Source organism: Carassius gibelio, chromosome B9 (genome assembly GCF_023724105.1).
Source record: "Carassius gibelio isolate Cgi1373 ecotype wild population from Czech Republic chromosome B9, carGib1.2-hapl.c, whole genome shotgun sequence".
NCBI classification, from domain to species: Eukaryota; Metazoa; Chordata; class Actinopteri; order Cypriniformes; family Cyprinidae; genus Carassius; species Carassius gibelio.
In genome coordinates this window covers 8,276,882-8,348,970 of record NC_068404.1, presented here as the reverse complement: position 1 = coordinate 8,348,970, position 72,089 = coordinate 8,276,882, and the positions used below count along the sequence as shown (strand labels likewise).

The window sequence follows — 72,089 nt, the reverse complement described above, 5'->3', positions numbered from 1 at the left end:
TTGGTGAACTGGTTCAAGAAGATTCGGTTACATCAAATGATTCATTCGCGAACCGGATATCACTAAACTGCAGTGCTGTGAACGCATTCACAATAGACTCGGAAGAGAAGACAATGCTAAATAAAGTCATAGTTTTTGCTATTTTTGGACCAAAATCTATTTTCGATGCTTCAAAAAATTCTAACTGACCCTCTGATGTCACATGGACTACTTTGATGATGTTTTAATTACCTTTCTTGACATGGACAGTATACAGTATACATTTTCAATGGAGGGACAGAAAGCTCTTGGACTAAATCTAAAATATCTTAAACTGTGTTCCGAATTTAAACGGAGGTCTCACTGGTTTAGAACGACATGAGGGTGAGTTATTAATGACATAATTTTCATTTTTGGGTTAACTATGCCTTTAAGCTCCATCTTTATGTCCAAAAGATTGTTTGTAAGGATTCGGTAAGCTTCACTTATTAACTTCAACAGTAATAACAAATGTCAGTATCTTGGTGCCATCAGACTCAGTTGGGCGTAGTATTAGATAGAGTGAACAAATGGACAGGGGATTTCTCTTTGACCAAACTAAAGCCATGTGACTTTCCTTCAACCCTGCATCCGTCATGAATGGATCAGATGCACAGCAGGAGGTCCTGTTCCATTTGTGGCATTTACCAGCTGCAGATGATTGGGTTGGATTGATTTATCTGTTTATTGATTACGCTTGTATGATGGATGAGAGACGCCCATGGGTTGGTTTTGTGTATGTGTGTATAGCAGTTATGCTGGTTGCATCCAGCAGCAGCTGTTAGGAGAGGGTTTTAGACATCAATAGGCCCTTTGGTAACACTTTAGTTCTGGGAACACATTCACTATTAACCAAGAGTTTTCCCTCAGTAAAATCCCAATTTACGACTTATTAATGGAGTAAGCAATGTAGTTGTTAGTATTAGCGACGTTTAGGTAAAGGGTAGGTTTAAGGAATTGCAGAATAAGACATTAATATGTGCTTTAGAAGTACTAATAAACAGCCAATATGCTAGTAATATGCGTGCTAATAAGCAACTAGTTAAGAATGAATAAAGTTCCCTAATCTAAAGTGTTACTGGTTCTGCTTATCCAAGTATTTGCACCAAGTATTAGCCTTTCTCTTTCACCCAGTAAGTGTACAAAAAAGGTCACTATTAATTTAATTAAATAAAACTCAATTTGTATATAATGACTTATACCTCAATATGCGTCTGTTTGGTTTTACTGTTAATTGTTTTACTGTATAGAATTGTATGATCATTGCAAATAATTATGGATTCATCGTAACAAAGTTAGTTCAGGTTCAGAACTCCTCAAAATCCTAATGATATTTATGGATTAATAATTTGTGATATTTGTAAAGAATACTTTATACCTTGAAAAAAGCATTTTATAACAGTTGTGTGCATTCACATGTATCAAGGTACAGTATACAGAAAATATTTTAAAACCATTGATTGTATTTACCTTTACAATTAAACCAACATAAATACAAGGATTACATTTTTAAGAACATGGCACATGTGTTTTAACTTTCTTTTTAATAGAATGTTCATTCTTTTTATTTATGACCCAATACCTTTACTGGTCACATTTAATTTCCTGATGCTTTGTGCATTACCTATATATTATTTTGAAATCTAAATTAAATTGGAAGTCAATGGTATTATGTTAATTGGTGGTAAGTAGTGTAGATCGGGGGTAACAAACCCTGCTCCTGGAGGACTACCATTCTGCAGAGTCCAACCCTAATCAAACACACCTGAACCAGCCAGGTTTGGACCTGAAGTGTGGAGAAAGGAAGCCTTCCAGAAGCAGGGTTGGGGATGCATCCATTACGCACCATACTAAAAATTGACTTTCTGTCATTTTCTCAGGTGCTTCAGAGGTCACGTGCATGTGGGGATCAGCGGGCCACTCTGCAGGAATTGTTGCGCTGGCGGAGGAGTGTTTGGGATGGTCGACCGGACTGGCAGAATGCTTGGCTCCACACAAACACCTCACCCACTCTAACAGTGAAGACCAAAAGTCCCAGAAAGAAATCATCGCCCTAGAGATTGTGGTCTTCCTGAGTTATACCTCAGTTAAACCCCACTCCTTAGGCCCGATGGCCCTTTCTTATGATTTGCCCTTCACATAGGGGTGGAGTCCTCTAAACAGAGACAGACTCTGAACTCAGGAGAGTAGGGCATCTACATTTCTCTTGAAAGAATAAAAGGTTCCTTGGAAAATTGTTCCACACTGTCTCTCCAACTAATGGCCACCTGAGTCCAAATAACATACCAAGTCCAACTTTCAAAATATAAAGTCATTGTCAGACTTTTATGAATCCCATTCGCAGTGTCCTAAACATCACTCTGTTTTGGAAGATAACATTGCCTTGATTGCAACTCATTGACGCTATCTTAGGGCTGTGCAAATGCATCTGAACTGTGTGCTATAGTCTACATTGTGGGCCATATTTTAGTTTTAAACCCTGGTGCTGGTCGCTCCACATGTGCTTATCATTGACTTGGTTGGGTAAAAAGTGCCAGTTCTGTCCCAACTCGAGACACGTGGATGCGACAGACCTTAACGTTTACAAGACTTGTGTTGACCTCCTAGGACTAGCTTTGCGAACAAAGTCCTCCTTCAGGTTCAGAGAAGCAGCTACACCTCACGCTTTTTCAGGTGCTTTGGTTACCCTCCATCAGAGGTGGCAACCATCACACACAGGTTGTGACCTTACGAAGAGGTCAGGGTTCAGGGAAATCACCAGTAACATCACAGGTCCACAGCATTTCCACCAGCTTCTGGACTACATTCATCGTTCATTCTAGGCTAATGTGCGCACACTTCCGCAACACAAAACTGAAACGTTTCACAAGATGTCGACAAACTTGAAGACTCCTGATTTATATTGAATGGTTAAAGAGCACAATTTTCCAAATACACCTTAAGATGGAACAGTCATCAATAGTGATAGATATTACTGCCGATGTGACTCTAAAAAGCTCCTATAACCGTTTTTGGACTTTTTCTCAAAGGTGCATCTGTACGAAAGCTGGGTTGTATGGTGGCATGTCCATACCTTAGTAGACAACCTGTACAAACAGCACATGACCTTTAGTCTAACTGAAGTTTCAACTATTTATCTTTCTAAGTGTTCCTAATTTGTGAAGGGACGCAGATGCCTCCAAACAGAGGCCTTGAGGCATTTGGTTTATCCAGACAGTGTGCACATACAGATTTATTACCTGAAAGACCTTGGGTAAATATTTTTGGACCTTGAACAATGGGTTTGCAACAGGAGACCCACCATAAGCACAGCCATGTACGTGAAGTGCAGGCGCTTTTCTGAGAATAAACAGAACTTGACCTTCTGGTTGACTTTGGTATGACTGACTAGATAGATTATGTACAGATTGCGAGTGTTTATTGGCAAATTATTGTCTTTATAATGGAAACATATTTCTGAATGTTCAAGGATGCAATGACAGAAGGACTAAGGTGGTGGGTTTTATAGTGTGAATATCATTTTAGTACATAATGATTGTTTATTCATGGTGAACTCTTTAGTCGCTGTCCATCTCCAACAGGACTTCGGCCAATCCTCGAAATGTAAAAAGATATTTAATGTATTGTACAGAACATTTGTGTTTGTGCAAGTATGTTTAAGTTGCACTTTGCTGCTGTGTTTCGTTTAGGCTTCATTACTTCATGCCTGTGTCCTTATCCTGAAGGTGGCGTCCTGAAAAACAAGTTCCCCAAAAGTAACACTTTAACACAAAAAAAAAAAAGCCAATTCCGCCCCTTTTGACACAATGATCCATGTCAAGGTCTTCGGTCTCAATATTTGAATGTATATACATCTAAGAAAACAGTGACTTCTTATGTATGGGTTATACAACCAGTTGTTTTTAATGATGTATTGAAACACTAATTTATTTTTTGGTGTGAAACATGATCTACAATTCATTCAAATCAACAATTGCAGAGACATTTAAGTCCTAGTTTTGTGAGTCATTCTTTCTGGTTCTATAAATCATTACGGACAACTCTAAAATGGGCTGCTAAGGCTTGTGAATCTCAAATCTTCTTCTGTCTCTTCTCTTCCCAACTAATGTGAATATTCCCTTTCCCCATTCCATTGGACGGTGGGTGGTTTAAAAGCATCTTTCGCTGCTGTGCAGTACTGCAGATCAGAGACGCATATTAAAATCACTGTGCAGGCCAGTGCAGACGGAGACCGGAACTCACTTCATGGGTTTGATCCACAGCTGCTTTGCATCGCTACTGCTTAACAGGGTTATGATACTATTATTTGAAACATTTATTTATTGAAACTAAAAAAAAAAAAAAAGAATATGCTATTTTATAATGTCTAGTATTGACTTGCTATCAATACTATAAAGCAAAAAGAAAAAAGAAAAGAACTGTAAAGTATGAGCCCATTTTTCTACTATGTTGTTGAAAAGGGGACATATGTTAACGCATGAGATCTCTTATGTACACGCCCCGTCTGTCTGTTTTTTCTGTGCTAAGTATGATACGTTGTGGAGATATAAACATCATTGGATCATGCCCTTTGTCTTAACTGGTGCTGTGGAACCATTCGAACATGATGTTATGAACTTCTTTTCACCCCAATATGGCCTGGATTTAATGGACCTCTTGTTTTGATGGCAGACTAATGGCCATAGATGGTTTGGCCATGATCAGTATGTAGAGAACATCTTCCAGTGTTGTAGTCCAGACCAGTTTATTTGATCCTGAGTCAAAAACGTGTCCAGAATGGGGTTGAGCTCGAGTCAAGAAAACCAAATCCAAAACCATATTTCCTGTCTTGATCTTTACTGAAACTCGACTGTCTGCTGGTCTCGGTCTTCACTCAGTCGACTGATCAGTTTTCTACTCTACTACAACACTGACATATTCATCCCAAGATGGTGAAATCAAACTCATTCAGATTCATGTGCTTGCTCAGATGAACAAAATATTAATCATGTCTGTTGCAGCCTTTTTTAGTCAATGTGTTTTCTTTTTTTCTTTTCCTTCTGTACATTTTATATAAATAGGCGTATTACTTCAATACATGTTTGTGGGAAAAGGGGAAAAAAAATTATGTCTTGGTACATATTTTGTTTCAAAATGTTTCATAAAATTCCTGTACAGCAATAAAGCACAGTTTCAAGTCAACTGGCAAAAAAAAAAAAAAAAAAAAAAAAATGTTTTTGACTTTTCTTTAAGAGAAAATATATTTGTTATATTTATTTGGGGATGGGAGGTTGATTATATGGAGGCACTTTATAAAATGATGAATATGCATGTAAAAAAAAAACATGGACGTCTCTCTATGTGTGTGTGTGTGTTTGTTACAAAAGTTTTACTGTCACCTTTGATCAATTCAATAGATCATTACTTAATAAAAGTATGACTGTTTCCACATTAAAAAAAAAAAAAAATCAGAAACACTTACAATAAACACGCAAATGGTATTATGTCAAACTCACATATTATTTTTTTTATTATTATATTTCCCTACATGTCCCAGCCCTTCAGAAGGTTTGCATGGACTGTTACCTTGTTATTGTTCATTTCAACATCATGATGTTCTGCAAACTGAACAGTAAATGTAGATTACAATCTCACAAACAGACAGATATAGAGGCCTTCCTCCCGCCTGACCAAAACAGCAAACATCCGGAGCGGTTGCCCAGCACACAGAGTATGTAACCGGTGCTTATGTGAGCGTGTAATATTGCATAATGTGGAGATTTGAATGAGGTGTGTGTGTGTGTGTGTGTGTGTTTACTGTTGGACAGTGCAGGGCTGGGAGCAGTGCTTGTGTAAGCTGATTACACTCTTATAACTCACTGGGTTATAAAGACAAGCAAAGACTCGTAAATCAGACCACACAGAACAACACACACACACACAACCTGAGTCACATGTTCAAAACAACACTACATGCTAAATGACAGTAAGATGGATCTGAACACATTAGCAGATCTATTCAATATAACATTGACAAAGCTAACACCTAAACACTAACTAACGCCCTCATCCTTTGATTAGCAGTTTCAGATAAATCGTTAATATCAGCAAGTTTATGTGTTCCATAGAAAGAGCAAATAATGGAGGAAGGGTTTTGTAGATCTCACAGTCCTTTCATTTATATGGAAATTTACCGACTGTATTGATTATAGATTCAGACATAGCATGCTTCCCATAAAAAGAGACTTTGAAATGATATTGTTGAAATTATAATGAATATTATTAGCCGCAGCTGATTTAATGTGATCCGGGCCTGACAGGTTCATCATACACACTTGTACGCTCTTTTAAAGCACACAGGATAGTCCAGAAAACGGGATGTCTATTACAAGGGTAAGAGGAAGACTTCACACGCCATCTGCTTGTGTTGACACATTTCATATGGTGAGGAGGAAAAGCATTTCTCTTCCATTCCGGTTAGGAGCAGGATTTCCAGGGATTTTCTTCCAATCAATTGGAGCTCATGACTAAAGGAAGGAGTAAAGATTGTGACACCAATCACAGCCACAGATGACACTCGCTACAAGTGGCAATTTAATTTAGACTTCATGGAAATCCTCGTATGTTCAAGAAGGAAAAATTAGCCAAACCAAAGGATAGAGTTTACAATTTTTTGAACAAAATTGTGCAAATTTTCTGTTTGTGGCATAAAATCTGTTGAAAAATATTGGTGGTTTAGGTGATTTTAACTGTTTTGCTTTGTTCTGCCATTTTGCCACCATTAACCATATACTCTCTTTCCAAAGCCTGTCCTCTACAGACAAGTATGCTAGTCTAAAGGTGCAAAAGATTCACAGACATACTGTAGAGGCTGCATCCGAATTAGCCTATTTTCCAACATAGTAAGTGAAAGAAACAGTATGCGAAAAGAGTAGTATGTCCAAGTTCACGGTATTCATAAAACAGTAGACAGAAAGTCCCCATAAGACCTACTATTTCTGGTGAAATTTTGAAGTGCACATATGATGGACACTTCACTATCCTATTAGGTCTCAGAGAGGAGTTGTGATTGACAGTGAAGTGACACAACTGATGCTGGTAGGTCACATGACATTGACAAGATGATGAATGCAGTATTTTTCACTTGCATTGATATTGCATATGGTTGTGCAGTAAGTACTTACTTATTCAAAAGAAGCAACTTTGGACGTAGCCAGAGTGTTTTTGACAATTGACTGATTTTTATTTTTGGTTGGCTAAAAACATGGGCCACTCCCATTACTTTTTTTTTAAGACTATGGGGTCATTTACGCGACACACTTAAAATCTATGGGGGAAATTTATGCTATTTGGCCATTCATTTATATGACAACAGCATTTTTGTGGGCTGAAAACATAAACATTTTAAAATATGGTTAAAAGTGCATTTTTTTCACAGATACGGTTATCACTATGCTAATATGCTAATTTGTGAAAATGATGATGTCATGCACATGCATATTACATGTTTTGGAGTGCAATGTCTCTTTTAAGGATGTCAATATTTAGATCAATCAATCAATTAATCATTTACCGTAATAGTGCAAAATATGTATATTGCTGTGACATATATTGTGGCTGGCATGAGGATGTGCAAATGTTTTTAGAACATCGTAGTGTAAAAGTACCCTATAACACTTTTTTTTGTTTGTTTGTTTTTTAAAAAATATATTCCTACCAAATAAAAGATACATTTTTGTCAATACATTAGAGTATTAGAATTGTACAGTTTCATGTTTCATGTACAGTTTATATTTATAACTATGCATGATTATAAAGTTAGTATGATTTTATTATGCATATTTTGCTGTTTGTTGTGTTTTATTATTTGCACTGTGACCATTTTTGGAATCGAATGCAACCTCTGCTTTTTTTTTTTTTCAGATCAAGATAACTGCAGCAGTAAATTGAGCATTGACTATTTGCAGAAAAGGACACTGAACGAAAGCACTTAAGTCAGTCAGAAGCATTTTTTTGTCAGCAGTAGTGAGGGGAATTTGCTCTTCCACAGCAGGATAACCCTTGCATTTCTCATGTGGTGGCAAACACTAGAACTGAGCCTGAAGCAACCCTTTAGCTCACAAGTCGGCTAGTTCCCATGAGAAAGTGGTTTAGTTAAATCAGATAGGATACTGTGAGCTAGTGAGTGTAGTTTACATCTGAGAATACCCCGGTGCTATATGCATGCTTATGGCAACACAGCAATGCAAACACATTCACACGTTAATATTGCAAAACATCACTGAAGTGAATTAATGCATACACATATTGGATGTATGACCACAGATCAGATTATATTTAAATTGATAACTTTCCCACAATCCACCCATTCCAGTAGACAGAATGCATTGGCCAAATAAACGCTCCCACTGATCGCAGACATAAATAACATGCACAGACACGGCAGGAAGCTTCCACTGATGTGCTTCCCCTGAGACTTAAGGATTGTGGGCGGCTTTAGACGTGCGGTTAGCTGCCCTTGATGTCTTTTGGTCCTGACTTAGGTAACAGCTGGATAAAGACAGTTAACCCATCACCCATTCTTACAGCCAGTCATTATCCATATGCCAGTGAGCTTCTCTGAGGGGGCATCCTGCCTACAGGTCAAAGGTCATTAGAAATAGAGTCATAAATGAAGCATGCAGGTGTTATGGATGAAAATGATATGGCCCTGTGTCATTTGACAGTCTGCTCCTCTGCTGTTAATGAGCAGTTAGTCTGTATGGCTTAATGACTCACACTGTTACACACCATGGGACAATAAAAAAGATATAGGACACAGGGAGTAGAGAAACATCATTAGAAAGACCGCATGCATGAGAGGAGTTGAGGGGTCAAGGGTTGGTCATGCTTCGGTCAGAAAGGGGGTCGGAGGCTGGGGTTCAATGTTGAATGCAAAAAGCAACCATTTAATAATCTATATGTTTTTAATTATTATGTAAATAGGCCTATAAAGATAAAGAGGAGGAGAAAATACTACCTACACTGTTTTTTTCCTATTAAATCTTTTTCAGTGTAAAATTAAGTTCTTAAATATATAAATTTTCAAGTTTTTGTACAAAACATTTTGGCGCTGTATTGGGCCACACTCATGTAAAATGTAAAATTCAGGTCCTGAAACAATGAATGAAACATTGATGGAGAAATAAAAATAATAATTATTAAAGAGTTTTACTTGAATGATGTAGGTAGATAAAAAGATTCTCAGGTCTCCTTAAATGACGAAACCTACTATGATGAAACATCATGTCGTGTTCACACAACTGCATTGCAGGGAATGTAAGCAAACTGAAAAATTAATAAGCAATGGGATTTATTCATACATTGTTTTCTTAAGGCATAGCTCTGTATGTGCTTGTAGGTTTGTATGTTTTTTTTTGTTTTTTGTTTTTTTTTTAAATCCTTTTAAACGACCCAGGACTGAGCTCCCTCATGTCTGGGGTTGAATACTTCTCGGAATGTCACGGGTTTACTTTAGAATGCGATTAGAAATACTGGTGTCTCCAGAATGCTGTGGGTTTGGTTATTGTGGTATTTCCTGAATGCAGCTGCTAATGTGTTAAGCTGAAAGTTGTAAGCTAACACCCATGACATTTCCTCTACTGTTTTGTTAATTGTGTCAAGAGGTATCAGCTTTTCCTTGATCTTTGAATTATTCATTCTACTATGAAAATACTGTCTTTTAGAACTCAACCACACATTTATATACAAGTCAATGATGTCTATCTATTGCTCAGAAAAACTCAATAAGGTAATATGGAGATATACAATTTTGATCCCAACATGGAATAAGTGGCTGAAATTATCTTTACCAAGATTTCAGTTTGATCTTAACATATTGCGTGGCACATTTCTGCATTGCTTGTTTTATGATCCTGTCACATGGAGGCTTCACAGAGATATTGTTTTTAAAGGTTGCAGTGCAGAGGCTATTGCACCTGAAAACCAGGGCTGGACTGGGACACAATTTCAGGCCGGGAAATCTTACACAGATCCAGCAAATTCTGAACCCACAGACAACCCTATTATTTGTACAGCCATCACATACAAAGGTCTGAATCCTTAGTCTGGGGGCGTGCAAAATAATTGAAGGTTCTCTCCTGAACTGCACCTTCACTTCCCTTTTCATTTTCTTCATTTTCTCTCCCTTGTATCTCTCACCGACAGGTCTACTGTTATGAACAGGACTGTGTCTACCTTGTTGCAAAACAACCACCATCTCATTGTAATTTGTTTATACAGAACATAGTTATTTATCTTAAAATGACTTATCAAACCTATATTTCATACAAATATATTTAAAAAAAATTAAAAATGTCCAAATGTCAAAATTAGTACAATATCTTTACTGAAAATTTTCTGATTCTATTACCTATGATAATATGGTGCTACTGAAAGCCTACACAGCAAAATCCCCAGTGTTAATTTAACACTCTGAGTGTGGACTCATATAAACACTGAAGCAGTGTTAAAAGTAACACTGAAGCAGAGTTAAAGTTAATGAGATAATTAAGAAGTTAATTGAGTTATGATTAAGCATTATTGAAGACACCTGATGTTAACAAGCAAAATCACAAACGAGAAAAATCACAATTTGTGTATCACCATTATAGTGTTCAGTGTTTGCTTTAGCTGGGATCTTGGCTTGTAACTTTTTACTTTTAAAGTTTGTTTGTCAAACCAAGAGCAAAAATCATCGCGTGTTGATGATTATGTTTTAATGTAATCGTTGTTTGACATGAATCACTGAACTCATTTACATTCTTTTCTCAAAGTAAAACTTCCATTATTGATTGTCACAGCTTTGATTCCACAATGAAAAAATCTGTATTTTCTATACATTTTGTAGATATCTCTTGCAAGTGATTCTGATTTTTTTTTTTATATTAAAGAATTCAAATTTTAGGCACACACAGATAACAATAATCAACGTATGAATCTCAACAATGGTGACAAACAACATATTCAGATAAACAGACCAACTCTAAACATAACAAAACTAGATACAAAATGAACATAAAAACAGCAAAAATAAAATATAGTTAGAATAAAAAGTTAAAAAGACAGTTCAGCTCATAATTTATTCATGCCGCAATGCATGATGGGAGCCATGGATGAGTTTTTATTGGCTACAACATGCTTTTTTGATGGTCACCGTTGTTGTGATGCTCACGCTGATTCCTGATGTCTGTGTGTCCAAACAAAAGATTACTTTTTTACGTAGAACTAACTATTAAAAACATGTCATACTATGTCAGAAATTCTGGGTTGCTTACTTTTCTTTTTCACTTAATTTATGTATGCAGTAAAGAAACTTAAACTCAGGCATTCAGGTCACTCTATAACAAATAGCTCAAATCACAATCAATGGCACACATGATTGCCTTTGCTGTGGTCCGTCTGTATGATATAATTCAGTCACCACAGCCACATAAAATCTAAAGATAATAACTGAAGGGTCAAGATCCCAACTAAAGCAAACATTGACCACTATAATGGTGATACACAAATTGTGATTTTCTCGTTTGGTGATTCTGCTTGTTAACATCAGGTGTCTTCAATAATGGTCAATCATAACTCAATTAACTTCTTAATTATCTCATTAACTTCAACTCTGCTTCAGTGTTACTTTTAACACTGATTTAGTGTTTATATGAGTCCACACTCAAGAGTGTTAAATTAACACTGGGGATTTTGCTGTGTAGCAGTTTAATACACAACCAAGTTAACAAAGACAAAACTACAGTCAGCTAGATGAAACTGACCTGCACTTGAAGCCCTGAACAGGTCAGAAACTTGGCCAAATTTAACTCCTCCTTGTACTTTCTTGATTACTCTGTTCGAATACTATAGAATAAGTTCTGTGGATAAAAGCTGCCTCACATAGGTTAAACAGGTAGTCAGTAGTCCATTGAAATGAAAACATATGGAGCTCACGTTATCGGCCACAGGTTAGCGGTGTAGAGCCGCAGACTGGACGATGTTACAAATAAGTGAAGTGAAGTGACATTCAGCCAAGTATGGTGACACATACTCAAAATTCGTGCTCTGCATTTAACCCATCCAAAGTGCACACACACAGGGCAGTGAACACACGAAATGTTTTGTGCACTAATATAACACATCACCAGATGATAAGTTTGAATCTGCACAAATCAAGGAAGTGGCTGATTTTGCTTTCAAAATGGGTGAGTAGGTAGCCCTTCAAGTCACAGAAACTCAAACAGCGTCTTCGTATCATCAGTCCAAGCCTAAATGCTGAATGCCTCACATAAAAGGAACTATTTTTAGCGAATGTGAAGACGCGTGGATAGCATTTCGTTGCTCACGTAAGCAACGTTTTAAACATGTCCTGTGAGCCTGAGCCTTAAGTACTTATTTTAGTATTAGATTAGGTGTATCTAAAATGGCATCTAAATGCCTTTATGACGCTTGACCTCTTAATGTGGAAAAGGATGGACTACTGATGCAAAGCATCTTCACCCACCAGCTATAAAATCAGATTTATTACGATGCGTTCATCAGACGATTGAGTTACAGGAAGTGTTGTCCTCAGTGTTCAAAGTTTCAAATGAAATCAGTGTTCTGTAAAAGGCACAGTGGATTCATTTACTCCTAATTTAATCACAGGCATTTCTTCAGTAGACTCTTGTTTTGGGACGCACTAGCCTTCTTCTTCCATGCCTGTTGAGCCTTAATATTTGAATGCACTTTCAAGTGCGGAGCTTTGGTTCTGAATAAAATCTTAAGAATGGAATAGACTACATGATTTTTGCCCCGATTTTCCACCAATATGCAACTTGGAGAAGTTAACACTAGTTGCTTAAAATCAAAGCCAGTCTGCAGATTTGAGTTAACAGATTCCATAGAAAATCACATAGTGTATGATGGTCACAGCCTCAGATTTTATAGCTTCAGACTCTAAATCCACACAGTCGGAAGACATCAAACATGTTTGATATTTTCAGCCGATTTTAGAACACTTGTTGTTTTGTTTGTTAATCATCTCCTGGCAACAAGACGTACGTTTCTGCGTAAGTTTGTTGTGATCGGAACGACTTCAGAGTCAAAGTCTGCATATCACCCTCTGTCATATAGTGTTTGATGACCAGTTTTCCTCCGTCACTGTTTGAAAATCGGTAAGTACATGATGCGTAGGGTTTAAAAATCTGTTTCCGATTTTAAAAGGTGTTCCAGCCTGGTTGCTATGGTCAAGGTTTTCAGTGGAGACTTTGAAGATTCTTCATGCTGCTGTTTTGCACACATTTTTTGTTGAATGCTTAATTCTGATTGGTTAATGAGCCTTCTTAGGTGAGTAATTTGTTTTCCAGTAAACTATGAAGAAGTTTAGCTCTGTCAACTATATACAAATCACTTTTCCAATTTATTTCAATTATTTCAAAGGTCTTTACAGCCTACAACACCATCTGAACTCAAACCAACAAAAATACTGACCAAGCAAACAAATATTACCAACAATATGATTTAAATAACAAGTAATTTTTATGTTTTCCTCACTAAATTGCCTTTAATTTTCCATGGAAAGCACACTTTCTTACATTAGTAGCTCTAAAAGGACATTTTGGAATTAGCAACACCTGGTATGAAACGTATGAAATTAGTTCTACATACAGTAGAACAGTACAGTAGAGCGTTTTACAAACAAAACCTGACAAGCTTCTTGAATTCAAACATCTAAACAACATCTTTAGGTGTAATAAATAGAATAATTTGCTCCAGTTAGTTGAATTATTGAAAATTCAGTGCATCACACCACCGGTGAGAAACTATAATATAAGATCATTTTTATGAGTTTTTATGAGTTTAACTTTTTAACTTTTTAATTTATTTATTTTGTGGATAATACTGTAATTGAATACATATAATTTTTCTATTTAATTTCCTAGGCTTCTAGGGGAGCTTTATAGAGCAATATACAGCATAATGCAGAGTAACATAAGGAACACATTTATGCAAAATTACATCAGATATGAAAACACATTGTTTCCCTTAACAGCAACAATATCAGACTTGCAGAAATAAACTCTGCAGCTCATGCCCTGAGGATCACGGGTACAGCTGTCCTCTTATATATGCATTAGGGTTTAAAAAATATAGGAGAAGCTATCAAAGCACACTTGTTCAAAATTATGGAGGGGGAAAAAAACAAGCTCAAATGAGGGAATGTTTTTCTTCCATGTTACAATTCTTTGTTGTTTTCCATTTTACTTGTGGTGTGTATGTGTGTGTCTGATTGTGTGGTAAGAGGACACATGCAGGACATGTAAAAATTCTGCAGATCAAAAGAGAATTTCTTGATGTTTGTTTCATGATTTTTTGTTTATTTCAAGCAGAACCACAATGACACTGAATCTTTGGCCTGGCATTTTACCCGGGACAGCGGTCAGATCACACGCACAAATGATGATTGCTTGGATCAGTCATGGTCTTTTGCAATTGACTGTGACGTCAGTATAATGTTTTTAAGATTGTGTAATGCAAGTATGAATGTCTGTGTTTCTGTTTGTCTGTATATTTGAGTATGCAAATATATACCTAGGTTGTGTATAAACTATATTTATGAACGTATTGCTTTGCTTTAAAGACTGTATTCTTTTGACCTGTCTGCTTTAAATTGTTCTCCTACAGACTGAGTTCACCTAGAATGCTAGAATGTTTATCTTTTTTTCAGCTTGAATATTTAAAATAAAATAAACTTGCTTGTGTCTGCACTCTAAACTCTGCCATCTGAACCTTAGTGTGCACCAAACCAGTGCTTCCAAATGAAGTATGGTGTGGTTCGACTGATATGTGACTCTGGACCACAAGACCAGTCTTAAGTGTCAACTTTTTGAAATTGACACTTAATAAATAAGCTTTCAATTGATGTATGGTTTGTTAGGAACGGGCAATATTTGGACGAGATACAATTATTTGAAAATCTGAAATCTGAGGGTAAAAAAAATAAAAAAATAAATATTGAGAAAATCACCTTTAAAGTTATCCAAATGAAGTTCTTACCCAAGTATATTTATAATCTAAAATTCAGAGGAAAATCAATAATTTTGTCCCATTTAATGTATTTTTGGCTATTGCTACAAATATACCCCAGCGACTTAGGACTGGGTTTGTGGTCAAGGGTCACAAATATGAATAAAGCTTGACCAAACACATCTGAACAAACCAAAAACAGGATGTGATGATGTCACAAGATGCAACAAAAAAAAAAAAAAAAAGACAAAATGCTCAATCATACCTGGTTCTTCTCTTCATAGGAGCTACTGTAAGATCTTTTTGTAACAGAGGAATACCTGCAGTGTTCTGACTCCAAGAATTCTATAAGCTCTTTTTGATTTATACACTTGTAAAAAAACCACCATATGTTCACATACAACAAGTGCATTTAGCCCTGAATGCTAAGTTAAAAACTACTAAATGTATTATTTCCTATAAAAATAAATAATAATAATAAATAGAAAAAATTCTGAGGCTTTGGGATAGGCTCTCCAGCATCCTATTGACCCTAAAGGAAGTGATTTGCAGAATGGATGGATGAATTAATGTTATTTTATCAAGAGTTCCTGTACTGGCTCTGTTTATTTCCGACCTGCATGGCTATTGGTGTACAGGGTAAACTCGCATCACAAGCTGTGTGTGTACATATACACCTGTCATGCTGACAGTGTTTTACTTTGTTTTGAAGCTTTCGTAAAGAAATATGTTTTCTGACTCTCTGCTGTCATAAGGGCAAGCACAGTTTCCTGTGGAACATACACAATGCTATGGGTGAATAATCATGCTTTGTGTGTGTTTGCTATGGATGAAAAAGCATGCATTGTGTGTGTTTCTGTTCTCTCTTGCTCTCTTTATATATATTTAACACTTTATTATTTCAATTTAGCATTTTATGTGGTGGTACTTGCATGTGAAAAAGATTAGGAATAGTTTACCCAAAATGAAAACTTTCAGAAATTGTTTTCAGACTTTCTCACCCTCAGACCATCCAAGACTAGGATGAGTTTGTTTCTTCATATGGACAGATTTGAAAAAACATCTGGATCCTCTGTAGTGTATGGGTACCATCAGAATTAGAGTTCAAACAGCTGATAAAAAGATCATAATACTTCACATGACTCTACTAGTCCAGGATGTGAAAAGCTGAATGTTTGTAAAAAAAAACATCTATAATCCTCTATCTATAATATTGCTTTCAAGATTGAAAAAGTCATTTGATCTGTATCAGGAGAGAAATATGTGTAAATCAAGTGAAAACAGTCCAGAATAGTTCTTAACAAAGATGTCAGTGGATTTTGAAGTGAGGACAACAGAGTTGTGTGTGTGTGTGTGTGTTTGTTTGTGTGTGTGTTTGTTTGTGTGTGTGTTTTTCACTGGGGGAACAGTTATTATTGATCATGGATGGGTTGATGGGCTTGTTTATAACAAAGACACAGCTTTTAATTTCACAAGACATTAACTGATGGACTGGAGTCATGCGGATTTGTTATGGATTATTGTGATGTTTTTATCAGCTGTTTCAACTCTCATTCTGACGGCACACGTTCACTTTTTTAGATAATATAGAAAAGTTAAAATATGACAATTACAACCGAGCATTTATGTGAACACACACAGCGTTGTAACACGGCTGTTCTTATGTACCTCCCTTACTGCTGTTAGGAGGCCTGTAAACACCACTGACCCTCATCCACCACTCACTCTCAAGCACACGGCTGCACACACTTCAGCTTACTCATATACGGCCTGTTAAATTCATTTATACTGCTGTTGGAGTTCAGTTTATGTCCTTACGCATGAAAACACAGCAACACCAGTTTCAATAAATATCCAGCCTTAGAATTTTAATAAACCTCCTTGTATTTGCTGACAGAAACGTATTGCTTTTCCAGCATCGCCAACACTCTCTGCTAGTGTGATAACTTTAAGTGCAGCTCTTTTGATTTTCTTTCTTCATTTTGTTCCTATCAGTCTATGAGTAATTTTTCCATCCTACTTTCTTTGCAGTTGAATTGCTCGTACATTGTGATGGCACATAAGCTTTTAATTGGATTAGCACTTAAAACACGTCGAAGAACAAGGAGACTGCTGGTCATGATAAGATGTTGGAAAATTTGTGAAAGCAGCTATGTCAGAGTTGAGGAACAAAGAAAAGATGAATCTTAAATCCTTTGGGTGAAAAGGGATTCTGATGGCATGTTTCTTTGATTAAAGTTGTTTGCTGACTTGAAAGCTGCCTGCGTGATAACTGCATGTTTGTGTGTGATGAGCCAGGCTGAGATGAATGCCAAATACAGAGTAGCAGGCAACCTCATTGAGGTTTATCCTTAGATAGCAAGATGTTGATTGGTTTAGTCTGGAAACAAACATCATGACTTTTGCACAGATTTTTGTTCCAATTTGTTGTCAAGTCAACAAACTTTTAAGTTGTTAGTCAGAAAGATTAAATGTCTGGTAGTGTATGATCCTAGTTGTTCAGTGTATGATTCCCAGTTTTACTCTGTAACCACTTACAAATCCATCAATGGTGTGTTGCCTATAGTGTTTTAAAATCTGTCCAGACTTTATTCCATCAAGGTAAAAGTAAACTAATAAAATTATTTCCAAAGCCACTCAAATTTGCTTGCATTTTGCTCTTGGTGAGTTAATTTGGACCCTCATTGTACTATTCCCAGTGTAATGCAATGCGCTTGTGTACAGTACATCTCTCAGGATGGTGCTTTGACCTTTGAATGCAGCTAAAGGGCATCCGGTGTGTGACTAGCTGTGAGACCCCAGCAGTGGCCCAAGTGACATTTCAGGACTGACAGTGAAGTGGATGCAAAGCACATGACGGACAATGACTGGAAGACCAGTCGTCATTTTCCACTTGAGGGAAGTGTTGGAGATGTATATGCATATGGGTACTCAAGAGTGAAATATGTCTGAGCGCTTTGTTTACGTCCTTCGATCTTGCGAATGACAGTTATGCTTAGAGGAATGAAAATGAAAGAGTTTGTATCTGTTTACGCCACATGAAGACAGCAGCAAAACAACTCCACCCCCATCCAGTTCATTTGAGTTCAGTTCAGTGAGCACAGCTAGTACAGCTAATAGTGCAGACGAACACCTGAATATAAAAAGGTGACTAAAAACTAATCTTATAAAAGAGCAATACATAATTGGATTTGACAAGTTAATGAAGTATAGTTACTTGCCAATGGACCTGTGAATCTATTAGGAACTGGGACATTATGCTGTTAAAGTGGAAATGCACAAGCAATAGTCTGACCCTCACTGATGCAAGCTTTTTAAACCAAACACCCAAACATTTTTACTAAAGAAAACATTTGTTTTGCTAAAACTGATGTAATCCTTTTCCAGTTTGATGCCTCCTCCATTCAGAAAGCTGTGCTGCAGATGCCATCTGACACGTTCACATCTTTGATCTGCTCTCACAAGTATTTCCTTGTTTTCTGCGGTTCTTTCTCAAGTTTCCATTCGATTCACGTGAACAAAGTGGGATGATTTGCATTTAAGTGGCTAAATGTAAACCTCATGAACAATGTTTACAACAGGGTTTCTACGATGAGAAGATTAGGTTTTTCATGGGAAAATCAAAACAAGCAACCACACCTGCAGACATTAATGGAATGCTACAACCGTAAAAAGGAGCTTGTACTTTGGGCAGAAATCTTTAAAAAGGTGTCAGTTAAAGAAAATGGGAAACATACAAGGTAATGTAAATGATAATGCAGTTATTTCCATGTTGATGAAGAGGGTTGGTCTTTTTTTTATTATGATAATTAGTCTTGCTTTTATTGTTCATACTTAACAATAAGCCACATTCATGAAAGTTCTGCTAGGAAAAGAGATCTGTTGCCCAGTACTGTACTTCAGTACTGCAGTGATGCATGAAGCACTATTCACTTTCAAACCAAGCAGCTTTCTGTGTTCAACAAGGCAAATTTGGGTGAAAATCTTGAACCTGATGCAAAATGTTGATGGGGAATTTTCCCTGCCCTTATACAAAATTGCATTATTCTGATTGAAATTGACAATAGATTTTACCTGTGAAATTTCATCAAGCAACAGAAACAATGAACATACAATGGACCATTAGTGTCAAGGAAGTGAACAAACACCTAACTCTTTAACTTTAGAAGATATAGGATTGTTTACACTGAGAAAAATGTTCAGTTTGAAAATTTGTTGAATTTTTTTTATTTATTTTTTTTTTTTTTATACAAATTCAATTTGATTGAACAGCTGTTAGTGCATAGTGTCAGTGTTAGACAGAAATTAACATTCACATGCCATTTTTTCACATTGATCTTAGGCCCAAGCATGTGCTTTACTCACCTGCTCTGATCATTTTCATTTCTTATCTAAACACCATCATGCTGGGAGGAAGTCTCCTGAGTGTCACCAGCAATTAAGGTTCCCAGCTGCTTGCGGCCTCATCTATTTACAAGTACTTTTGCATGTCCTCTGGGAATTGATAGACTGTCCATACAGCCTATACTTAAATGGCATAGACATTATAGCAAATACACCCTCACTCATGCAAACTTAATGTACAGTTTGAAGCAGTTTATGTCTCCACTGAGGTGTGTTGTGGATGTGTAAACATGACTGCATTATTCTGAGATTATTCCAGTAGGCTAAGGATTTTGTGCTTTGGAAATGTATGTAATGTCTGGCATGTTATTAGTAGTGCATTGTTAATCTTGCAAGCCCTGCATGATGAAATCGTTTTGCTTGGATTATTAACATATTCTGTACCTGTATAATATATGAACTCGTTCTGTTCGAGCTGATCTCAGTGGGAGGTTTTTCATCTTGCAGCATTCTGCATGAGAGATCAGCTGTATCAAAGTAGAAACTTAATTTACTGCAGTGTTAAGCTATTGGAAACTGACATTAATATTAGAAAGGGCATGGAATTTAAATGTGTTCATTTAGCAGACACTTTTGTCCAATGCATCATAGAAGAAAGGTATATTTCTGAATTGATTTATGATAATGAAGCATTTATATAAGTTATTACACTGTTCTACTATGATTGGTCACATTGTTCTTTCTTTGAACGTTTCATGCCCATCCATGTATTTATTTGGTAAGTACTTTAGTTGTGCCACAAAAAATAAAGATGTTGATTTTTCTTTTTTTTTTCTTCTTTTTTTTTTTATGCACCATATTTCATGTTCATATTTTCACATTTTAACTTGATCATTGATACTGGGGAAAAATTGCACTGTATCACTTTTTGGGTAATAATCATTGTATTTTATACATTTTATTTACCTTGGCTTCCATACAAAAAATAAATAAAAATGTAACCAGCCGCAATGATTTTAAGTCTGAACATAAGCCTCTTTAACCTTTGCAGTAAGCTGAATGAATACACAGTTGCTACCTCCTCTCCTTTAAATCAGTTAGCACTGGACAAACGTTACATAGACTAAATTAATATTCAAGCTAATAAGGTTTATAAAATCTCCCTCACACACCCAATTTAAGATAGCTGGGTCTGTGTCCCTGGTAAAGTGCGATACGCAGGGAATGCTGCATTTGATGGATGGCACATAACGACGATTGGGAAAAGTGGAAAAGGGGGGACTTTACAAACAGGAAATCCTGAGGAAAAAATCAATACAATCGCTCAAGGCCACCATTAGATACCCAGGCGAAGAGCAGGCTGGGTGGAGCCTTTGAGGTAGACACAGAGAGAAAAAGCATGTTAAACCCACCGCTAATACCACACTGACCTGTGGTTAGCCTTTCCCCTACACCTGACCGCTATATCGTTCTATATCACAAACACTATGCTAAAACCCTCACCCTTCACACTTACAGCTTTGTGGGATAATACGTTTAGAACATAAGCAACAAAACAGACAAAGGGTTAAAGCGGTGGCCAAAGTGGCAGTGCTGACACATAGACCCCGTGGCTTAAAGCTCATTTACACCAGGACGGAAAATCCATCCCGCTAGCCATTCATTGTGCAAACAGCTTGTCCGATTTCCAGTTTTCACCTAAAGCTAATTTATTCTCATATAGTAAAAAGTATGTTACAGCCAAGTATGTTGACCCAGAATCCATGCTCTTGATTTAACCCATCCAAAGTGCACACACACACACACACACACACACACAGTGAACACACACCCAAAGCAGTGGGCAGCCATTTTTGCTGTGGCATCAAGGGAGCAGTTGGGGATTCGGTGCCTTGTTTCAAGGGCACTTCAGTCGTGGTATTGCCGCCCCCTTGACTCGAACCCACAACCTTAGGGTTAGGAGTCAAACTCTCTAAACTATTAGGCAATGACTTCCCCACTAAAATTGAGTCTAAATTACTAAATTGAGTTGCCGTGAGGAATTTCAAGCTGGCTTCAAGTGCATGTGGGAAGCTCAAATTTAAAAGGGTGTGTTTCCCAAAAGCAATTATAGGGTCGCAAGTTCCGTCATTACCAATATTGTTCAATAGAACTAAATGCCATAGTTAGCTAGGAGCCTGTCCTCCAACAAAAAACGACCATATAAATTGTTTGTGCAAGCACCTTATTACGATCTATATTTACATTTTAAAGTTAAGCGCCCTCTAGCGGGTGTAAAAATAATGACAGTATCGCGTTGCGTCTGTCGTCATGAATTGACGTATCACGTCAATACCAATCAAAACGCACATTTATTTAAATGCAATGTGTGGGCTTTTTACACCAATCTCACAGTATTTCCTACATATTTTACTAGGTTGCTTATTCGTTCGAATGACCACACCAAACCCCACCCCTAAACCTAACCTTCACAGAAATCATGCTAAATGATGATTTATTGAGCATATACATTTTCGTGCATGTCCCTTACCTGAGATCGAACCCATGATAGCATGATTACATAACAAGGCATAACTCAATAATCTACCAACTGAGCTACACGAAACGCAAATCAGAGTGCAAATAAAAGAATACAAAACATTAATATGAAAACGACCCTTTGCCGATAGGGGTGCAATTGTAGGATACGCTCTGATGGGTCGTATTTCAGGGATTTGGACAAACGACCTATAGGAGTGTATTGGTTGGAGGACAGGTTGTTAGCTAGCAATGCTTTTGGGAAACGCACCCCAAGTTGGCTTGTGAAGCAGACAAGAATGGCTATAGTTTAGCTGCCTTACATGAGGTGTAGCTTAGCTATCTACAGTTTAAAAGTATCTTCTGTTGAGAAATCACATTGGCTCCATTTAAGTTTCTTTGTGTGTGTGTGTCTTCCTTGACTGACCATTGTATTTTAGGAGTCACGACCCTTTGATGCCCACTTCGTAACTGTTTGAAACACCTTCTCAGATAATTGTCAACAACTGCCTTTGTGAGAGCACAGATTTCAGTTTGAGAGGCAAGCAATCGTTGAAACTGTCAACTTTTAATCTTGTAAAAGCTGCAAAAGACCAGAATCAACAGCATTTTGACACTGCGAGTCAGCAATTACAGCACACAACAGCCGTCCGTTCAGAACATGCAGCAAACATGTAAGATCATTTAAGAGATGTCAGTCACTTCACGGGTTTGATTAGTTCTCCCTGCAGCCTTTAGGCCAATATATCCCAATCACACACTCAGAAAGCAACTGACAGCCTCATGAAATTAATCGCGATGCCCCCCAACGCACCATCTCCCCACCATATCCAATATGTGACCAGTCAAATTTATCAATCCATCTCGGTTCAGCGTTCTCCAATTATCCCCTGCAATCCCAAACACACACGCACACATGCGCACACTGTATCGGGCCGCTAGCAGTGGTGCGGTGTACTTTCTTCTGATTTATTTCTGTTTTCATGAGAGTGGCTAGGAGGCCATTTTGTGTAGGTTGAAAGGTCCTCCATTACAGCTGTGTGGGGGCAGTGGGGGAGAGTTATGGTCTTGGGGTGTAATTGCTCTCAAACTGTCCCTCAATGCTGCTGTAATAACGGTCCAGCCCACCCTGGTCCTCCTGGCCTCTTCCGCCATATGGGTCTACCTCTCTAGGTCACCTTTGTTGTAAATTTGCCACGCCTCGTGTTAGTCGTTCTGAACAGCAATAGCCCTTTTCTCACTTTCAGACCCATCGTTCCCTAAGGAGCAGTTAACTGCAAGTGTGTTTGCAGGAGATTACCTGAAAATGTCAGATTACCGTAAATGCCAGGGGAAGAAAAGTGAGGTGCTTTCCAACTATACTGAAAACACTCCATCTTCTCCCAGCCGCAATCTAATTGACAAACAAACACAGAGAGTCCATGTACAGTCACCCAAATAGGCAGCACAAACAGGTGAACTCTCTACTGCTGACAACAAAAAGAAATCAATACACCAGTGAAGCACACAAACACTGCTTACACACATACAGGCTTGTGCACAAAGCTAATGAAATCAGTGCAGGTGACAAGGCCCCGTTTTTTCTCTAGAACCTGGGTTTTCAATGGAAAAGGTACAGAAACATGTACTGTAGAACTTAATTTGTATGTTTCTAACAAATTATTTATGACACATAGTTGAAAATGAACTAAATTAATAATAAAAGATGTATTTTTTTAATTTAAATTATATTTTAACATAAAAAAGTTGTTTTAAATTGTAATAATATTTCACAATAATATTATTTTTTACTGTATATTTATTTTATTTTTTACCAAATAAATGGAACACATGTTTAAAAACATTACAGACTTCAAAGATTACAGCGGTAGTATATGTTTAGGTTACACTTTCTTTACGGTGTCCTTGTTACAGTGTAATTACACATTTATTGTAATTATACAAGTTTTGAGTAATATTAATTAACTACATGTACTTATATGGTTAGGGTTAGGGTTAATGGTTTATTTTAAGGTGTCCTTGTTATACATGTGACATGCACTTACTATTAAAATAATGATAAATTATGCATAATAACATGCAAGTAACCCTAAGTCAAACCCTAATCTTAACCCTAGCCATATAGTAAGTACATGTAGTTAATTAATATTACTCAGTACTTAAATGCATAAATACAATGTAACAAGGACACCTCCAAATAAAGTGTAACTGTGTTTGATTTGTGGTCAGCTGTTTCTAATTCTGCATAATTTATTAATATTGGTATAATAAGTATGTGTTTTTTTTTTTCTTCTTCTCTAATTAAATATTTTGAGCATCTAAAATCTTTTTATCAGCCGATGGGTTAGCTGAGATTCTGGCTGGGCCTCCCTGGCTCAGGAAAGGTCAGAAGCCCCTGTTTTTAAGGGAGAGATGCTAAAAGGAGTTTAGCTTTCATCTTCCCTAGAGATGCAGCACATTTCTTGTCAATAAAATCAAAGCTGTAGAGTGTAGAACAGCGTTCACCTGAACATGCTCATCTGAAACCGCTTTAGGCCAGTTATAAGAGTCTCCATTAGTACCAACACCTATGCTGATGGCGTCCAATATTAGACATAGATTGCTAAAAAAATATACTTCATAGACAACTTGTAGTGAGAGAATTTCATGAAGTCTAATGTGTATCGCAAATACAGCACATTTAAATTTCAGGCATTTGCAGTTCGTAGTGAATAAATGAAATAGTTGACCAAATGAATTGGTTAATCAAAGTTTGCCATTGAAAATCATGTTTCAATTCCATTATGGTGAAGAAAATGACATCCCATAACAATTTAGGGAAAGTCAATTCATGCACAGTAGTCCTTTTGAAATTGTGTTAATTGATTGGGTTTGTCTCAATCGTAGTAAAAGTCTTCCGTTTTCTTTGCCTGTAGGGAGTGAAGGGACTGATTGTTGTGAGAGGATTTAAATGGGACATTACTAAGTCAGTATGTCTCCTGGGTAGCTGTCACTAACATGAGCCATGACTGACTTCGTCAAGAGGCCTGTTAGATTGTACGCAGCCTGTTCTGTTCAGACTCCAGTATTGATCTGAACCTTTGTTACCTCCAGCTGTTTTGGGAAATAGGATGCAACACAGGCCTTTATCTCTAAACAATATGATGATGGAGGCACGTAAAAATCATTCAGAGTGACATGTAGCAGTGGAAGGCCTTGCACGAGGAGCATGAAAAACAACACACTCGGGCAACATTGCTAAGGTCAAGGCTGCAGTTACCAAGGAAACAATTCAGCCCTTACAGACTACATATAATGAACTGCCTACTGATTCATGTTTTCATACAGCTTTATGTCTTATGTTTTATGGAACACAACTATTTAAAATAAGGACTCCCAGCACTTGGAAAATATATATGTTGAAGAATACACAGACCCTGCCTATACACACATTTCAGCCCAACAAAAGGTGTCTTTTTCTACTTCGAGTGAATGTTGTGTTTCGGATTTGCATTAATTACTTTCCTAACATTAACCCTTGCTTATTAAAGCTCGTTATATCTCTCTCTGGTGGTTCTGCTAGTGCCAGACAAAAATCCCCAGACTTCACTATCATTGCTTCTGCCCGTGCTCTGTCAGCACACTCACATCATGCTAATCGCTCTGTTAGTTAGCTTAATTATTGAAGACCTCAGCAGTGATGCTCCAAAGCTGCTGACGATTTACAGCACGCTAAAAAAGAAAGAGCTGCTAACTTACTGCTGTCTATCAACCCAATACCAGACGCACTCCGACAGCAGCGCGATACCTGCCAAATAACATGCACATTCAGCAACCACGGGTCCTGGGGACCATATAATAAAATATTAGTTTTTTTTTTTTTTTTTTTTTATATATGTGACCCTGGACCAGAAAACCAGTCTTAAGTCGCTGGGGTATATTTGTAGCAATAGCCAAAAATACATTGTATGGTTCAGAATTATAGATGTTTCTTTTATGGCACAAATCATGAGGATATTAAGTAAATATTATGTTCCATGACAATATTTTGTAAATTTCCTTCCATAAATATATCAAAACTTATTTTTTGATTAGTAATCAGTGTCACATCCTAACAAACCATACATCAATGGAAAGCTTATTTATTCGGCTTTAAATGATTTATAAATGTAAATAAAAAAATATTTATAAATGTGTGTACTGTATATATATATATATATATATATATATATATATATATATATATATATATATATATATATTTATATATATATATATATATATATATATATATATATATATATATATATATATATATATATATATATATATATATATATATATACATGCCTATACATATTTAAGCAAAATATTTTATATTTATGAAATATATGAATATATTATATACATTACAGAAATATAAATATATATATATATATATATATATATATATATATATATATATATATATATATATATATATATATATGAAAATATTTTCCAGATATAAACTGCATGTGTGAGTATTTATATATACATAAAAATATACACAGCACCCACACATATATTATGCAAACAGACTTCTATTTTGAAATATTCTATTTATATAATAGTTTGACAACATTAATATATATAATATATAAACTATAATATATGTCTGCCACTCTTTTTATGATTATATATATATATATATATATATATATATATATATATATATATATATATATATATATATAAATAAAAAAAGTGGCAGACACATGTGCTTGAGAAGGGGCCAGCAGGGGCCCTGTGATTGACGGCCCATCAGAGCGGTCTGGAGAAACTGTACTCATCTTTAATTGAAAATTGAGACAGTGTTGAAATGAAAATATTGATTCATTCATGGGGCAGACATAGACCCAGCCTGTCTGGATTTGTGGGATTCAAGAGGGAGAAAGAGGAGGGCAGGAAGATTCTTGCATGAGGTTGAGTGGATTCTGACGAAAGTAGCAGAATTGAGAGAGAGAATTAAAAGAACACTCTGAATGATGTGAAATAAAATATAAATAAATTAATAAATAAATAAGGTATGTGATTGTTTTCCACGATCAGGTAATTGCTCAGTGAGCATGTGGAAGGAGAGGTTTTTGTTTGTGCCTCACATTTATCTTTGAACGTGTGCTTCTGAACAGCAGCACCTCCTGTGGAGTTCAGGGGTCTTCAGATTTTTCACTGCTGTAATCATCCACTGCTGCCTAATTACCACTTGTAATTGATTTCATTAAGTTTTTAATTGGATCTAAAGACAATCAGAAGAGGAGGCTCATCTGAGGAGATGGTTAATGAAATGTGTTAAGCAGAAAACAGGTGAACAAGATCTAACAATATATCTGCAAACTAGTAAGCCGTTCTGCTCGAAAATCAATAGGACAGGAAGCAATTACAGCAGAGAGCTAATGTAGCTATGAAGCAATGAGCCAATTAATGCTGGAGACAAAAAGACATCTGCAACTATCAAAAAAAATATAATCTAAAACATTACGTATTTATTTTCTTGCATTGTGAGAGTATTTTCATATTCTCTCCCGAGCCATAGTTTCTTATAGATTTATATTAATTATTAGTTATAAAGTGTGTGAAGCCAAAACAATACAGATTACTGTAAAGAATTATCATTTCATAAGTGCATGCTATTACAAAAGGCCAACCTTTGGTAAATTTAAGACAGCCATTTCTTATATGTCAGTCCTATTTTACCCAGGGTTGTCTAGATTTGTATTTAGAATATCTATGTATTTTTCAGCTGGTTTTTACAGATAACTCATTAAATTCTCCTCTTTTTTATCTTCTGGAGCAATACCATAAATGTCCACCTTCAATCACCCATCTAATTAAAATAATAAAGGTCATTGCTTTATTGCTGCTTTCATGACGTTTTTTGACATTTACAAGCTTTCCATCATTTTAAATATATTTGATCTGACTTGGAATTAATTATGCATTTATTTTTTGCTTAGTAAGGCGATGATAATCCATTGCAGAAAAAGCTTAGTGGGTATGATTTGTTTTATGTCGGTTAATGGGTGAGTTGGATTTCCCATCTTTTTGATGTTCCACAATTAAAATAGCCATTACATAAATGAATAGCTGGCACTGTCCAAAAATGCATTTTGTCACAAAACGTGGAGAAATTTTATGATCACAGTCATCATGGAAATAGATGTGGGAGAGATATAAGGGACTTATGATGAGACTGTAATTTTGTCTACATGCTCATTTAAACTCTCTTTAATCAGTTAAAACTACATATAAATAGCATTCGTATTGTTTTTCACTTGCAAAATTCTGTCATCATTTAAAATCATTTAATTACCCTCAATTTCAAGTCCTGTGCCAATTTCTCTCTTCTGCTTAACTTAAAATATTAACATTTTGATAGATACTGGTATCCAGACAGTTTCTGGTCTTCATTGTATTTAATCAACATATACATTTAGCAGAAGTGTTATCCAAAGCTATACAGTGCATTCAGGCTTGACATTATTTTTTTTATTTATTTTTTTTACCGGCATGTGTGTTCCCTGGGAGTTGAACCCACAACCTTTTGCACTGCTAATGCAATGCTCTACCACTGAGCAACAGTCAGTATTTTACTACATGCTTATAAGCAACTAGTTAATAGTGAGAACTGGTCCCTATACTAAAGTGTTACCATTGAAACTATATGTGAAACTATATGTAGTTATATCGAAACTGCAATTAACATGCAATTAAGTTGAATACATTTTTATATAAATCAGAAATCAGAGCTGCAAAACAAATATTTAGAACATTATCGTTTTGTCTTCCACATACAAAACAAACAAACATAGTCTGAAACAGCATGATGAATTCATGACATATTTTTTGGGGGGTGGAGTATCCCTTTAAAGTTTCTGTCGCACAAGCCTTGTCCATTGGTTTGTAACATTTTCTAAAGCAAGAGCATAAAATAAGACATTCAGGCTTTAGATGAAACACTTATGATGTCTGGATGGGAATATAATGGTTTCGGTTATAGTGTCCTCTTCTACATTAGACATAATGTGATTGCCATGAGCGGCATGACCATCATTATAAAAAAAAAAAGCACAAGCGTTCTGGAGTAGTGTGTGTGTGTTTGTGTGGTCAGACCACCATTTTCTTTGTTCGGCTCCTTATCACAGCACATCATTATGCTGTCACACCATACACACACAAACACACAAGAGATCAAACCCACGTTTTGAAGCTGACAGGGTGAATGGAAATGTAAATTGATGTATTGATCTAACTTTTGTTCCGAGGGCTGTGGTGTGTGTATGTTTGTGAATGCGTGCAGGACAATATGTGCACATGTTCCACATTATTCCACAAAATCAATATGAGTGTAAAAATGATGTGAATATCTTCATCCTGAGCTCACTGGCCAGTTTATGTACAGTAACCTGGGTGTGTGTGTGCGTCTGGGTGTCTGGGTGCGTGTCAGCTTAACGCTTGCTAGACACAAAAATAACACAAGAACAGTGAGTGCACAAAAATACTGTTAACCCTTCATGAAATATGGGGGTTTCCCAAGAAGTGGGAAAATTTGGAGAAGGAGGAATTAATGTGTTTCCTGAACACATGCACCTGTTTGGCAGTTTTTGTGCAAATGTGTGTGTGTGTGTGTGTGTGTTGCAGGTTATACTCTGTAAAGGCCTTTCACATTAACCCTTAATGCTTTTGACATTTATAGTCCCTGATGCCTCATGGAGGTCATTGATGGCTTTCTCTTTAAATGCCACATTGTAAAAATGACACTTTCTTCTCTCTCCTCTGCCATCCCATAACTGCCAGCGATCTGTTAAAAGCGGGATTACGACCGACCACCATCCATGAATACTTTGACCTTTCACCTGTCCATTTGCTTTTAACAACTTGTTTTAACTGCGCCTGTCTGACACATAAATATCCCAGCCTTTAAAATTCATCTGAAACCGCGCAAAGCCGGCATGTTTTCCTTATGTATTCAGTGTCTTATCCCTGATCTGATCATGAGACCAGTGTTTTTATGTTCCCGTCTAGTTCTGTGAAAACCTCCAGTTTCTTTTAAGGACTCTTGAGAAGGTGTGACCACTGAGTTTGGCCTCAGGTGGAAAACACCTGAATTCTTCTGTTCTAATGCCATTGGCATGTTTGATTTTAGCAAATATCTTAAATCTAGCTGTGTTGAAACAGCACGAAGATTACTGTGGTTCTGAGTGTTTAATTTGTGTTAATCATAATTACCCAGAATTCAACCAGTCACACCCTGATCTCAAGAAATGTTTAACTGATTAATGGCCTTTACTTAGGTTAGGTGCAATTTTGAATTCCTTACACTTGATTTCCATCTTGATTAGCTATTATTGCTTTCAAGTCTATGTTGAAAACATTGTAAAAAAAAAAAAAAAAAAAACTCAATTAATGCTGGGACTGATTTTGCCGTGACTTGAATTTGCATTCATTCTTCATAACTGCAAGATCATTATTATGTGGAGGGATTGTTGACCTGTAAGCCAAGCTAGCATGGTTTACTCAACCACTCTAGACTCACATGCTGATGCTGTTAAACACACTGTATTTAATGTATCACTTTGGCTAAACACAGGTCGCTTAGTGCCTGATAATATTTATTAGGAGTCATTTTGGTACATGAGGAGATGATGACAATGAACAAACCGAGAGAGAGAGAGAAAGAGAGGATAATTTTTCTTCCTTTTGTTTAGATGCTGAGGTCAGGGGTGTTTATTTATTTATTTACTTGCTCACTTACTTATATTCGCACCAGTGTAAGTCATAGTGAGTAATGACCAAAATCAAAGGAGGAAAAAAGAATAATTATGTAGCATAGATTTCTTTGTTTTGAATGTTATACTTATAAAGATATGATCACATTTGACGCAGTTTTTATTTCTCATTTGGACCCAATATCTATGCAAGCCTGTGTCTGTCATGAAATAAAAACATCAAAAAGATAATTTATCCTCTTTACCTCACAATTCTCAATTTCTTCCCATTTTGCGAGTTTCTATCTCACAATTTTGAGTTAACATCTTGCAATTCATACCTAATTTCGTACATAGAAGGGTCTGTCTGAATCACTAAATGCATTAAGTTAATAAAATATTCATTTTGTGAATGTATTTGGGGGAAAAAATTTTAAAACTCAAACACAAGAAAGTCAGAAATGTAAAATAATAATAATAATAATAATAATATCATATTTGTAAGATCTGAAATCTCAATTCTGAAATAAAAAGTGAGATTTATGAAATGTTAACTCATAATTGAGGTACATTTTAAATTGTGAAAAATAAAGCCATGAGTGCAAAAAAAAGTAACAAAAAGGTCCAAGCTAACAATTCTGAAAAAAGAAAGACATTTGCAAGACAATTGTGATATGTAAACTCAAAATTGCAAGATACAAACATAGATTAGTGAGAAATTAAGTCAGAATTGTGAGATTGTTAAATAAATAAATAAATACCGTAATGTATGTCTTGGTGGAAACTGATTAAATAGATAATAAAGCATCCAAACAAAACTGTAACTGAAATGATAATATGGTAATTTTAATAATTATTCCGAGTTCCTTTGTTAAAGAAATACAAACACATCTCCTATATAATACTGTTTATAAAAGAGTGTGTTTCCTCTGTCCTCCTGTTTTTCCTCAATGTCATTTTCCACTCTCATCTTTCGTTATAAACCAACAGCCAGTTGTACCTTCTGAAGAGCGGCATGGACTGATGAAAATGTTTGTGCTTTGCATGTGATGCACAGCAGGTGTGTTAAGGTAACATTAGTGTGGATAGAAGAAAGCCTGGATGGGTGAGTTGTCTTTGTCACTCACAGTGTGAGGTCTCATGCATCATTAAAAGCACCTTCACATTTGTTGAGAAACAAGAGGAGGTTAATGTGTTCCCGTCAATCAAATCACACCTCTTATATATACCTTTTTAAACTTTCCTCTATAACGGAAACCCATGACATGTGCTCATAAACATGTCCCCCAAGCTTTCTTTAAGTGTTCTTTTTATTTCTGCATAAACGTCACTTTTTTTAAATAACGCAAGCACAAGCTGAAAATCTGGATATTGTGTCAAGGCAAACCTGTACAAATAATTGAATCCTGATGCCATGCAATATTTCTATAACCCAGGGGATTTCTCATCTCCGGCAGTGACAGAGCTCAATGTCTTATAAAGTGTGTGATTCCACCTGTCCAGAGCCTAATCCATGTTTTTCCACATGATAAGTCTGATATATCCCTGTCACTTGCAGCTGTATGGTATCAGTCTAGCCATTGCTGGATGCTCATATAGGAAATCATTGGCTTGCTGTAATGGCCTTTTAATGGTTTCTGTGGGAAACGAATGATCCATCAGTTAATTAAAAATGACCCCAACAGGAATGAGTTCTAATAGCAAGAGATATTTGGAGGAGGGTTTCTTTAAATGTACATGATCGTTTCCTCTGTCAGCAAAGCGTTTTGAGCGATTTATTCTAATCCAGTGTTCATTTGATTAGATGTAAAAGGAAATGACACCTTATCAACACTGCAACGGTAAAACGCTCCCATTATAATCAACTAAACCTCAAACACATGTGTTTCCATTGTGTGTACTTCTTGTAGACTGCTTGTTTTGTATGGACACTGTGTTTAGGGGTGCTCACATATACAGTACAGGCTTTAAATCACAGGAGGCTGGAGAGGCTCTGAGCTGCTGGCTTCTAGTGGCTGTTTCTGTAATGCAGTGGATTTCATCTGCATTAGGCTGCAGATCACTATAATATTGCTAACATGACCAAGAAGTTAAGAAAGAGGCAATAAAACATATTAATGCAATAGGCCACCCTGCATGTCACTGTATAATGTAAACCAGGACATTATAATACACTTAACATTGAAACAGTGACCAAGTACATCTTAAATTTTCATTTTCTTAATCCCAGATTTTATTACTTGTAATAAACATTATCTACTGACAAAACAATGATACTGTGATCCTTGCAGCATATTATTTATCCCACTCAATTATTGTTGGCTACTGCTACGACTATACCTGTGCTACTTATGACTGGTTTTGTGGCCCAGGGTCACATAATGTAATAATGATATACAGTACGTAAATTGTAATTTTTCTGCAATTTCATAGAACAGCCTACAAAGTTTTTTTGCTAGTTAAGTCAACATTAATAACATACTGGATGTTTGCTAAAACAATGTATTTTCTTATAATAAGACATTTTGTGGTTCATTTTATTCCTGAGAGGTTGTTTAAATATATGTATATATATAAATTTAATTAATTTAATAATAATGTCTAGTTTATGTTGTTTAAATTCACTGTTACAACTTCCTCAGGTACATATGCATGTGTGGGGGAGTAATGAAACTGGGTGTTCTTGGGTGTTACTGATGTGCTGAAGAATCTCATATGCTAGAATGTGTGTGGGCTACAGTAAATTAAATTCAGCTGTCCATCAATTAAATGACTCTATAAAATGGTCATGACTGAGAAACAAAATTTCCTTGATCTTTTTATATATAAGGGGTCATTATGCTATATATATATATATATATATATATATATATATATATATATATACATATATATATATATATATATATATATATATATATATATAATATATATATATTCTGTAAGTTTCAGAACTTTATATTATAGACTTATATATATATATATTAACTTTAAATTATAGATTATTTTTCATATTAAGAAAATATGAAAATATTACATCATTCAAATGACATGTCTTTCTAGTAATAATCATGGCAATTATATTTGTATTTTTTTTTTTTAACAATACCATATGGCACCCCGCAAAGTTATTTGGCTAAAAAGTCAAAAGTATTTATGCTGGCACATTTTATTTTTTTTATATTTTTTATTAAAATAAATTAAAAAAAAACAATGTTTTTAAATTATGATGAAATATTTAGTTTGTTTTTTTTCTGTAAAAAAAATTGATATGTTGAGGAAACTCATTTTTATATTACAAAACAATTATTCTTATAAAATTTTAATTCATGTTTAATTGTTGTCATTTTTTAAAAGTAATGTTTTATTAAATGTTTTATGTTTTATTCTTAGAAAGAAAGAAAGAAAGAAAGAAAGAAAGAAAGAAAGAAAGAAAGAAAGAAAGAAAGAAAGAAAGAAAAAGATATTATGTCTTAGAAATTACACACATTTTCTTCCCAGTAAAAGCTCAATCAGTGGAAAGAACAGACAGCTCTGTTGATTGTAAAGAGAGTGTCATAGTCCATCATGTCACATTGCAGTACAGTACATGGGGTTAGGAGTGCATATCAGTTAAATGTAGCGTTATGAACAGTATGACACATGCACTGAGAGGATACTATTTCAAGAACAGTAGTAAATAGGAGATATGTGTGGATATTTTCAACCCATTCTCACTCCAAAGGCGTCAAAAACCGAAGCATGGTCAAGCGCCCCTAGCGTCACTTTTATGACGCCAAATGTGACTCTCGGCGTCGACTATCGAAGCACTACGACCTTCATTGCTTTCAGTGGGAAACTTTTGGCGTCAGAATTCGACACGAGGACATGAGATGTTTATCGCTATGAAATCACGTTCAAGAAGTCTCATTCAGCACACATCGCGCGATACTTGCTATCAGTTCCACAGTTTGGGTGAGTAGTCGTATATACGCTCTTTTAATGCCTTTTATCAAATGTATTCTGTCTTCTTTATTAATCAGATTAGTGCCATATGTTTAATCGCTGTATTATATCGGTCATCCGCGGCTGTCTTTGAGTTTCATTGCGTTTAAATAAATGAACACAGCTGCTAATTAGTGTGATTAAACTCTATCTGTCACGTGACGTGCCATAGACCTTCGATCCGTTTTATATTATTATTAATTTCAGGATCAATGATGTAAGTTGTATTTGTAGTAAAATCATGGTAATCACAACACAATAGTAATAAATGAAATGTGAAGTTAAAACACAGTAAATCATTAGTAACTGTAACTGTAGTTTTACTATGATATATTAATAATCAATACAACAATACAATAATCACCAAACCAGCTATGTTTGTATCACTGTAATGTTAGTGTTTTTATGTGCTTTTATATGACAGATATCACAGTAATCATGTGTTCTGTACCATGCTTTTAATACCTTTTAATGTGAATCCAAAAAAAAAAAAAAAATCAAATTAAAAATAAATAATAAAACATGTATTTTTCCATCTTGCAGTTCATTCATATCAGTTTATATATATATATATATATATATATATATATATATATATATATATATATATATATATATATATATATATATATATATATATTTTTGTATATATATATATATATATATATATATATATATATATATATATATATAAATATTTTGCTCACAGATCATTATTAACATTCTGTATATAATTCAATTTTATTTTCTCTCCCCTTTTTTATTATTTTTATTTTTAGCTGAAAAGACGTAAAGGCAGTCAGCCCAGTGGTGTTTCTGGAGAGGGATTCCTTCAGAAATGGAGAAGACAGAAAGCTGCGGAGGCAGATATTTGCAGCAGTAAGTCTGTGATAGTTTGTCTCTTTTATCAAAAATTCCTGCTGTTATAATTTGTACAGCATTTGTTGTTTCTTAAACTGTTGCACTGTCCAAATACCCACACTTGCCATCTTTTCACTTGACCACTTGATTACTTATTTGAAGTCTTTCCTGTATTTGGCCTAGTGTTCGAGTGAGCATGATGACCACGAGTGTGTGTCGAACTTTTCATGACCTGATGACTGTGTTTCCCAATCCTGATCCTGGAGAACCCCAGCACTGCACGGTTTTGGCGTCTCTCTTATCTGACAAACACACTTTTGAGGTCTTGGAGTCTTCACTGATGAGCTGATGAGTTGAATCAGGTGTGTTTGATCAGGGAGACATCTCAAATGTGCAGTGTTGGGGTTCTCCAGGACCAGGATTGGGAGCCACTGCCTTATGGGACACTTATGTGTTTAAAGAGATTTTTAATATCTAATTATCAATATTTCACATACTGTACTAAACACATCACAGTCTTAATAATCCAGTTTAACACTTGTATGATATTGTACAAGCCCCAGGACGGTCTCATCTGACACTATCAAAAGAATTCATATGACTATAGCTTGCTATTAATTATTTGCTTTCAATAATGGATTCATTTAACATTTAATTTTACAGCATCTTTACAGAGGCTGCTTTTATGGTCTAAACAAAACACAGTGTAATGTATAAGTTGAATGTAATGTAATATTTCTGTTTTACAGGATTGTTTGAGGATAACGCTGTAGCTCCATCATGCACAAGGACTCACCTCGTTAACTCTTTATCCCCCACACACACAGATATGGTCCCTGGATCAGTGATTAGACTTTGCAGTGGTTTGATTTTTGCAGAAGATGTAACTTTGTTTTATTTATAAGCTCATAATGAATACATTACAGAACCAGTGATGAAAACAATAGTTAAAAATAGTATTTTTCGTATTGATAAAGCATTTTGTTCTCTTTTTCAAGCTTCATACAGTGAACTTTTTAGACTTTAATTAAGAGTTTTAGTAAAGGAGATATTCATACACAGTCATCCCCTAGCTCCAGTCATGAAGTGAATTCATGATGTTATGTCAAAGCTAGCAGGTGTTTGTTTTCCTGAACACTTTCTCTGTCTTCCATTGTTCAGACAATCAGTGTTTATTTGATGCTGTGCTGATTGAGTTTTATAGATGATATTGCACACTTGACATGCATGTCTTCATGGTGTTTTTTTTTGTGAGTTTGAAACATTTACATTGTGTTGTATAACATTTTGGTCAATTTAATTTTTTTAATAAAATTGATCTTTTTCCAGTGTTCTCTGAAAGACATACTGTATTTACTGTTTTGTTTTTTAATAAAAGCATTTTCATTTGCATACTGAAAATAGTTAATGTTTACAACATAACTGCCTTTTTATTCTTTATGGTGGCAAAAACGAGCTTGGTGACAGAGGATGCAGTGTAGTAATTTGGGCATGTTGTCTTTAAATGAGTTTGACATATCAATAAATAATGGAAGATCCTTACAAAAATATGCATGTTTATTATGCTTTATGTATTTATTTGTTCATTCATTCATTCATTCATTTATAATTTCTGTTTTTATTCCTAGGGTTCAAATGGTAGAGAATGGTAAATCACAGAAACACAAATGTGAACAATTTTAACTTTAAAACACAATGTAATATACAATGTAAATTTTAGAAGCACGTCATTTGATTAGTAAATATATTTGTCTTTGGTCAAAAAAAAAAAAAAATACAAATCTTAAAAATGTGTCTTATATTTAATGAGAGGAATCTATCTGTTTGATACAACTGCGACTGCTGGGCATGTGCACATCAATATTGCCCAATGTTTGTCAAGCTGAACAACGGAGGAAGGTGAAGACGTTAATAAAACAGTATCTTATAAGTAGCAAGCTTAATCTATTGTTAACCGAATCTATCCCTTCAGCCGAAAAACGAAAGACATCTTTTTTTTTTTTTTTTTTTTTTTTTTTTTTTTTTTTTTATGCTTTATTAATTCAATGCCATAAGAACATGAGGTATTACATATTCAAATAATCAAATAAACATTAGCTGCCAGAGAAAAGAGAGCGAGAGAGAAAAAGAGAGAGAGAAAAAGTTACATACATTTCAATGATTTCAGAGCATTACATGTTTTCAGTGCTTTTTTGTTTTCGGTTTGTTCCAAGAGATTTAGATATAATTTAAAGTCATTTATAAAATGTACAAAATTTGGTTTACATTGAGCCCACTTTTTCTTATGTATATGGAATTTTCCTAACAAAATAAACAATTGTATAATATATTGTTCTTTACTATTCAAATTTTCGTTTTCTGTATAAAAAATTACATCAAATATACAAATTTCTATCATACCTTCAATTTTTCTGTTAATATAGAATTCCAAATCTTTCCAAAATATTCTTGAATAAATACAATGAAAAAAAAGATGTAAGATAGTTTCTTTTTCTTGACCACAAAATTCACAAGAATATGAAATATTAAGCTTAAATCTTTCCAAAACATGCTTAGCAGGATAAATTCTATGGAGTATTTTGTAAGACACTTCCTTAATTTTGTTATTGATACAAAACCTATTTGGCAGTTTCCACGCTTTAACCCAATTGATATTACCAAACAAAGATGACCAAAAAAATCTTGCTGCGGGTAAGGAGACAGAACAAAGAGCATTTCTTATAATCTTATTGCTACACTTTTGCTTTAAAACATCAGTATTTTCAATGAAAATGTTACCAAAAGGATTAACTATGCTGATTTCTTCTAAGTTACAGTTTTTTAAAAGTAACATCACACTCTTTGGAATTGCATCAAAAACAATCGCAAATTCTCTTGGTTTAACTGGTAATTGGAATTTCTGAAGAAATTCAGTATACGATAACAAGTATCCATGGGAATTAACTAACTGTCTTACTAAAAGTATACCTTCCTTGAACCAAGTATGATAGAATAAAGATTTGTTTTTGAATAATATGTCTTTGTTGTTCCATATGAAATATCTGTGGGGTGAAAAATTGTGCTTATAAACCAATTGCCATGCTAACAGGGCTTGTCTGTGAAAACCGGCCAATTTAACAGGAATTTTGTCAACAGAAAAATTACATTTCAACAAAAAGTCTATGCCTCCAAGAGTATTAAATATATAATTAGGAAATGCATTCCAAGGACTTTCTCTATTTTTCATAAACTCTATCAACCATTTAATTTTAAAAGTATCATTGAGAGTATTATAATCTAAGACCTCCAGTCCGCCTTGCTCTTTAGGATTACAAATTACCTCCTTTTTTAAATAATGTGGTTTTTTCCTCCAAATAAAATTATAAAGAATCTGATCTAGATCTTTAATAATTTTGGGAGGCACATCTAATGATAATGACGTATAAACAGATCTAGATATACCCTCCGCCTTTGACAATAAAACCCTCCCAAATATCGAAATGTCCCTCAATAACCACAAATTAAATTTCTTTTTAGTTTTTTCAATAATTGGTTCAAAGTTTAATTGACTCCTTTGTTTTTCATTTTTACAAATTATTACACCTAAATATGTTAATTTATGTTTAACTGGAATATTTTCTATTTCTGAAGAGGAGCAATCTTTAAGGGGAAATAATACAGATTTATCTAAGTTCATTTTAAGGCCTGAAACACCAGTGAATTCCTCAACGTATCTTATTATTTTGGGTACTTCAAATTTGTTTTTCAAAAACACTGCAGTGTCATCAGCAAACTGGCTAAGTTTGAATTGTACACCTAAAGCTGTGATACCATTAAACTGATTTCGTTTTATATGCGATGCTAAAACCTGAGTAACTAACAAAAATAAAAAAGGAGAGAGAGGGCATCCTTGCCTAATGCCACGATGAATATCAAATCTTTGTGAGGTGCCATGCGCAAGTTTGACAGAACTATTACACCCACTATACAATGTTTTGACTGCTTTCAAAAACATATCTCCAAAACCAAACCATTTAATAACTTTGAAAATAAAATTATGAATCACTGTATCAAATGCTTTATAAAAATCAATAAATAAAATAAAACTATCATCCTCGATAAAGTTATTATAATCAATCATATCTAATAATAGTCTAATATTATCCCTAATATGACGGCCTTTCATAAACCCAGACTGTTCTATATCAATTATTTTGTCTAAACCTTGCTTCAATCTTCTAGCAAAAATCATTGCATACAATTTACTATCATTATTTAATAAACTAATAGGCCTCCAATTTTCAATAAATAACTTGTCTTTTTTAGGTTTGGGAATCAATGTTATAATTCCTTGTTTTAATGAAGCAGGCAATTCTCCATTTTGTATAGCTTCCACAAATACTAACAATAAAAAAGGTAAAAGTTCTTTAGAAAAAGTCTTATAAAACTCACTGGTTAGCCCGTCGTTGCCTGGAGATTTGTTATTCTTTAATAAGTTAATGCACTCTCTCAACTCTTCACTATTTATTTCTTTATCACAATTATTCTGAAAGTTCTGGTCTATTTTTTTGGTATCACTCACTAAATTATTTAAAAAGGTATCCATATTTGAAGTAGCTGATATAGGAGAATACAAATTACTAAAAAACTGAGCAACATATTTTGAAATAACTGAAGAATTATCTACTAATTTGTTGTTAATCATTAATTTAGAAATTGAGGCAAAATCATGGTTTCTATTTTCAAGGCCAAAAAAATATTTTGTATTTTTTTCCCCTTTTTCTAACCATTTAAGTCTAGTTCTAACAAATGCTCCTCTTGCTTTATCCTCATAGATCTTATCTAATTCAATTTGCAATAAATCTAATTTTTGTAACTCACAATCAGTTAACAGTTCCTTCTTCTTTTTACACAAATTAAAAATATCCTCAATTATAGATTTTTCCTTAATATTATTATTCTTTGTTTCTAATTTTCCTTGATTAATAAATGCCTTTCTAATATCAAACTTCATTAATTCCCAATACTTTCCATATGATTTTTCTAACTCTGCAATTTTTCTATATTTTTCAATAATACTTTTAATTTTTTCCTTTAAACATTCATTTTCAAGCAATTTGTTATTTAATTTCCAATAGCTGCCATGATTTTTAACTAATTTGTCTTGTACCATATTTATTTTTTATAAAAATTCCTTTATGATCTGTCATTATGCAAGGTTCTATCAATACAGAGGTCACATTATTAGTTAAATCATTAGACACTAACCAATAGTCAATACGAGAATGAAGAGACGAGTCCTTATTACTCCATGTATATTCTTCCTTGTCTGGATTTTTACTTCGCCACACATCAATAAGACCCAATCTTAAACATACATTTTCCAATTCACTAGAAGGGCCTGTTCTAGTTTTAGGAGGCCATCTATCAATGGTTTCATTAAACACAGTATTGAAATCTCCTCCCCAAATAACTTGGGCTGAAGGATAAAGGGAAATAAAATGCTGAATCCTAGATTCAATATGTGAAAAAAGTATTCCGTTGTTTACTTTGTTATTGGTGGCATAACAATTGACTACTACAAAATGTTCGTTATCCTTATTTAACACAAGCAATATCCATCTACCACAGTCATCTTTTTCGTAGTTTACTATTTGCCCTGTAAATTTATCTTGTAAAATAGCGACCCCCGCTGAGCGGTTACTGCCAAATGACAACCAAATCTCTTTTCCCCACTGATTTTTCCAAAACACAGCATCTGAAGAACATGCGTGCGTTTCCTGAATTAAACAAAAATCTACATTTTTCCCTTTGCAATACAAAAATAAAGCTTTTCTCTTCAAAAGATCACGAATACCTCTGGCATTGATAGAAAATAAAGAAAGAGACATAAACGTTCAACGATTAATTAAGAACCACAAGAGTAAAATAAACCTAAACTCTAGACTTTTACATAATGGGATCCTCACAAAAGTTCGACAAAAGTAGCTATTACTATTTTTAAAGTTGCAAACATTAGGGAAAGTAAAAAGTAATGAGCATTCAGTTCCAAAAGTATACATTTCTTATTTTCTTTTCTTCTTTTCCCAAACAAAGATTAACATGTCTTGCAAAACACCGCCAATTGTGCAGACTACAACAAGACGACCATAAGCCTATGTAGGACCGTTGCCTCCTTCAAGACTAATCTCTTTCCCGTCTACGAAAGCCCTCGCTCCGCTGAAGTATGCATTTCTGCCTTCTTTCCTTGCTCTCTCCACAGTCGGCCAAAGACGATTCCGTGCTTCCACGTCAAAAGCTGTCAAGTCCTCCTTAAATCGCAGCCCCTTGGTAGTTAGACACTCGTTGTTTTTTGAGTTTTTCCAGATTAAATCTCTGGCTGTACGGGAAACGAATCTTATGATCACTGGTCTTGGTTTCACTCTTCTGCCATCATCCGAATTTTTAAGCCTACCAAGCCGATGTGCCACATCCAAACCATCTGCTACCACCCGTTTATCCCCGTCCGAAACCACTGCTTTGCAAACTTCCATGACTCTCGTTTTCACGTTTTCATTAGTTTGTTCGGACAGCCCATACAAACGCAGGCACCATCTGCGGCTGTAGCGTTCCTGATCATTAATTTTTGTGTTCATTTCCTTCACCTTTTTTTCCAGAAGAGCATTCGCATTTTTCAGCATTTCGTTTTCTTTCTGCAGGACCATCACATCATCATGCACTGAGGTGAGAGATTTGCCCAAAGCTTCAATGTTGGAAGAATTCTCTTTAACCATTCTTTCTAGCTGGTCGGATCGCTCATTGATTTTCTCAGAGAGAATTCGGATAATATTTTCCTGCACGTCATTCAAAGAAAGTTCAGTTTGTTTGGAAGAGGAGTCAACGACATTTTTATGTCTTTTGGGAGGTTGATTTTTGCTTGGTGTGTTCGGACAAGACTCACAACTTCCTCCGCTTTTCACTTTACATGCATACGAGTGAGTTTCGTTAAAACTTCTCTTCTCTTTTATAGTATCAACCTCCATCTCTGCGCCAAGATCCTCAGCCATTTTTCTGAAATGTGCAGTAAACCTGATGATTTCTTAATTAAGTTTAGTTTTGATGCAGCACTCCAACTTCAATATTTATTCAATCTCGGCAACTATTAACAATCTATCAATAGTAGCTAGCAACTTTACGGAATGTATACGACCATTTGTGAGAAATACCCAATTTGTTTCTCAGCTTAGAAAAACACTACTATCCACGGCGCCATCTTGGAGCTCCCCAACGAAAGACATCTGTCATACATGGATAAGGAAGTGTGACGCTGCTGCTCAGCTTAGATGCCATTGGCTATGACTTTTCAGGACAGTCTGTGGTTGGACTATCTTTTAACCCATATTAAACAGCGCATCATGTTAAAAAGTATGTTTTGCTCCTATCATCACATTAGTAATATATTAAGTCAACAATGAAGTGTTGCTATCTTGAGAAAAATGACATCTTTAGCGAGATCCTAATCCTAACCCTAAGCATAACTTCAATGAACTACAAAAACAGCCCCCTAGTGTTGCCTTTCTATAGATAGAACGACGGAGGCTTGTGGGTAATGTAGTTTAAAACTTTTTATTAACGAAACTAAATAAATTATTTATTTTAAGGAAAACTGGATATCTAAATATGTTTATTGTGCAAACCTCTATGATATATTTGAGAGGCAGGCTGAAATGTGGTATTTTACAGTGAGCAATATTTAAAATGCCTTTATGTCAGCTTTCCATTTATTTCTGAAAACTGAGCTCAACATTATTTTATCAGCATAGCATAAGTAATAATCCTGCCCATTTTCTCTTTGATATGTTAATTGGACTCTGATTTACAGCCATTTGAAATGTACAGTTTTGGGCTCTTCCGGGGGGTGCTACTGGGCCCCTGGGGGTAGCAGGGCAGTAAAACCTACATATATGTATTCTCCTCATCATGAACAACAAACTGAGCTGAGTCACATTTATATCTGACAGTTTTCACAGTCCTCTGTTTTCTATTCTATTCATCATGGCTATTATACCTTTTGACAGGACATTGTGAGGCCATCTGATGAAACATGGAAAAATTAGAAAGAAATGATTTAATAATGAAAATAATAGATTATTTCTTTGATTTTTGAAGTAAATGGCAAGAAATATAATGGATGAACCTGCAACAACTTGCCATTATCTATTCCCCACTGTAAAGCAGTAATCAAGGACAATGTATACACATTGTGATACTTCACTATTACACAAGGACAAATTCATGCAGTGCTAAGAATATTAATTTATATATATATATATATATATATATATATATATATATATATATATATATATATTAGCATTATATATAACTAATTAGCCGAAATCAGTGTAAAAATGTCCTCCTCACCCCCGTATCTTGCTCCTCAGGTGCTGGACATCAGTAATGTGCGTGCTCTTGGTTTTAATGCAGTACAAGATCCACGTTGATCATTCCCGCTACATTCTCAGTTATCCCTCAAGTTTTTGTAACAATAAAGCCCATGGAACCATATTGTAATGCAGAATAATTAATCTTGTAACTCCCTGTATTTCACAAAAAATGTGCATATTTGTTACTAAAATATAAAAAAATACTTTCTGGTGTACTGATGTCCCAGATGTTATTAATCCGATCAAAAATGTTTATGTCTTAAATAAAAAAATAATCCCAATAATTAATATGTCGTTTTTCCAAGTCTCAAATAAACACATATGAGCCTACCTAGTAAAATGATGTATTTACCAAGAATCTTCAGAACACAATATTCACCATTTTCATTTTATTGAAGCATAGACTATAAAGTTGATAAAGTAGCATCAAGACAAATAAGATTCAATGAAAATAATTATCATCAAAGATACATTAACCTCATATATAAATCAGTTCACACAGATGAGTGATGAAATGTCCTTAAAAGTCACACAGTCCCATCCAGTCAACTGTGATACAGATCATGTGATACATATAAGACATGAGATACTGTTCCAGAAAATAATGATTCCCATCATCACATCTAAACTGGTTTCATCTCCCCATCGTGTTCTTCTTCTCTCGTGTCTGGAAACAGTTTGTGGTTGATGTCCAGCACTGATGAGGTGTAGCTTGTTCTCAGCCAGAGGATCTCTCAGTCCTAACATCCCAGACCTGGTCAAAGTGAAACAAACAATGCAGAAGAAGTTGTTTAATGGACAGAGAGCGCAGCTTATGTTCTGTGTGGTTTTAGCAGGGTGAGCAACTATGACCCTTGTAGTACTGTACACTTACCATTCTTCAAGCTGTTTTGAGACCTTTTGAGAAGCTTTTTCTCTGAAGACAATTTACCACATCCACTCCTTTCAAGAGCATCACTTGGTCAAAACCTCTCATTTGGCTGATGAGATCATCTGTACAAATAAAAATACTGCAATAAATGTCATTCTCCAAGAATTAAGAAAAAGTTACAGAAGCAAAGGTCTTGCTCATGAGACTGCATTAGCATGTGTAGTTCTTAGAGACTCTAGAACTGATCTAATGTTGCAGTAAATGTGTTTTTTTCCTCTAGAATCTTTCTCCAAAGTTCCTGACTTCTCTCACAAACGTGTTTTAGTCTGTGCAGTGTAAGGCCTGGCTTCAAACCAATCAACTATCAATTCACAATTAATAACATAACATTTACAAAACAATGAAATAATGTCAATTGGTGTTTATATCAACTAAACCAATTTCATGACACTTGTCTGCTAATAAAACAGGTGGTGTGTTTTTAAAAACATAATATTAAAAATGTCCAGTCACACTTTGCTAACATGCTGTAATTGTAATAGTATAAAACGAAATCAAGGCTGACATGACCAGTTCTGTGAGAGATCATCATAAAATGTTGTATAACATTGCTTCAACACACACATACCAGAGGACTTCTGTTTGTTTGAGCACAAGATGGCCATCTTCATTCCTCATCCTGAGCAAATCATTTCCTTGGTCTTCCTTCTCTTCTGTGAAACAAGATAATCTCTACTTACTCTCTGTGCAATTAATATTGCTCATTAAACATAATTAAGTTAATTTAAAGTAAGATTCAGACCAGAGCATTTTTGGAGTAAACAAATGTACCTGGGAAGAGCTGATCATGGCAAGATTCGCTGAGACTCAGTAATAGCTCTTTTAGGTTTTAGGAAGGTTTGTGAGGGTTGGCTCTTAAAATAGCTGTTGAGCTCGATATTTTAGACCTGAAAAAGAAGAACAGCATTATCTGGAAAAAATCCTGTAAGACAGAAGGAAGGACATATTATTAATTACGTGCAGCTTGTACATTACACCTCTGTAAAGATGCTGTAAAATTAAATGTTAAATGAATCCATTATTGAAAGCAAGTAATTAATAGCAAGCTATAGTCATATGAATTATTTTGATAGTGTCAGATGAGACCGTCCTGGGGCTTGTACAATATCATACAAGTGTTAAACTGGATTATTAAGACTGTGATGTGTTTAGTACAGTATGTGAAATATTGATAATTAGATATTAAAAATCTCTTTAAACACATAAGTGTCCCATAAGGCAGTGGCTCCCAATCCTGGTCCTGGAGAACCCCAACACTGCACATTTGAGATGTCTCCCTGATCAAACACACCTGATTCAACTCATCAGCTCATCAGTGAAGACTCCAAGACCTCAAAAGTGTGTTTGTCAGATAAGAGAGACGCCAAAACCGTGCAGTGCTGGGGTTCTCCAGGATCAGGATTGGGAAACACAGTCATCAGGTCATGAAAAGTTCGACACACACTCGTGGTCATCATGCTCACTCGAACACTAGGCCAAATGCAGGAAAGACTTCAAATAAGTAATCAAGTGGTCAAGTGAAAAGATGGCAAGTGTGGGTATTTGGACAGTGCAACAGTTTAAGAAACAACAAATGCTGTACAAATTATAACAGCAGGAATTTTTGATAAAAGAGACAAACTATCACAGACTTACTGCTGCAAATATCTGCCTCCGCAGCTTTCTGTCTTCTCCATTTCTGAAGGAATCCCTCTCCAGAAACACCACTGGGCTGACTGCCTTTACGTCTTTTCAGCTAAAAATAAAAATAATAAAAAAGGGGAGAGAAAATAAAATTGAATTATATACAGAATGTTAATAATGATCTGTGAGCAAAATATTTATATATATATATATATATATATATATATATATATATATATATACAAATATATATATATATATATATATATATATATATATATATATATATATATATATATATATATATATATATATATAAACTGATATGAATGAACTGCAAGATGGAAAAATACATGTTTTATTATTTATTTTTAATTTGATTTTTTTTTTTTTTTTGGATTCACATTAAAAGGTATTAAAAGCATGGTACAGAACACATGATTACTGTGATATCTGTCATATAAAAGCACATAAAAACACTAACATTACAGTGATACAAACATAGCTGGTTTGGTGATTATTGTATTGTTGTATTGATTATTAATATATCATAGTAAAACTACAGTTACAGTTACTAATGATTTACTGTGTTTTAACTTCACATTTCATTTATTACTATTGTGTTGTGATTACCATGATTTTACTACAAATACAACTTACATCATTGATCCTGAAATTAATAATAATATAAAATGGATCGAAGGTCTATGGCACGTCACGTGACAGATAGAGTTTAATCACACTAATTAGCAGCTGTGTTCATTAGAGGTGTGCGATACCGCTAGATTTGGTATCGATCCGATACCAAGTAAATACAGGGCCAGTATCGCCGATACCGATACCAATATCGATACTTTTTAATAATTAAGGTGGATGCGTCTTCAACCTAAATCTAAATGAATTTTCATGACTTTTAATTTGTTTTTGTGATTTGCATTTTGGGTTATTAATCAGTACTACAAAAGCTTTTGTTCAGAAACAACTTTTGGTTACTTCTGATTTATTTAAATAAACAAAGTTACAAAATGATTACTTCACAAATATAAAAAATGTAAAAACAAATTCTCTTTTCAAGTAGCATGTTAATAAAAAAATGTTTCTCCTCTTGTGCACTTCTTTTCAGGATTGTTTTCTTAAAGTCACAACGTTTTACTTCACAATGTAAAAACAAATTCTCCTTATACAAAATTCCTGAAGCCGACATCTTCCACTATGGAAAGAGGCTGCAGGTCCTTCACAATCATTTCTGATAGGCGCCTTGTAATATCCACTGCTCTTGGAGAATCAGTTATTGATAAAATAATAAAAAATAATTAATTCTGGTGCACATCTAGGTGAAGTTTAAATATAGAAACTAGTATCCCTTTCACAGCTAACACAAAAAGGGTAGATCGGCCTGAAAATACAGCCATACAACGCTCTTCTTTCTCTCCGCCTCTGACTGACTGCTGTTAGAAATGCGCGGCTGAGCGGTGCGCGCGCCTGACTGCTGGTGGTAGCGCTAGTGGTGAGTCACGTGACGGTACAACACAGGAGAGGGGGCGGAGAGCAGTGTCGAGCACGAGCAGCACTCTTAGAGCTTGCTCTGCTCTGTGACAGCAGCAGCATTTTGACAAACACGGCCAGGTGGCAAAACGAGAGAAACTGAAACTTAAGTATCGATATTTTCCCGTTGGTATCGATCAATACCGATACCAACGTTGGTATCGATATTATCGATATTAGTATCGATCTGCCCACCTCTAGTGTTCATTTATTTAAACGCAATGAAACTCAAAGACAGCCGCGGATGACCGATATAATACAGCGATTAAACATATGGCACTAATCTGATTAATAAAGAAGACAGAATACATTTGATAAAAGGCATTAAAAGAGCGTATATACGACTACTCACCCAAACTGTGGAACTGATAGCAAGTATCGCGCGATGTGTGCTGAATGAGACTTCTTGAACGTGATTTCATAGCGATAAACATCTCATGTCCTCGTGTCGAATTCTGACGCCAAAAGTTTCCCACTGAAAGCAATGAAGGTCGTAGTGCTTCGATAGTCGACGCCGAGAGTCACATTTGGCGTCATAAAAGTGACGCTAGGGGCGCTTGACCATGCTTCGGTTTTTGACGCCTTTGGAGTGAGAATGGGTTGATATTTTGAGGTGTTGTGAGAGAGCCGGGGAGAAACGACAGCAATGAGGGCAGTTTGTCGTTCTTCGTGATGAAATGGATGAGTGAGATTAATGGCTGCTGTTGCTCTGATTTGTGGCCTGAAACATCAGCAGCATCTCTTGATAAACTGAAATCCTGCACTCGTTCAACCCTCCCCTCCCCTTCTTCTCCCCCCACTCTTTTGGAAATGTAGTGTCTGGGACAGTACCATTCCAGCAGACAGGGTCCATTACAAAAACATCCCCTTGGGTTCTGTGGAAAGGTCTGAGCTGACACATGCACACACAGCATATATTAGTATGCAGCAGGCATTGCTGTAGGTATATGCCCCTCTCTCAGACACACACTGACGCTGGTGACAGTTTGTCTGCTCAATACTGTCTGCTTCCTCCAGCTATTCTCCATTTACTGGCTGTCTGTTGCCCATGATGTGGATCTGATATCTTTATATGTAGCAAACCTGAACCTCTCTACACCCTTGGAGATTATAGAAACACACACAGGCACAGACTTAACCTTTATACACACATTAAAACAGAGCGCTGTAGCTATAGCTGTGCTAGATGTGTAATTTAGCTGTTCGCTAACTCATTCTTTCTTCCTGGGATTTATTCTTTTTTTTCTAGTTAGTGTTTCATGTTTAAAGTCAAATGACATCCATAACCCATTTTAATTGTGTAACTGATGTAAACTGAAAAGAAAAGAAACATTCTTTCAGGTACAGAGTGAGTTATATTCAGTTATTTATTTTTTTCTTTGTAATGAGGTGCATGAGAAATGAGTATTAAGAAAGTGATTTCTCGTTGACCTTAATTTTAATGTCAACATAAGTTTCCTATAAATTATTTTCAGGCCTCTCTTATTCTTTCAGAAATCACTGTTACAACTTCCTCAGGTACATATGCATGCGTGGGGGAGTAATGAAACTGGGTGTTCTTGGGTGTTACTGATGTGCTGAAAAATCTCATATGCTAGAATGTGTGTGGGCTACAGTAAATAAAATTCAGCTGTCCATCAATTAAAAGACTATAAAATGGTCATGACTGAGAAACAAAATTCCCTTGATCTTTTGATATATAAGGGGTCATTATGTTATATATATATATATATATATATATATATATATATATATATATATATATATATATATATATATATATATATATATATATATATATATATTAGTGCTGTCAATCGATTAAAAAAAATTAACTAATTAATCGCACAATTTTTTTAAAATTAATCGCGATTAATCGTAATTAAAAGACTGACACTTTTTGGATATGTAAATGTAAAATGTAAATAATTAATGTAAACTCAAGACAAAGAAACTATTTAAATTCAAAATATGATTGTTTATTGGAATTTTTGTTTAACTTGTAACACAGATTTTCTCATGTAAACAACATACCTGCAATAAACCATCAATATCCTCCAAATTAACTGTTGGCTTGAAAGCCATATTTATTACAGAAATAAAAACACAGGCATGTAAGTACCATTTGAATTTCAAAACAATCAATGCCAATAAAAAACAAAAATGATTTCTGTTATGTTGAATTCTAAGTGGACTGCAAAAAAATTCCAAAGTATAGTCATTGCCAGTGCTTTAAGTGGGCCGGTATGCACTGGTACTCAGTACCGCCACTTCCAAATATAGCTCTTGAGCGTATCGCCACCTCCACCCCAGAACGTGCTTTTAGCGTACCGGTACGCTCATTTGGACATCTGTTTTAATAGAGGTTTTAATCTTTTACCTGCACTGCCGATTTTCAGAGCGCCCTTCACAATGCAAGCTTCCTAATTCATCCCACCCAGAGCAGAAACTACATTACCCATTCACCCTTAAATTATACAAGTGAATAGCGCATGTGTCGCTTTTCCCACTGTTAAGTGTCAACAACTCAACGTGGCCGGAGAAGGTGTGTGAAACTCGTTGTGAGTTATACTAAAGCAAAATCTTGAGTATTTATTGTCTGATAAACATTAAAAACTGTCTGCGGAGGTTGAGTCGTCCTGCAGCCCCCGCTGGCTGTTCATTGGCTGCAGCATCTTTTTTCTAAGTTCTAAAAAAATACCGTAGACGGCAAGGCACAAATTTAGATATTCATTTATCTAATTAATCTATAGCCTATGCACGAAGACAATATGATCTTTTTGTCCCCTTTTTGTTTTAAAGCTTGATGAAGAGAGAGAGCGCAAGTTGCTGCAGCTGCGAGGAGGACAGTGATGCACGCGTACAGGAGTGATTGACAGTTCGCGGCACTGTGTACAAAAAATACTCCGCTACACAATTATTTCGTTATTTTCGTTTAAGATCATTAACGTTAGCGTTACAGAAAGGTCTGATTTACGCACTGTTACAGTCATTGTTTTTTTTTTTTAAACAATGACGTTTGAGTTCATGATTTTAATGTTGCTGTTTCTTGTGGCAGACTAAATGAAGAGTAATGTTTCTTGTGGCAGACTGAAGAGTAATCTGGCAGAGTTTTATACTGAAACTTTCCGTCTAAAAGTCCTTCCTTGGTCTTATCCATATTTCTTTGCACGTTGAACACACATGGCCACAACTGGAAATAAAAAAAAACTGCAACCGCGTTAATTGCGTTATTTTTTTTTTTACGCGTTAAATATTTCAAATTAATCGAATGCGTTAAAGCGCTAATTTTGACAGCACTAATATATATATATATATATATATATATATATATATATATATATATATATATATATATATATATATATACAAAACCGGATTGGGGGGGGGGTAGAGCGCATTCTCGGGAGTATCCCCCCAGCCTCCGAGGGGCGATAGGGGTAATGTGACGAGTGGGGCGGGGCCGAGAGCCGTGGGAACAGGGCGAGGCCGGGGGAGTGATTGAGAAATGAGCGACACCTGCTCCACTCACCGGTCTCTAGTTCCACGGAGGAGATGAAAGGATATAAAACAGGAGCGACGACAGTGAAGGAAGGGAGAGGACCAGGCCTGGATTTTAGTTTGTGTTTTGGTTTTGTTTGTTTTTGTTCTGTTTTGTGTTTATTTTATTATTTTATTATTATCTTATTATTATTTGATTGTCTCCTTCTTCCCGATGAATGTGAAGTTTGTACATTGTTACACTCTGCAAGCGTTTTACTCATTCTCCAGAAGCTGCAGCTGTCTCCAGCTCATGTGCTTTTATAGCTTCCTGGTCACATGTCACCCCATCCGTGACACCCCATCCATTGGTCTTGTTACACACGATTCAGGGTATAGTCACACTGAAGGCATTACCAAAGCTTTTGACAAAGCATCTCATTCCCTTAGGCAACTAGAGTTACATACATAATCTTGAGACGTTTTTGCCCAAAGTATATGCATAACACCTGCAAAAAAATAAACAGTAGCTGTCGAACTACCTAGGGAAGTCACATCACAAGTGTCACATTTTTATATTTTTTTCATGTGAATCAACAATCCCCATCAGTTGTGGTGGTGAGAATTCAGTGGTGGCCTTTCCTCCAGTGATCCCTTGTCTACAAAATTTGTGTTTATGTTAACTATCCTTGTTTGTGTTTAGAGCATCTGTGTGTTTGCTTCACATTTATGCATTTAGCAGACGCTTTTATCCAAACCAACTTACAGTGCATGCAAGATATATAATTTTTATTCTTTTTTACCAGTATGTGTGTTCCTTGGGAATAGAACCCACAACCTTTTGTGCAGTTAACACAATACTCTACCACTGAGCATGTGTTTACCCAACACAAAAGCAGAAACGGTGACTGAATAATGGTGGACCAAAATAAGTGCAATTACAGACATAGGGCTGGCTTTTAAAATACATTTGAAGCAGTTTTAAACCTGTGTGTCATAAATATAAAATCACATCCTTTCTGCCACACTAGATTCTGTATGATGATTAAATCACTCAAGACTTTAATGATTCTATTTTTCTGCACATGCAAATTTTATCGTATTCTATATAGATCTGTCAATGCCTTAGATTAACATTAACACTGGTGCTGCAACAGAGACATCACTTGAGTTCCAAGTAGGTGTATCTATTTTCACACCTATACATTTACCTCCACATTTGTATATGAGTTTGTCATTGCAAAACTGTAGGATGAGCTAAAGTTATTTACAAAGTTCACGTATCTATAAATAAATAAGATTTGTGTTTATATCTCACAATTTCAGCATTTCTTTTGCATATTTGAATTATAATCTCGTAGTTGTGAATTAATAAGAAAAAATTAAAATCTCAGAATTGCGAGTTCATATTTTGAAACTCTCACTTCATATTTTACATTTCTGAGTTTCGAGGAAAAAGTCTGAATTGTGAGATATAAGCTTAGAATGGCAAGGAGTCATTAGAATTGTGATGAAAAGTTGCAGGTACTGGAAAGGTTTTTAACCAATAGCGGAAACAAGCTTTCATATTGACCTGCAATGTGCGATAAATAAAAAATATATATTTTTAACTGTCATAGTATATGGTCTGCTTCTGTCTTATGATTGCTTACATTTATTTTCAGCCTCAGTTTCCATCTTTTGCGCAACTTGGATATAGTGTGCGTTAGCATTGACGTCTGTCACGGTGCTCTAAAAAAAGGTATTTTGTGCCGCAGCACAAAAACGCGCTGAAGCCCACGCATTCATGCCAGTATCTGATTCTTGTGTGGTGCAGACCGACCTTGAGTCAGAGTGTAGCAGGACTCAAAAGAGATGTTTTATCTGATATATGTGTGTGCAGCGCTAGTGAGAAGTAGGGCTTACACTAAAGGCACTGGAGGAATATAAGCAGGTCTGTGTGGGCAGGGCATGGCAGAACAGAGCAGATCCCTTTGCCACGTCCAGCTGGCACAAACCTGTGAACATTGTCCTGTTGGAACAGCGAGTTCCTTAATAACATGCAGAAACATTACCTAACTGTCTAGTCAAGATAGATGACTATGTTTACATGCACAGATGTTCATAAAATCCACAGTGATTGTAGATTCTGAATATAATGTTCACAAAAGAACCTTTCGATTTTTAGTGTATTTGTGCATTACATGTATTGTAAACAAAATTTCTGTGAATTTGAAGAGCAATATTTTGAATCAAGATTACCATCGCTCTACACACAGGGCAAGTAGCATGAAGGGTAGTGTTTTAAAGGAAAATCTGCTTTTAGATGTGACAAGAATCTGTGGCAATCAAAAGTGCACTTTTATAAAAAGTATATAAATATTTATATGAAATGTTGTATTACTTATTACAGTTTTTCTCAGTCGCTTTGGTGCATTTCTCAACTTCTTTTTAACTCCACATCATCTAGTCATTTATACACATCATAAAACCAGTTTCTCATTCGTTTGAACAAGTTGTGTTTGCTTTCGTACTTTCATGCAATTGATTATGCACATTTATCTGCAGTTTTCCTACATTATCAGTTGCTAATGTCATGTTACTCAAAATGTATTACATAGTATTCTGTGCAATAGACTTATCCCTCAAAACATCTAGGCATTAGTTCATCGTATAAGTCATTAAATGCAAAATGGTTAATCTAGTTGTCGTAAGTTTTGTTTAACACATTATGATAAGACCTTTTGTAAATTTGAATTGAATTGTGCAAGTGAATCTTGACTAATGAAGAAAATGTAGATCAACCAATGATAAACCATTTCTCTGAAATAGCTCAAAGGTTCATCTCATGAATCTTCAGTTGGAAAGCTTATACTGTATAGACAGAGGACAACACAAGAGTTACAAATGTACCTATTTTTTATTTTCATCTTTGTGCCCATATTTCTTTTTCCTTTTCTATATCATAATTACATTGTAAAGGTTTATTTATTTATTGTATTTATTTATTTTTATTTTATTTTTTATCAGATTACTAGTAAAAGTGTAACTGGGAATTCCATCAAGTCTCTTTCAATCAATATCCCACATACAGTAGTGTGTAAATATGTACTTTTGAAATGGATATATGACATACATAAGCCTATGGCATACTGTTACTACTGTATGTTACTATTACTACAACAGTTACTGTCATTCAAAATGTTTCCATAGTTTACATCAGGTAAAACTATCAAAGTGCACTGTTATATTGACAACACGACTAAGCATTTTGACTATCTTGTTTGTGAACAATGACATGAGGACTTTTCATTCTGATGGCACTGATATGTTCATTGACATGAATACTTGTTTTTGAGAGATGAACTAAAGATTTTCAGTAAGTTACAGGCTTTTGCTGGTAATCTGTTTTACGGTGCTGTTTGTACAAATTGTTTTAAGAAATGCACATACTTTTTTGCAAATAGCAAAGATGATTCAAGAAATGCACTTATGCGACTGAGAAGAACGTCTTGGTTACGTATGTAACCCTCGTTCCCTGAAGGAGGGAACGGAGACGTTACGAATGGGATCTCGCCCGAGAGCCCAATCACCTTCGAGTGGTACAAAACGAGCCAATGTAACACAAAGTACCTTGGTCTGCGCAATTTGCATCGCGAGCTCCGCCCAGCAGAGCGGGTATATAAGGAGCAACGCGAGCAACTCGCATTCAAGTCTTCGCTGAGGAGCCGAGCCAATGACCCGGCCGTTCAGTGGAACAGCGATGTGGCAAGGGGACGTAACGTCTCCGTTCCCTCCTTCAGGGAACGAGGGTTACATATGTCTGATGGCCTCAGACTGCTTCTGGGCGGCAGAGAACTGCTGGGCAAAGCTCTCTACCGCGTCACCGAAGAGGCCATCCAGCCCGATCAGACTCCCTCATGTCTGCCAGGTTCAGCCATAGGTGGCGCTCCTGGACGACCAAAGTGGACATCACCTGACCCAAGGAGCGCGTAAAACCTCCTGTAAAACCCCTGGGTCAGCACTGCCCTCGTGCAGCTGCCGGAGCAGCTTGGCCTGATAGACCTGAAGTGAGGCCATGGCATGCAGGGCAGAAGCGGCCTGGCCCGCAGCTCTGTAAGCCTTGGCCACAATCGTGGATGAGAACTTACAGGCCTTGGAGGGCAGCTTGGGACCACCACGCCAAGCGGAGGCGCTCTGAGGACACAGTTGCATCGCAACAGAACGCTCCACCGGGGGAATCCCAGCATACCCCTTGGCCACCCCGCCATCGAGGGCAGTGAAGGCGGAGGAAGAACCAGAACGGTTTCGGGCAGTTAAAGGTGCCTTCCATGAACTAGTTACTTCCTGGTGCACTTCCAGGAAGAAAGGAACCAGAGGGGGGTGCTGGCGATCCGCATGAGCAGCCCCCAGGAACCAATCATCCAGCCTCGACAGTCGGGACAGGGTGGAGGATTCCAGTCAAGCCCGATGCTCTCCGCTGCCCGGGAAGGCATGGCCGTCAGCTCAGGATCGGACTCGGACAACGCTGGCACTCCCGAGGGAGGCAACGCAGCCGAACCCTCATCTCCCGAGGACTCAAGCCCGCCTTGTAATGCGGCGATCGACATACGGTCCTCTTCGCGAGCCCCGAATGAGATGTCAGGAGCCTGAGAGGGTCCAGCAAACTCATCCGGGAACTCAACCGGCTGCGGCGTATATGAGGGGGGTGTGGCCTGAGGAGGTTCGCTCGTCGGGGAGCCCACACAGTAACCCTCAGATCACCCTGGCCACCAGCCGAAGTAGCCCTCTTACGAAAAGAAAAGCTAGAACGGGGTGTGGCAGAGGGGACTTTTAAGGTAATCGAGTCTCGATCTCAACGCCGAGATGGTCATGTCCCCGCAATGAGAACATGAGCCATCCACGAACGCAGTCTCAGCATGCTGGAAGCCCAGACACGTGACACAGTGACCGTGACCATCACGAGGAGCGATATATTGACCGCACCCAGAAACACACGGGTGAAATGACATCTTTAAAAAGATGCAAATCGGCCCGTATCTCTGTTGTGAGAGAAATTGCTCTTTTAGGGGTGTTGAAGCGCTCAGGGGACCGCGGGAGCTGTCGCAGGAAACCCAGACGAACCGCTGAATCGCGCCGTCACACCAACACCAGCTCTTACTTGTAAACACTCCGGTGATTGCAGCAAGCGATGTGCTCGGCTCCGAAGCGAAAGCTTGAATGCGAGTTGCTCGCGTTGCTCCTTATATACCCGCTCTGCGGTGCGGAGCTCGCGATGCAAATTCCGCAGACCAAGGTACTTTGTGTACCATTGGCTCGTTTTGAACCACTCGAAGGTGATTGGGCTCTCGGGCGAGATCCCATTCGTAACGTCGAACGTGACCGACTGAAAGGGAACTGTAATATATTGTTGAATTTATATACTGCATATATTAATAATGAGTAGAAATATATTTAAAAAGTTAAACTATTTTTAACTTGGCATATATACTGTAGAAAATGCAGTGTCATGATGCTGATGATAATAATTATAATAATGATAGTAATAATAATAATAAAAATAATAATAATAATAATGAGAAGCCAAAAATGTGTCTGCATGCGTATTTCCTGTGTAAATCTTTGATATTTTAGTATTATTTATTTACTCATATTTTAAACAAGCATTTATTTGTATATTGTTTGTTTATATGTATCCATTTATCAGTTTTTATTATATTTGTTAGTATTTGTTTAAATCTTTATTTTTGTAGCTTTATTTTATTTTATTTTATTTTCATTTTTAGTTATCAATTTAAAGTTTTAGTTTGCCATTTAATATTTCAGTTTAATTTAAGCTTTATTTAAATTAAAACAATTGTTTATTTTTTATTTATTTATTTTTAGCAATTTATGTTTTAATAAAAAAACATAACAATAGTTTTATATAACAATAAACATATAGTAGTATCTTAGCCCTTAGGACAATATGTCAGACATACTTTTAGTCTACTCAAATTCCATACAAACTTCCCAATCCCACTTTAAGGTAAAAATAATTTTCTTCCCCATGCCAGTGGGGTTGACAGGCCTCGTGTTGACATGTGGTGGGCTTGTCTTGTTCCACTGGGTCTCTATAATGAATTGTACTAGTTGTTCAAGAGCAACATCCAGCACACATCTGACAGGGGTCAAACTCTGGCCTTATGCTTATTAAATCATGACAATAAGGCTTATATTTGGCACAGGGTGCGCAGGACAAATTGGAACTCTCATTTAAAAAATAAATAAATAACTAATAATAATAATTGATTCCCCTCCCACGAGATGGACAAGCACTGAAGGAAGGGAGTGTAGTCCGGCCAGGAGATGAGAAGAGAATGAAAGGGGCTCTCCGGAGAGAGCTGTCAATCATACACATGTAAGGCCAGGGAGGGAAATATGGACACATATACATTAATATTCATGAACACAAAATTCATCATCATCATTATTATCATCTCATTTGCTTTTTATAATCATTGATTAAATCAATTACTACCTAATCTGCTTGATTTTAATTACAAGTCAAATAAGTTGTTGTGAATGTGTTCATGGATTTTGATTGAGGTCATATGTGAGCATGAGACTGTTCTGTTAGCCTGTATTTATCTCTATCACTTTTCCTCCTCCACCCACTCTTTTCTCCCTGTTGTGCTCTCGAGGATCTGGTTCATGTCTGGAGAGAACGTTGTGTATTCGAAACACTTCCCAAGTTAATTAAGGGGCATCACCGCACACCTACACAGGATTAACAGGGGGACACAAAAGATACAGGACAGCGTGAGGCTCAACAGCTCATATAGAATTACTCACAAAGTTATAATACTTCAGTGACCATGTACAGACTCAGTGTACATAACATCACTACAGAGACAGGCAAACACAGACAGACCTGGCTACTAAAAGAAGACACTGCACACAACATGAAGTGGAAATGGAACTGCACTTTTTCACAACATGCCCTGATTGTGTACAAATTAGGGGAACATTCGACTCCCAATTCACAAACCAGCACAAAGACTTCCACCAGATGCAACTAAAGGACAAAGTGCCATACACTGTCCGAAAAACCTCAACAAGCTCTAACCTGGCTGCAAGGTACGTCAAGCTCTGCCATGATAAAAGGACAAGCAGTAGAACAGAACCACAAGTAACATCCAGAAGAAAACACTGTACAACACACATAAACTGATGTGACAGGATCCAGTCCTTCCAGAGTGATAGATAGACTTATGATAGACAGTCATGCAATAGATAGACATAGATGAGATAGACAGGTGATAGATAGACAGATAGGTGATAGATGAACAGGTGAAAGATAGAAAGACAGAAATTCAGACTGATACAGTAAACAGACAGATAGGTAGATGTATAGAAAAATCAATTGACAGACAGGTCATACACTCTCTTTTTGTTGGTCAGTGTGTGCGTGTGTGTTTGTTTGCCTCAGTTTTAGTCAACAACATTATAGAACAGAAAGTACAGACCTGAGGACAAAGCACACAAATACCTTGAGTCATAGCAATGAGATAAACACCACAAGTTCCTGACACCAGCGGCTGAGTCTATCCGGACAGATCAGTGCCTTATGACATCATCCTTACACAGGCCAACGAAAGATATAGCAAGAGAAAAAATAAATAAATACAACAATATACATTTAATCAGTTAAAAGAAGCACTCAGAAACAATTTTAAAGTGTATGTAACAATCTCTGTATTTATTCCTCCACTACTAAACCCCTGGTGTGAGCAGAAAGCCTGTTATTGTGTTGATTGTGTCCAGGCGTGTGACTGCAGTTTTGCGCAGTCGTGTGTTTCTGGTACATGGGTCCTCAGGGGCAGCGGTATGCCACACTCTGTTCTGTTCTCAGTCACAAGCTGTGCCAGTGGCTGGCAGCAGTTTTTCCATGCACTTTGCAAAGGAACAGAACATTTCAAAACTCAAATATAATTTCTGTCCAATTCATTCCTGCTGCTGGTAGTCCATGCCCCCCTTAATGTCAACAGCTAAAGTTAAGCCCTTACTCTAGGAAACCTGGGGATGTATGTAAGGAACAGAGAGATACAGGAACTTTCTCAAACAATAAAGTTTATATTCTTATCAAATAGTCCAAATTATGCACAGTTGTCTGGGCCTCTCTTTGAAGAAAAAAAAAAAAAAAAGTGGGGAAGTCGTGTCCTAATGGTTAGAGGGTTGGACTCCCAATCGAAGGGTTGTGAGTTCTAGTCTCGGGCCGGACGCAATTGTGGGTGGGGGTAGTGCATGAACAGCTCTCTCTCGACCCTCAATACCACGACTTAGGAGCCCTTGAGCAAGGTATCGAACCCCCAACTGCTCCCCGGGCGCCGCTGCATAAATGGCTGCCCACTGCTCTGAGTGTGTGTGTGTGTGTGTGTGTGCTCACTGCTCTGTGTGTGTGCATTTCGGATGGGTTAAATGCAGAGCACAAATTCTGAGTATGGGTCACCATACTTGGCTGAATGTCACTTCATTTCTCTCTTTTCTCTCTTTCTCTCTTTGCAGTATTTGGGGCCAGTGCGCTATAGTGTAGTGTAGAGTCCAGCCGTTTTCAATTTGCAATTTATTTTTCTCAAAAACAAAACTGCATGGAGAGCTGGCCCCTGGCCAACCCGTCTGTGGTTTACAGATCAGCCAAATAATGATAGCTCTCGAACACAACACACTCCCTGATCACACGCTCCCGTAGCCATGACAACACGTACAGCTCTGTTGAGCCTGCAGCACTTTTGCCGGTGTTTACTGTTGATAGAGCGCTACATGTAGCTCATCTTAAAAGATGCGATTGCTCGATCTGTCTGTTGTCTCTTGCACTCTCTGATTTTGATTTTATACAAAGGTCGGGTCATTTTTGGCATGGCCCATGAGTCAGCTTGACTGACTGGGTCATAATAACCTCTCACTCATTGGGTTCAGTGTTTACAAATATCATAGCACTCACAATGCACACTTAATTCTCACTTAATTTATTCATTCTGAACCTGTATGACTTTAATTTCCTTTTTAGATCACAAAAGGAGATGTTTAGCAGAATGTCTGTGGAGCTGCTACAGTCCATAGACAGTAAGTGACAATTCATAAATCATGTCATTATCAGTTACTCATAACAATGTGATCAGTCATGTGACATCCGAGAACAAATGATGTTAGCTATCACTAAGTGCATACAGAGACAGCAGGCAGTGTTTGCACAGGAATCACCCTGTAGCAGATACAGGTGGAGCTGGGGAATGTGGAGGGTTTTTGAAGCATGCTGCAACAAGAACTAGCCAAGTATTTGAATATTGAGCAAACTCATTTCCTGCTGATACAAAAAAATTTGGATTGCAGTTGGCCTGGCTGTTGTGCATCTGCACTGAAAGGCCGACCAATGCCAATAATTCTATTATAATTATTCTATTACCTTCACATAGCACTTTCATGGCACAAAATTCCCATCCATCGTCACTGAATGTAAACTAGAGATTTGAACATTTTATATATATATATATATATATATATATATATATATATATATATATATATATATATATATATATATATATCCTGATACAGTATGTTTAAAAGAATAGTTCACCCAAAAGTGAAAATTGGTTGTTGATTTACTTACCTTCAGGCCATCCAAGATTCTGAAATGAAAGAAAGATAACCATATCACATTTTTGAATGTTTGAATTTAAAATATTATTCAAATATAGTAACCTACTACATAAAAAAGTGGTGTACCATAATCCCGTGTGGCTTTTTATTGGGGCTGATGTTTGTGTGAGTAGGATTCAGCTTTGCTCAGAGAGGCTGTTGACTGTGGAGGAGAGTGTGGAGTGTGTTGTTTTGCACGGCCGGCTGACGCAGATGCTTGCAGACACGGCTGGCGCTCATCCAGGTATGGATTACACACACAAGAGCAAAACGAGAGAAAGCGGAGAGAGAAAAAGTGAGAGACAGAGAGAGCGAGGCCTAGATTGACTGTGTGTAGAGATAATGAGTAAGAGAGAGATGTTGCACCTGTAGCCGCACCTGCTTTTTGGCAGGACTGGGCAGACAGAGAGAAATGTGTTAGCAGTTTGGCTAAAAATAAATTGCTACCCAGGTTCAGAGTCTGTCCTCAAGTATTAATTGCACTGCTATTTCATCCACTGTTTACCACTACCACAGTTCATCGGCATGTCTTTCAAGACCTTTGCTATTTGAAGATTGTTCCTTTCCTAAATAATAGTGTGTGAATGTATGGTGTTAATATAATTTCTTTGTGTTAGAACATACTGTAACAGATTGCACAAATATGGCATCAAAAATGTACAATAATTATTCTAGGTTGTTTCACAGTTTGCTTCCACACACTGACATTTTGACTGTTGAGGACTGTTGAGGACCTAAAAAGGACAATAAAACACGGAAAATACATCATAAGTGTAGTCCATATGACCCATGGATTAAATGCCAAGCCTTCTGAGCTTTGTTTGATCAACAACAGAACAAAGTTTCAATGACCACACACTCTATATTGTAAAAAATGGTTAGGATTTACCATGGTTTCCTGCTATTTGGCGTTGACAGTGACTGACACTTGATAGTCAGAAAAAAAAGACTAAATAGAATAAATAAATAAATCCCTCCTTTATATGTGTAATAAATTGTATTAATTTGCAAGTGTTATAGTATGCAGTTAGCATTAGAAGTTAAATTACTAATAACAGTGAGAAATTTAATACTATATAGAGAAATCAGTAAATTTGCCTTAATCGAAGATGCTTCATTTCAAAACACAAGGTGGATTAATTTGCAAAGCTGTTTAGATAGCTGAAGCATTCAGACGTTCTTTACTTTCACTCAGTTTAATAAAACAAATCAAAACTACAAATAAAATAAGAAAAATCCTGGAGCCGCCACTGGCAGTACTGATCAAAGACACACACACATACAGCGCTTAAATGATGAATCCTTGTCTTTGTATAACATAGATGTGAATATCAATGATATTATTTTAAATTTATATGTTGAATATGTTCAGAGGTATATTCAAAATTCATGCTTTGTTGCAACTTTGTGCATACTTCATTTTCTTATCAAATGTTTTTCTTTCCCTATCACTCAATGTCAGCATTCTCTAATACATAAATAATTTGTCAAATATTTAGTATAAATATTGACAAATCTAGCATTCACTTCAACGAATAAATGAATTAATAAATTGAAGACGTTTCAAACTGCCGGATGTTCTTTTTTCTTCAATATTTATGGTGTCAACAAGACACACATTAATTATTTAGAAAAAAAAAAAATTAATTAAAAGCAACTGTCAGCTATTGTCTAGCTAAGTAGTAGTAACACAGTCAATGTCTGATTCAGCTAATAAATTAATTGAGGATTTTCTTGATCTCTTTTTCAGATTTCTTGTTCAGCAAATTACCAAAAAAAATAACCAGCAATTACTGTCAAATAACCATAATGACATTAGCCTGGTAATACCAGACTCTGCTACTTCACTTTGCTTCGTAGACAGAGTCTGGAATGGCATAATAGAGAAGTGTTTTCTCTCTCGCTAGGGGGCGCTTGTCTGAAGTTTAAAATCATTGGTTACCCGTAAGCCAATCAGATACGTTTAGTTATGACGTATGTTATGCCCCTGTACAGCCGCATCGAAGCACAGACATCATGCATCAAACTCAAATCTATGATTGAACTTCCACTGTAAACCTGTTGTTAACACATGGCTGTAAACGACTTTTGCAGTTTGAAAAAGAGTTGAATGTTCTCCATAACAGAGCGAATTGCATCCCGTGTCTCGTTTCCCATTTCCGCGGCCGTTTCGGTTTTCGATTTCTCTAACCTACAATGTAAAACTCGGTGCTTGGCATCTACGTCACGGCTCTCAGCCCGCCCTCTGCTCGTTGATTGGCCCGGCTGTTTTCAGACCGGTGGCAAACAGAAAGCTCTGACGCTGTATCAGACTGAGTACAGAAGCGAAATGAAATTGAGCGGAAGTAGGAAGTCTGACATAGTCAGGCTGTAATGACATAACAACATCAATGAATGAAGAAATGAAAGAATGAATGGATAAAAAGGTCAGCACATATTCTTTATCAAATTTAGAGCCCCCTAAAATGGCTCATTCAAACGCGCCCCCACATATCTACATCATTATGTGGGAAGATTTGGGTAAATGCAGCCCAAATGTTCATGCAAAGAAAGGAGGAGTGGTTTCAGTAACCGCAGTTAGTGTTGAAGCAGCCATGTCAGGGAGATGCTGTGTGTTTCTAAGCCAAAGCAAATGTGAAAGTAGATGCATTTAGGAATCTTTAAGATTACTTACAAAAGAACAAATGTAAGGTGAAATGTAGGTCTGGCATACTCTTGTGAGACTGTGTGAAAAAAAGAAAAAAGAAGAAGAATTAAATACAAATAATAAAATACATGAAATAATAATAATACAAATACAAATAAAATAAAAGATAATTAAACACAAATAATGAAATATACACAATATATTAAACTAATACACAGATACTGTGTAGCAATGCTACAAGATCTGCTATAGAGATGATGTAATGAGGTATAATGCAGAGATGTAAACAATGTGCAGATGAGTTGCATGATTAAGTTGTCATAAAGTATTAAGGTCTGAGTACGGTTGGTTTTAGCAGTAGTAATTACATAATTTTGTTCACATAAATCTGATCAAAATGGAAATACTTCTTTCCATAAGGTAAAGCTGTGGGGTGTGTTTTGTTTCATTTCTCACGAATCACATGTGTATTCCATAATTGTTTTCCACTTTAGCTTGTTTTCCCCCATGTTCTTGCAGGTTGCAAGACACAAAAGAAGCACACGCACACACACACACACACACACACACACACACACACACACACACACACACACACACACACACACACACACACACAAACAGAGACAGACAGACAGACAGACAAAACACTAGGCTAGCAGACAAACACATTCACATGTGTGGAGCTGCGAGCCACCCCTCGAGAGGGGGCTGGGTGGACGAGTGTGAATCAAGCCTTTTGGGAATGAATGTTTTATAGAGTCGCTGTGCTGGGGGGAGGGACAAATAAATAATTAGGAGCAACGCCGCTCATCAGCCTATGCCCACACAAGAGAAAGTCTCCCTCTGGATGCTGGAAAACACATTCATGTAATGAAATGAAAACAAATGACTGCAAATGAAACAGCCATCGATATCTATCTTTCAGGATATGTCAACATGAACGTCATCGACCAGACTATTCATTTCATTCGACGCTGTTCTGTTAGATCTCCTCCCTCTTGCTGGGATAGACTTCCAGCTAAACACACAGCTAATATTGTTCTACAAACAGGCAGGGCCGTGGGGCCGGAAGCTCCCTTTCCTCAAATATTTATTCTAGCCTTTCTGCATCTGAATCTGCTTAAACCCACTATCATGTAACTAGTTCAGAGTGTTTCAGTGCAATTGTTTGGCTTATTATCTTGGCTAATAGCTTTGGGATTTTTTTTTTTTTTTTTTTTGTAAACACAGGCTGTTTAGAAAAGCACATCACTATGCTATTTCCGGCAGTATGCATTATTAACACTGTACACAGTATGGCAATTTCCTGTTACATACAATACCCATACCTACTACATTAACCAAATGAGTGGTATGTAGTACACATAGTACCATGATAAAACCATGTAACAAACACATGGTCCTGTGATAACAATGTCTGAATACATTATTTATAACATGTAATATGCTCTATACAGTATATCCTGTGCAGTATTTATTAAGTAGCCCAGATACAGGTAACATTCTTAGAACTTCTGGGAATTCTGTCAATGTTCTCTCATAAGTTCCTTTCACACTGTACATTGCCGTAAAATTACGAGAACAACTTTAATGGTACATACAAAAATGTGCTGTTCAAACAGGTAACGGCGTTGCATCTTTTTACCGGTAAAGCACCATTCACACGTCGGTTTCAAATTACTGGTAAATTTTGTGACATCATTAACCAGAAATAATAATGTATTTGTAAACATGGAGTGGTATGTTATACACGGTCATTGTTTTTGTTGATGTTTTCATTTTTTGTGTCAAATTTATGCAGCACATTTGTCCCACTCCCAGACACATAGCATCACACAACTTCAAACCGAACTACACAGCATAGACTAAATGTCATCTGTGACAGAATGTTATGATTGGCCCAGAGCTCTTGAAATTTTGAATTTCAGTGGCTCTTGATTGGCCCAGAGTAGACATTAATCATCAGTTATTAATGTTCTCTCAACATTAGCACGTGCAAAAGAAATGTTATTTAAACATTGTTTAATATGTAACATTGTTTTCTGGAACACATTAGTTCAAAATTATACTACTTGTTTTAGAATGTTCAAGGAACATTCAAAAGTAATGTTCGCATGATGTTGCAAAATCATGAAATGTAATTGTTGCCCAATGTTTTAATAACCAAGACCATTTTAAAACATTTAAAAGACTGGAAATTTTAAATGTGCAAAGAACATTCAGAAATAACATTTTCAAACCTATAGGAAAATATACCAAAAAAATTTTTTAGAACACATTTTTGTTAGATGAGAGTACACCAATAATAATATGCTAAAATTCCTAGTGCTGCCTGCTCTGTATCAGCCTAAAAAGTAAATAACCAGCATTAAACAGCTAAAGTGGTCCCACTTTATTTTAGGTGGTCTTAATTATGTAATTACATTGGTACCATTTACTGTACTTATTGTGTGCATACATGTTTTACATTCTACATATATTTTTTTAAAAATACCTATATGTACTTACATCTGCAATTCATTTCTGTAATTACATTTATAATTACACTGTTGACCCATTCCTTACACCTTAACCAGCCCTTAAACCTACCCATAACACCAAACCTGTGCCTAACCTGTGTTACCCATATCCCACCTCCATAGCAGCAAAAGTGTTTTGCAATACAACATGAACACAGTAAGTACATTGTACTTATTTTTTTGAAGTACATAGTAGTTAAGGCCACTTAATATGTGACTCTGGACACAAAACCAGTCTTAAGTGTCAATGTGAATCATATGCAAGCTGAATAAATACGTTTATCATTGATGCATGGTTTGTTAGGATCAGACAGTATTTGGCCAAGATACAACTATTTGAAAATCTGGAATCTGTGAAAATCACCTTTAAAGTTGTCCAGATGAAGTGCATATTAGTAATCAAAAATGAAGTTTTTATATATTTACAGTAGGACATTTACAAAACATCTTCATGGAACATGATATTTACTTAATAACCTAATGATTTTTGGCATAAAAGAAAAATCTATAACTTTGACACATACAATGTGTTTTTGGCTATTGCTAAAAATATACCCCAGCGACTAAAGACTGGTTTTGTGCTCCAGGGTCACATAAAAAGTTTGACCGCTAAACCAGTTTCAAACAAGTACTAACCAGTAAAACCCCAACATGGACATTCCTGGCATTTCAACAGATAATTCTATGACTCTAATTGATTTAAAAATGGGCCTCATCTGCCTTTAAATGCTTTAGTAAAAGGTCCTGTTGATATTAGAATCTATCTTGCTTATTTATTACTGTTCCTCCCATTCCTTACTGATTTAGTATTAATACCAACATTTGGACCATTATAGCATTTTCAGATCAAATAACTCCAACCTTTTCACCATGCCTGACAATTATCTTAAGTTTGTTGAATCTTCATGTAGCTTTTATGGTTTTCTTGTGCAAAAAATGGAGGGGGGGGGGGGGGGGGGGGGCGACTACAGTATATTGATTATACCAAAGCTGAGATTTAGCTTTTGAGCCTTTTTTAAAAGGGTGGAACTCACAAATACCACAGGCGGTGCCAATTTCAATACACACCTGGCTAGTGTCCCAAACCAGAGCCATTTGCTTCTTTAACCTGATATGTTCTACAACATCACTCATCATTTGAGTAAATGGCACACTGAATATCAAACAGAAAAGTGGGGATTGATGAGCCACACAAGCACTCCGGCTATAAGCATGAAAGGAGAACCAATGATGGATCAGATGAAAGCGGCCCCTCTCACTGTCTTTCCCTATCTTCTTCTCTTATATCCTTCTCTCCATCCCATCCCCCCTCTGCTCATCCATCTGGGATGTCCTCTGTGTGAGCAGGCAGACAAAAGAGGCAGGCTGCAGGCCCCCATCCTTCACTCGGCCTTTCCTTGCAGGGACAAATGGCTCTCTCTGAGGCCCCTGGCTGAGGGATTGGCTCTTTTAACTAATGGTCCTGGGTGACTTTCTGTTTGTTATGTGTGTGTTTAGTAGAAAAATGATGAGCTGGATCACTGTGTTCTACACTGAGATGTTGATATATTCATCGCTGCTTCCCACAGTCATTTTTGGGTGGTGCTCATAATGAGGAATGTTCATGGGTGGAACAAATATCAACACTGCAAGATATAATGAAGATCATGACGCTAGTAAATAATCCTCACAATGCAGAACCAGGTTTGTCAGTGCAGCACTTTAGGTCTTTCTTGACAGTCCCTTAGGCCACAATAATTAAAAAGAAAATCGCTTAAAAATCTGAAACACGTGCCAAATTCTTGCATAATCTCTTGTTAGTTAAGCTGGCTTTATGAGGTTTTAAAAAAAACTTTTATACCACTTTCAAGTTATAATTTTAAGTATAGTTTTTGTATATTTAATATACCGTATGCAATTATACAATAGCATTTCCCTATTTTATACAATTATATATATATATATATATATATATATATATATATATATATATATATATATATATATATATATATAAAATTGTATATATATTTTTTATGTTTTACACTCTCTCAGTCTCTTATGCTTGTCAAGGATGCATTATTTGATCAGAAATAAAGTAAAAATAATGTAAAATAAAAAAATCTGATAAAATAAAGAGTAATATTGTGAAATACTATTTTTTAAGGTCAATTTAGGTTAATGTGATCGCAAGGATTGATTGATGAATAGAAAGTTCAAAAGAACAGCATTTATTGAACTTCTTTATAACATTAAATCTATTTGGTCACTTTTGATACTTTATACAAAGTGCAGTACATATCATAAATAGACCACATGGCATTTTACAAACTAATCCTTGACTTGACATAGAAATGTCAAATAACCTGATATGTTAAAAGACATTGAAATTGACAAATAATTTTGTGGGCCTAAAGTAGCCTCACAAAATATTTCAGATCAGCTCTGTCCATCAAGGAGCCTTAGTGAACCAGCCAAATTACAAAAACAGTCAAGAGATTCATTCCAGATTAATCTGAACAAGAATGTTCTTGTACCAAACTAAACACTTAAACCAAAGAACAAGAACCAGAATTAAGCTGTGACGTACTGCTGTCATGTGTGAGTCCTCACTTGAACTAAGAGTGTTTTGTGAGCTGAGGTGTCAGATAAGGCTGAATAAGGCCAAGACCGAGAACCACTAATCAAATCAACCTGGACCTTACGACAGTTAACCACAGCTGAATCTAACCTCCGTTTAAGTCCACTGAGTACTGGTGTTGAACTCATTTAAACCCAGGGATTTCCTTAGAAAAGAGAAGGAAAAAAGTGCATACCAAGCGCTGCGGCATAAAGAGAAGAGGAGAGAGTGAGAACAGGATAGTTGAATAACATCTGGCCTGGAAACAAGCTTAATGAAAAGCAGACAGGAAAGCTCAACACACACGTATGACGAATGGGTTATTGCCCAGCCTCAGACTTGGCTCACGTTATTTCATTTGTTGAACTGATTTATCTTCCTCCCTCTCTTTTGTAGTACTGGAGAAAAACAAACACATTCCTGACAGCATTCCTGAAGAGGGAAAAACAGCATTCAGAACATATTGACCCTGTTTACAAAATCTCTACCAGGTGATTCTGATCACAAGTGGTCAGCCGAGAAAGTATTTACATGACCCAATTCATATTAAAGGAATAGCTCAGCCAAAAATGACGCTTTGCTGAAAGTTTACAAGATGTGCATGAGTTTGTTTCTTCATCAGAATAAATTTGGAGAAAGTTAGCATTGCATCACCTGCTCACCAATGGATCCTCTGCAGTGAATGGGTGCCGGCAGAATGAGTCCAAACAGCTGATAAAAACATCACAATAATACACACCACTCCAGTCCATCAATTAGCATCTTGTGAAGTGAAAAGCTGCATGCTTGTAAAAAACTACATTTATTACGAAAACATAAATCAATAAGATATAAATTACCGGTTCTGGCCAAAAAATAATTATGCTTTCTCAGGTGAAATAGGTAACAACAAACATTCAAGATGGGTTTGGTGCACACAGGGACAAAACAAGTACCCCATGTGTAAAAATGTATTTTTTTTGCCAGTGATCCTGGATATCTTGTGCAGATAGATAACATAATGTATTCTAGAAAATACTAAAGGATTAAAAAATGTATCCTGTTCATGCTAGAAATCTTATAATGGGCCATGGTTGGATCTTCCAACAGGACAATGATCCACAAACAAACATCAAAATCAAAACAAAAATGGGTCACTGAGAACAAAACCAAGCTTCTGCCCTGGCCAACCCAGTTCCCTGAGCTGAACCCTATAGAAAATGAGTGTAGTGAACTGAAGAGGAGAAGCACCAACATGCAGCAGGAAATCTGAAGGGTCTGGAGAGATTCTGGATGAAGGAATGGTCTATGATCTCCTGTCAGATGTTCTTCAAACTCTTCAGCCATTATAGGTGAAGACTCAGAGCTGTTAACTTGGCAAAAAATAATCTGCAAAAAGTATTGGATGAAGGGGTATGATTAATTGTGAAAATGTCTATTAGAGAAAAACATTTATTTCACAATGATATTTTTCTCTATTTTAAATTCTTATTCTCAGATGAAAGGTTAGATTTTAGTAAATAAAAAAAAAAACACATATACTGTGTGTACAGTATATATAAACATAAAAGCCCTTGCCACGTGTACTGCGTTTGAGCTAACTGAGACTTGTTATGGCTCTTTTGTTGTTTTTGATTTTGATTGCTTCCATTGTCCTCATTTGTAAGTCGCTTAGGATAAAAGCATCTGCTAAATGACTAAATGTAAATGTAAATATATATATATCTCAAAAGGAGTGATGACACAATTGTTTTTTCACAGCCTTCTTTGATTACATTTACCAAGGGTATCAATAATTTTGACTGTAAACTGTATATACTGTATATATATTCAGCCCATGCATTTATCTGAAGTGACTTGTGTCACATTCTTTACATATAACAATCTGGGTTTCCTCTCTCTCACACACACACATAGTCTATTCTAGTGCTTATCTAATGAGGAACGACATACAGGTCAGAATGTAAGTAATGTGGTAAAGAAAAATCCAAAGAAGAGACAAAAACAGAAAGGAGGAAAAAACATGCAACAGGGAAAAACCACAGTGTGTGATAAAAAAAAAAAAAAAATCAGATTTGCAGACTTGCGAAGCTGAGAATGACACTCGGGTTATGCTTTTAGAAGTTATTCAATAACAGGGAGCTCTAGAATTTAGAAAAAATCATTGCTCAGATCATCATTGCACAACAATGACAATTATATATATATATATATATATATATATATATATATATATATATATATATATATATATAAATCATCTTCATATCAGTTTTAAAATCCTTATTTTTTACCCCCTTCCATGTTACACAAAATTAGAAATTTTGCAGAATCTCCAATTAGACAAAGTCCAGATGTCAACTTTCCAAAAAATTTTGCATTTTTGATTATTCAAGTACACACATTCTAACTCTATTTAACATACTCATCTGACAAAACGTTTGTTTTCATCCCTTCTTCTAGTCAGTGTTGAATCCTGGCTAGATTGGTCTAGAACCAAACATTAAGTTTACACTCTTGTCATTTGTTCTCATGATATGATTACACTGGTTACAAGTAAAAATGGTATTTAAGAGCTACGGTTGTAAATGATTTTAAGTAAGTAACCTGACAAATAAATACGAATAATGACTACAATTTTGGTTTACTTTCAAACTGTTGTATGATTTCAGAAGACTTGGAATATATCTCAATGTCCCATATGGATTTCTTTAATGGTGCCTGTCTTTTTGGGAGCTTGTCAGCATACATCCATTCATCCAGCTGTCAACCCATCCTCCCATCAACCCATCCATCTATATTTGTACATATTCATTTATTTATATATAGCATTTTCAAACCAAATTGTTACGGTATATAATTGTTTTGACATGATATATATGACTGAATTGTGAAATTAAAATGTTTCCTCTAGCCTTGAATATAGCCACTGCTGCTGACATGGCATTAAATTATAAATAAATCCATCCATCCAATGACTAGCTTTTTATTGAGAAGGGCTCGATACTTCTATATTTTTCAGCTTCCCTCACTGCCAACATCACTACTGTTAATCTGAGCAGAGCCATATTTGGTCAAAGAAGCGCCATCAACATATAATAACAGTTTGATTGCACCAGGGATCAAAGGAAACCATTTAAGAAAAAGAAAACTATTTATGGTTCTTAAACGACGCATCCATTTAAGGTCATTTAATTAAACAAAGCATATTTGTGTTGGGTTTTTGGTGTCACAGAGGG

The 72,089-nt window shown here is 36.0% G+C and overlaps 1 protein-coding gene and 2 long non-coding RNA genes across 7 annotated transcripts in view; 2 read left to right on the top strand and 1 right to left on the bottom strand.

Moving 5' to 3' along the window:
* myo16 (myosin XVI) overlaps positions 1 to 5,508 on the top strand; it is a 207,101-nt gene extending 201,593 nt beyond the window's left edge. For 3 of the 4 annotated variants that reach the window (XM_052565932.1, XM_052565933.1, XM_052565931.1), the window contains exon 35: positions 1,899 to 5,508. In XM_052565932.1, the coding sequence (XP_052421892.1) occupies positions 1,899 to 2,075 (177 nt within the window). In that variant the 3' untranslated portion in view covers positions 2,076 to 5,508. The remainder of the gene's footprint in view (positions 1 to 1,898) is intronic. The other variant, XM_052565934.1, reaches the window with a different exon arrangement.
* A 28,818-nt stretch (positions 5,509 to 34,326) lies between these two features.
* LOC127965475 (uncharacterized) lies at positions 34,327 to 37,136 on the top strand. The gene is made up of 3 exons (XR_008155310.1): positions 34,327 to 34,568; positions 35,378 to 35,477; positions 36,209 to 37,136. It is a non-coding gene; the product is annotated as an uncharacterized LOC127965475 (long non-coding RNA).
* Positions 37,137 to 44,238: 7,102 nt separating this feature from the next.
* Positions 44,239 to 46,578, bottom strand: LOC127965479 (uncharacterized). 2 transcript variants are annotated; one of them, XR_008155312.1, is made up of 5 exons: positions 46,431 to 46,574; positions 45,567 to 45,682; positions 45,364 to 45,448; positions 44,739 to 44,857; positions 44,239 to 44,618 (listed from the first exon to the last, which is right to left on the bottom strand). It is a non-coding gene; the product is annotated as an uncharacterized LOC127965479 (long non-coding RNA). The 2 variants fall into 2 exon arrangements; XR_008155311.1 differs by having other exon boundaries at positions 45,567 to 46,578.
* Between the last annotated feature and the right edge of the window lie 25,511 nt (positions 46,579 to 72,089).